Consider the following 72089-nt stretch of genomic DNA (forward strand, 5'->3'; position numbering starts at 1 on the left):
TGCTTCATAGATGGCTAAGATGTCATAGGTAATTATATCTGTTCGTTCGGAAACAATGATCTAATCTCTTTTTTCGTTAGTAATTTGTTTGAAGAATAACCACATATAAATATGATCATCATCCTCATAACCCATTAGTCAACACCTAAAGTGATAAAGTTGTTCTATAATGTACAACCATATAGAAATGGTAAAATGATCCCTTTATTTTTGATATATATGAAACGACCATACATTTACAAAGATTTGGATTAATATATATGGTACTCGTTATGTACATTTCTCAATTTATAAAAGTTATATATATCTATGAATATGATCCGGCTGGATATGTATATATGAGAGAGAGAAAGAGACGGGTCGAAGTGGGGACAGATCAAGGGTTGCTGTGAGCAACAAGTCAGTGTAGACAGAATTATTGAGAATGAAACTAGTGGCTGTGAACAAGGCTGACCACTCAATTGCACACCCGTGACTCTTTGCAGGTCAGCCTTTCCCCGTATCTTCTCTCTCTCAAGTTCTGAACCACAGACACAAAAAAAAAAAAGTACGCTCACGGGCCTGAACAAGTCCCTCCCCTTTGGTTATTTAAAGCCACGTTGAGGCCAGCCATTGGGCACCAGGCCGTGTTGGAGCGGAAGCAGCACGGTTACCAATCTCCGGCACAGCAGCAATGGAGGCCAAGCTGAAGCTGCCGACGACGGTGGTGCTGCTGGTGGCAATGACTCTGGGTGCAGCAGCTGGGTTCGGCATGGGTCCGCTGCAGACCCAGCCCAGCGCCCTCTGCAACATGAGCCAAGATGGGCTAATGGCGTGCAAGCCTTGGGTTACTACCGGCTCTGCTGCTCTGCCCATTGATCCTTCCGCCCCTTGCTGCGCTGCTCTGGCCGGTGCCGACTTGACCTGCCTGTGCTCCTACCGCAACTCCATGGTGTTGCCTGCATTGGGGATTGATCCGAAGCTGGCCATGCTGCTGCCCAAGAAGTGTAACATCCTGCCGCCTCCTCAATGCTAAAGGTGCTAAGCTTACATTCCCACGCCTTGCACTTTGGCAAGCTCTTTACGCCTTTTTTTTTTTACTTTAACCCTTAAAGCATTCTTCTTTTCTCTCTTTTAATACCTTTTTTCATATATCACATATTTTATTAGCAAAATTGTTACCAATGATAAATGGTTACTTGAGGCCTTTAAGTCGAAGAAGACCAAGAGCTCAATCGACACATTTCTTGGACTTTTGCATAAAATAAGAATAAAATTATGCGAGGCCTTTCCACTTGAAAGTTGGTGGGAACTCTAAACTACACGCATATTTTTCATGCGGAGAAAAGGACTGCTAGTTAATTTCCTTTAAGGGAATATAACAAATTATATATATTTCCAAATAATTCCTATTTAAAATCCACAAGATGGTCCATGCGCTAGTGGACAAAATCGTCTCAATACTCTTTTTTTTTTAACAATTTATTTTTTGTGCGTACCCTTAAAGTTGGGAGACTTTATCGTCATCCAGCTACTTAAAATCCTGGACCAGTATTTCCACATTTAAGGCCTACGTCCGGCTTCAACAAGAGGTTGACGCCCACTCAAATTGAACAAGTTAATAGATCATTTTTAAGGAGGTTGCTACAAAGGATAGAGAGGGGGCTGTAGGTGGTTAGTATCAGTTTGTATTTTCTACAATGTCAACTCTCAGGACATCAATATGCAAGTAAAGTATACAAAAGTGTACCTCAAGACACTGAAAGTAGACTTAGTATCCTCAAGAAATGAAGGAAAGGATGGAGACTTCAGTCTCAGTTGAAATACTCATTCTGTTTACCTAGAATTAGCTATATAGACCAATTCCCTTGATTGGGATTATGGACTCCAAATAGTGCACAATCAAGACGTTAAGTGCTAAACTTAAACTTAACAAGCTGTTAAGTGCACTGTTTCATTGTCCAAGGGTATTTCCCTGTGGGCATTTTCATCTTCCAGAAAAAAACCAAGTTTTTTAGGCACTTTTCCAATCCTGTCCGAGGAGGAGGTCGCTTTTTTTTTTTTTTTCATTTGCATTTTCGAGTTAGGGGCGTTTGAGTGTTAACCCCAAGCATCGAGTTGTATTGGATATGTTAGGACTGCTTCAAGCTTTAAATGTGGCACTTTCTATACTCTCTCTCTCTCTCTCTCTCTCTCTCTCTATATATATATATATATATATATATATATATATATATATATATATATATATATATATATATATATATATATATATATATATACAACACACACATGCACACACTCAAACACTCTGGTGGATTGATACTGAAAATAAATTAATTTTTTTATTTTACTGCAGGATGGTAACATTTCAGTCATGCCTAGCAAATGGAGAAAGTAAATAATTGTATAGAGATGAAATCCATTTCTCTAGGATTTGGGGCTCTGTACTCCTGTTTGTGTCTCCTATGTGTTTTTAGGTTCAGAACTTTGTGGGCTTTTAGACTGACATGTATAATATGCAAAATGGAATTAGGTTGTTGCTTTTCATCCTTTCACTGCTTTAACACGTTTTTTCTTTTTAAAAATGATCTGGACATGAAGACATTAGTACTGCATGATTATGAGATGCTACACTTCTCGGCCGCGCATACAAATGCCAGGACAAATACCAATCTAGTTTCCTAATTATCTCTTAAAAGTCTCAAAATTTTCGAGCATAGTTTCAAAATCTTACAAACAAATAAGAAGCTTTGTTTTTAAATTTTGATACTAGGGCTGTTTCTCCTTCAATTAATGATGTAACGAGAAGTTCTTTTTTCTTTTCCCTTCATTTCCTGATCAAGTTAATTTTGAGAAACAAGGAAACTTCCTACTGATTCTCCCCCAAGATGACACGGGTTCCACTAAGATCGGTAATGAACGTTTCATGGAAGCCACTAAGTTAATGCGCCATTCTTAGCTCGAAATCTGCAAGAGGTGCCTTCTCATTTGCAAGATCAAATCTGTGTGTACTTTTAGTTAAGGTGACGTTTGATTACCTCAAGATATTGACTGAGATCCTTAAATTTGAGGTCACTCTAGACAAGTTCCTTAGATTTGAGCTCAGTCCGCACCTCAAATTGATTCTTCATTCACTTATTTAACCACCATGTTTCCTATAAATTAAAGCCTTAATCAACTTAGCTGAATAAAAATGTACTGCTGAAGAAAATTAAGGTTCATAATGTATCGCAATATGATCCACTACATGAATTCTACCCTTCATTGGCACTAAAATGCTTCATTAAGAAGGAAAAACATCAGTAAAAATTTTACCGACACGGTTTGTTCGGGAAAAAATGCTACTGAAGGTCAAGCCGGGCAGATAATTTGATTAAGAAGTGCGCATTAGACAGGAAGAGATCCCTTTTACTGCCGCCGAATTAGTGCAAGAATTAATGCATGGGAATCACGTATACATTTTTTTACTTTGTAGCTTTATCCAGTATGACTCTCTACAACGTGCCATGCGTGGCCAAGAACCATATAAGTGGCGAAGTGAGACCAAATTCATAAACCATTGTTCTCCAACATCATATATATATATATAGTGATTATAGTTGTACTTGAGATCCTGAAACATCAGATCCGCGAACCAAGATCGTTGGCTGTCAAAATAAATACGTAAATATCTCAGTTCTCGCAGAAGCAGAAGTTGAAATTATACTCGTGTTTTTCCTCCATTGATAGGATCATTTTTTTTAATAAACATGCTCTTCATCAATAAGAAATAATGGTTCGGGATGGTTTTCAAGAATATCACGTTCACAATTGTATTCCTTATCGTATCATCATGGACAACTAGCTAGAGAATGAATACTTCTTAAAATAATGGGGCAGGTGCCTGGTCAATTCGTGTCTAAAAAATTGTAAGGTTGCAAGGAGATTTGTCATCTTATACCAAGACGCAAGCATCATGCTACTGATACTAACATTAAAGGACAACCTTATGGTTATAAAATTCAACCATTTTATATTGATCATGATTAAGTTTTCAAGAAGTAAGTCAGGTACTCAAGTATATCCATACTTATATATATTATATTACTCTATAAACCATTGGTCACATGCATTGCCTCTAGCTAAGACCCAAATATTCCTAGCCACATGATTAATTATTGTTGGCCTCCAGTTGTCAGGCCAAGTGAGTCCAATTTAGTGTCACGGGTCCTCGACCTTCACCGAGCCTATTTAAGGCCACACTGAGAGCACAAAAATTGAACAAAGTGAGATTACTGGCTTGGAAGCATAGAAGCCATGGAGGCTAAGCTCAAGATGATGTCTATGGCTGTGTTGATGGCTGCCCTGGTTTTGAGCGCATGCACTGCGGCTCGAACCCAGGGTTTGTGCAACATGAGCCAAGATGGGTTCACGGCTTGCAAGCCAGCAGTCACTAGCTCTTTTTTGGCGTCGACGCCAGATCCTTCTGCAGCATGTTGTGCTGCTATAGCTGGGGCTGACATGCGTTGCCTTTGCTCCTACAAGGACTCCAAGGTCTTGCCTGCTTTGGGGATTGACCCCAAGCTTGCCATGGCGCTTCCTGAAAAGTGTGGTGTAGCCCTACCCAACCCATGCTAAACTTTTCTTGAAGTAAGTCACATTTCTACATGAAAAACCAAGTCTTGAGAAAATTTAGTATCTTTTTTCCCTTTTCTTTGTTCCCAATAGAATCCAAAGAGTTGGGAACTTGTTTCTTAATTATCTTGTGTTTGCAAAGTTCCGAGTCTGAATGTCCTCCCCCAGGCCGGCTTAGTATGCATCCTTCTCCTTTGGGCGGTAGGATGAAATACTCCTGTGGCTCATTTAAAACAAACCTTGCGTGTTGAAAGGAAACAAAAGACAAGCCTATGTTCATAAATTGCTTCTAATGTCTTATGCACTAAACTTATTGGTCAATATGTTTCTTCTTTTACAGATCATGCAGCCAGAGGCCCGTTCAGATCTCACTTAGTTTGTAAACTCTTTTAGGCAGCTGGGCGAGTTGAGCTATAATGTCTGTGCTACTGTTTCTTGTGCTTTATTTGAAGTCTAATCTAGGATTAGGCATTGCTGCTTGCTGTTGTTAATGCTTGTCAGTATTTGTAGTGCCGTTGTTAGACAATGTGTTGCGTAAAGTTTTCTGCTGCCTTTCGTGGAAGGAGACATGTTGTGAAGTAAGTTGCTAGTAATTTATGTGATTTCATTCTGAACTTTGGTTAACTAACTGGATAAAAGTGATGGTGTTGGATGACCCAGGAACTCAGTAACATCAGATTGATGTGAGTCAAAAGGCATTCGGGCAGAGCATTAATTGTAACCATAATGGGAACAATTCTTCAAATTTCGCGGGTGATTATCACTTATGAACCATGTTGAACAAATATGAAATATTTGGTAGTTAGTAAACACCAAAATGTTATTTGGTTTCGCAAGATAACAAATGTAGGGAAGACCACAGTGGAAACGCACATGCAATGAACGCGAACGATTAGTATTCAAACTAAACATCACAAGGATATGAACGGCATCTAAAACAAAAATAATTTTACGACATAAATGATAGCAATTTGTGAAGCATAAGCATTCGAAGAATTACAAACGTCACAAATTGCGGTTATCCCCACAGGTAGTGATCAAATCATGAGTCCTATCTAAGCATAAAAATGCAAGCACTAGAATCGCAACCAAAATGGAAAAAAAATTCCTAAGTTTCACGCACGAATGATTAAAGCTTGTGAAGCGCTTCAAAAAATTATATGATATTTGGATCGTAACAATCATTTGAAAGAAAGTTTATTCAAGATAACAAATGTTAGTGACTCAAAATCTTGCTCACCTACGAGTCCATGTATACTAGTCCATTCCTAAAGCTGCATCAGTTGAATACAAACTGACATTAATTTGCTTCCTGTCATCAATCCAATCGGGTCGGGCACCAATAATCGTCCATGCCGAATTACAACGGCAGATTGGGCACGTGTGTGGTCTCTTGTGCATCCACTGGAAGATACATCTTCTATCGTATGCATGGTGACATGCGGTGATGGTGATGTCCTTGAGTGAGCTGAGCTTATCTCCGCATATGGTACAGACCTCGGTCCGGTGCAGGAGAACACCGAGCATAGCCGAGTTAACCACTAGGCCCGCCAGACCCTTGGCCAGGTTTCTTTGTCAAGGAAGCTATGTGGATCTCCAATGACATAGTCCCAAAAGAATGGCAGTTGCGCTTGGTTTCTCTGCTGACTGGGGATTCATGTGCATGTTGTCATGGAGGGTGTCATAGACCCCTTGCTTGACATGATCCATATCATCAATATCATCAACTTGTGCGGCACTCATGGAGATGGTCTTCTGCTCATGGCAACGTTGGCTCATGGACTCCGCGACCAATTTCAGGCGGCAGCACCCCGGTGATGGAGCTCGACACCTCGACTGTATGACTCTCCATCTCTCTCTCTTTTATTTCTGTTTCACTCCCTACCCTACCCTGGTGCCAGGGGCGGAGCCAAAATTTTTTTCAGGGGCGGGCCAAACGGTCCAACGAACAATAATATATAATATATAATATATTATATATATATAATATATTATATATATATATAGACTCACGCACTTTTAAATAAGTATATAGTTACCACCATGCAAGTAGCTCTCGGGGTTCCTTCTCTTGGATCATATGAATTAAAGCTTTAGAAGTGCACCAAAACAAGGTTGAAGTGACAATTAGGTTTTGATTGCTTTCTTCACCGTATGATGAACTTTTAGTCGACAAAGAAAGTTTCACGGTATTGGCAAACATTCCAATTAATCTATGCATAAAGCTTGCTCCGACAGAAAAGCGTAGATACAATAAGATTTCATCACTTTAATGTACAACAATTTTTTTTTTGCCGAATTAGACTCTTCATCACACAATAACAACGAACATGGCAAAATAAGATGCTCCCAGAATTGGCTCACTGTGTTGTTAGGTAACATATAAAAATTAAAGGCCATCCGAAAGTGACAACCATGTGACTAGGCTCCCACAGTCCCACTTAACCCAGGATTGTCTACACCCACTACCATTGAATTCAAGATAAGGAGTAGATCTATGCTTTACCATGTTCTCATGTGCTGCTTTCGTTTAATGGATCTAGCTAAACTAACAACCAAATGCTGAATCTCAGTATATACACATATTTAGCAAGATTTACATCGTGTTGGTTCATAGTATCTCCAACATACAAACGATTCAGCTTCATCAATATATCTGCAAATCACCAATCAACCAATACATTACATAAAGCCTGAGAAAAAAATTTTTTGCATCTTTGGTAAACCCTGAGAATATCTTCAAGCATGAACCATTTATTATTTTCTTGCATGTAAAAAATGTAAAGATTATTTGGTGGGCCGCCATATGTCTGTGATGAATTTCAGACATTATGACTGTCTTAATGTAAATATCTGATTAAGTGATTGCATTATGAGATATTACGTCATTTTACATGGTATGAGGTAATTTTGTAATGTATAGATACCTGTATGCAATTACAGACTCTTTGATAGGTTGAATCTATAAATGCCTATAATATAAAATGGTAGTGGTTCCTAGGGTCGTGCAAGGGTTGCTTGAAACGTTGGTTTCTAGGGTTGCCTTTTCCCCATCTGAGAACGACCGCAAGTGTGCCGCAAAGACCCTGGAAGATCTTACTGCAATCGGATCGTCCATTTGTTCAGATTGATTCAGGTACGCTTCCGCTTTAGTTAAAGTTTTGTTTCAATGATTTAGCATGAACATGATCCTGTTTAGGGCATATTGTTTTTGTATATGCATAAGAGAAATCTCCCATCAATTGGTATCAGAGCCCTACGTTCATTGTTGAATCATTGGATTTTTTGGGTGAATTTTTTGTGTGTTCGTTTTCTGGTTTGGGCCTTCTTCCACTCTGTTGTACGGCAGCCACATGGATCAATCGAAGCTCCTTTTCCCATTCTCTCTTGCACGCCATGTTAGGCTAGAGGGGAACGTGAGGAAAGGGGCGACAACTTCACTTTTGGGCGTCGGACGACTTCCACCGTTTTGGGCGGGGGACGGGCGGCCATTTGGGCGACGGCCGGCCGTTGGTCACCCACAGGCACCCATCATGAGGTGAATACAGGGCGTGGGCGATGGAAGCCATCGGGCTTCCGTCGCAACCACAAAAGGGGAAAAGGAAGGAAAAAGGGGCGACCGTTTTTCGGTCGTCTTGGCGGGCGTCGGCCTGCCGTTAGGCGAGGCCGAACCGCGGCCGTCCTGGCGCGACTCGCCGGCACCACCCATGTTGTTGGGTGGCCTGCCGGTGGTTTCCTTACCGCTGATGCAGCCGCCCAAACCAGAAAAGGAGCACAAGGAGGAGCCTTAGAAAGGGCTTCCCCGCCTTCGTCCGGCCACGCCAACGAGTTCCCCGTCGCCGGACGGCGCCGTGTGACCCGCCAGCGCCCACCCAAGGTCCCCGGAGAACCACCGGAGGCGTTATCGCCGTTCGCCTGTCGTTCGGTGCTTGACAGGGCGAGCGGTGGTTTCGCTGCCTGCGAACCATCGAGTGTGGCAAGAGGGTCGGACACGGGTCGGGTCATGGCAGACCCGACCCAGATCCATATGGATTAAAAAAAAGAAAAACATTTCCTTTTTGCCGCCCGCTTGCGTTGCAGATTTTCTGGATCTGGGTCGAGTCATGTCTGTCCCGACCCGAATCCATATGGCTTAAAATTTTGCAGTTCGGATCAGGATCGGGTCAAGTTAGGACCGACCCGTATCCATACGGTTGTTCCGGATCCGGTTGGGGACATGTTGGGCCCGACCCGTATCCATAAGGTTTGAATTTTGAAAATATGGTTTCTTGGATCTGGGTCGGTCATTTCAAACCCAACCCGTATCCATTCTGTTTAAACCTTTGTAAAACGGTTCTTTTTAAGACTGATTCTGACGAGAATCGAACCGGTTCATTCGGTTTAGGATCGATTCGACTTCACTCAAAACCGGTTCATACTTTTTAGAACCGATTTAGACCTTTTCAGACCGGTTCAGTTGTTTTCAGACCGGTTCAGTGGCTTTTCAGACTGGTTCAGTTGATCTTCATACCGATCTAGGGCATTTCAGACCGGTTCATTCAGTTTTGGAACTGTTTTTAGCCATTTTTCGAGCTGGTTCAGTGGGTTTCTGAACCGATACAGTCTATTTTTGATCCGTTCGTCCAATTTTTGACTGGTTCATTCCTATTTAGGGTCATGTGGGTGTTCTAGTTGTGGTTTAAGAACAATATAGGCCATTTTAAGGCTGATTGACCCGCTTAAGCACAATTATGGTACCGGTTTATAAAATTTTGGACCCTTTTGGGCCCATATCATTGAATCATTTGGTTTTTGATTTAATGTATGGTAAATTTGTATGTGAATTTTAATATATGTATCATGTTTTGCATGTTATTAAAATTGTGGGTGTACCATAGATGATTATTTGCAGTATGAATTTGATCTTTGGTCATGTCTATTATTCAAAATGAGTAGATTTGTATTTTATATCGTCAAAGTGACCTCTGTTGTACGAATTTGCTTGTTTCGAACATTAGAAGATAGTATACTTAAACCATGCGGGTAATGATCAACCCAAATGAGGATTGTTTCTTGGTCAGGTTTAAGCGTACAGGGCAATGAATATATGATAATTTTTAGGTTTCCATATGAATAGTGAGTCAATCCAAAGATGGGCTCGTTATTTGACAGGGCTAATTATCTATATTCATTGTTGACCAAGAATACCACTTGCAGTTAATATTTCAATCCAAAGATTGGATATTAATGTTGCACCGGTACTTTGTGATGGGATTTAAGTCATTGTATTTAAATTCATTTATATTTGTTGTTTCATCTATGTACATGTATTGATTGTGAGTATGTTTGGTATTTTTGTTCTTTGTACAGTGAGTTCTGCTTCCATGATATTTACAAATTTGAGTACTATTCCTGAGTTAAATGATTCGATTTTTATAAGTAAGAAAAGAAATACTGTTAAGAAAGTTGCAGTTGACCAGTCATCCATTAAAAAACAGAAGAATAAGGAAGGCCATTAAGGCTGCTTCTTTTGTAAGGTTGAAGGTCATATGAAGAAGAATTGTACTAAGTATCACGCATGGCGTGAACGGAAGGGTACACTTCTCACTTTAGTTTGTTCTGAGGTTAATTTATCTTCAGTACCCAGAAACACTTGGTGGGTAGATTCAGGTGCTTATGCAAGACTGCCCAAATTATCGAACACCAAATGATGCTGAAAGATTCATCTATGTGGGTGATGGCAAGAAGGCGAAGGTTGAAGCCATAGCAGATTTTCGGTTATTGTTAAAAACTGATTGTTATTTGAATTTGATAAAAACTTATGTGGGGTAGTCTTTTAGACGGAATTTGGTTTCTATTTCCTCATTGGACAAATTTGGTTATTATTATTCATTTGGAGAAAGTAAATTTAAGTAGTTTCTGCATTCAAATTTGATAGGCACTGGTTCTTTATCAGGTAGCGATAACCTCTATTTGTTTGATACAGTTGCTTAATATCATGAAACCTTACATGTTATGTCTAATGGTACTAAAAGAAAATTAACCAATGAGAATTCTGCTATGTTGTGGCATAGACGCTTAAGACATATATCTGAAAAGAGAATAAAAAGGCTTATGTCGAATGAAATTGTTGAGTCCCTTGATTTTGCATTATTTAATGCTTGCATTGGAAGTATAAAGGGAAAGCTAACAAACATTAAGAGGTTGTAAGTTTTATAATCCAACCAGTAAGTCTTTCTTTGAAACGGAAAATCCCCATTTTTGAGGATATTAAGTTTGGGGGAGGTGATCAAGTTAGAAGCATTGCCTTTGAAGAGAGACTTAAATCCACTCATACAGATGTTGAAAGCAATAGTCAGGTCTTTATTTCTGGCATTGTTCCATCAACATATTCAGAAGAAGACAATGATGTCGATCTCCCTACTGAAGAACAAACTCAACAACCTCAAAAAAATCAAGTAGAGGTGCCACTGAGGAGATCCACTAGAGAGAGGAAAAATATAATTTCAAATGATTTTGTCTATCTCCAAGAACATGATGTTGATATGGGTTTAATGGAAGATGATCTTATTAACCTCCAGCAAGCAATAAAGAGTTCTAAATCTCATAAGTGGATAGATGCCATGAATGAAGAAATAAAGTCTATGATGGATAATAACATATGGGAAGTTGTTCCCTTACTTGAAGGTGTGAAACCCATTGGTTGTAAATGAATATTTAAAACCAAGAGGGATTCATTAGGTAACATCAAAAGATATAAGGCACGTCTTGTTGCAAAGGGTATTACTCAAAAGGACGACATTGATTATATAGAGACTTTATCTTCAGTTTCGTCGAAAGACTCTTTCAGGACCATAATGGCACTTGTGGCTCATTTTGAGTTAAAGCTGTATCAGATGGATGTAAAGACAACGTTTCTAAATGGAGACATTGATCAAACGATATATATGGTGCAACCAGAAAACTTTGTTTTAGGGGATGCAAAGAAAATGGTTTGCAAACTCAAGAAATCCATCTATGGGCTAAAGCAAGCTTCCCGTCAGTGGTATTACAAATTTCATTAAGTTATAGTTTCATTTAGTTGATGAACGTGTATACCAAAATTTCAGAGGGTGTAAATTTATCTTTCTGGTTTTATATGTTGATGATATATTGCTGGCGAGTAATGATATGAGCATATTGCATGAAACTAAGAATTTTTTGTCAACAAAGTTTGACATGAAAGATCTTGGTGATGCATCTTTTGTATTGGGGATCCAAATATTTTGAGATCGTTCTCGGGGTATTCTTGGATTATCACAAAAGGCCTACATTGATAAGGTGCTTTAGCGTTATGACATAAAAGATTCTAAACCAGGAGATATTCCAGTTGTTAAAAGAGACAAGTTTAGTCTCAAACAGTGCCCTAAAAGTGAAATCAAATCTAAAGAAATAGAAAAGATTCCCTATTCGTCTGTTGTGGGAAGCCTTATGTATGCTCAGGTTTGTACTCATCCGAATATTGCATTTATCGTTGGAATATTAGGCATATACTTAAGTGATCCTGGTATGGATCATTGAAAAATAACCAAAAGGGTATTGAGGTACTTACAAAGAACAAAAGATTTTATGCTCACATACAGGAAGTCAGACCAGTTGGAGATCATTAGGTATTCAGATTCAGATTTTGCTGGGTGCCAAGACAGTAGCATAGCGTGTTACGAGGCATCCAATTATGCTTTGTGGTTGTGGAATTTTGTCACGGGGCTGCGCATTATGAATGGTGTAGAAAGACCACTAAGATTATTATGTGACAATAATTTAGCAATCTTGTACTCTAATAACAGCCGTACTTTATCAAAGTCGAATGACATCGACATTAAGTTTTTGGCTGTTAAAGAGACATGTGTCTTTAGAGCATATTGGGACAAACTCTATGATTGCGGATCCGCTTACTAAAAGTTTAACACCTAAGGTCTTTCACGAATATATTGTTCATATGAGGGTGTCATCTTTGGATGATGTGCTGGTTTAGTGGGAGTTTGCATTTTGTTTGCTCTTATGTATGGACACATATTCAGTTTTCTGCAGAATAAAGTTTAAAGTTCTTTAGTTCTATTCTATGTTTGTGTTTTTGATCTCCATAAGGTTTTAAAGTAGGACCAGTTGAGAATAGACATGTTGTAATCACATTACATGTAATTCTCATGCTATACATCCATATCGGATCTATGTTATTGATTGTGTTAACATTTGTGATCATTGAAGGTTTAGCTAATTTTTATTATAGCGAAAGCCACTTTGGTTCTGTGTTGATATGATCATAGACGAGATTGGTGAAAATGACGTTTAATAAGATAGCAGTTATGAGCTCCTAAGGTTTTATGTAATGTCTGAATGTATAAAGACATATTTGGCCCAAGTGAGAGATTGTAAGGATTATTTGGTGGGTCAGCATATGTTTATGAGGAATTTCAGACATTATGACTGTCTTAATGTAAATATCTGATTAAGTGATTGCATTTTGAGATATTACGTTATTTTATATGGTATGAGTAATTTTGTAATGTATAGATATCTGTACGCAATTATGGACTCTTTGATGGGTTGAATTGTAATTGCCCATAATATAAAATGGTAGTGGTCCCTGGGGTCGTGCAAGGGTTGCTTGAAACATTGGTTTCTAGGATTGTCTCTTCCCCATCTGAGAACGACCGCAAGTACGCCGCAAAGACCCTGGAAGATCCTACTGCAATCGGATCGTCCATTTGTTCAGATTGATTCAAGTACGCTTCCGCTTCAGTTAAAGTTTTGTTTCAATGATTTAGCATGAACATGGTCCTGTTTAGGGCATATTGTTTTTGTATATGCATGAGAGAAATCTTCCATAAAAAAAAGCATCAAAATCTATTCCTCTTAATCTTAACAGTTACCCTAAAAGCTTGAGTAATATAACAGAAGAGGTCTGAAAACAAAATTGGAAGGTTGAGCAGCAGAGAGATCCCAACATGAATACCTTGATTGTATATACCCAAATAAAACTAAAAATGAAAGGAGAAATAGATCAAAACAAGCAAAACAATTTTGTCCGCAACAATGACAAAAAGAAAGTAGGCAACAATGAAAAGACAAGGCAATACCCTGTTTAGTGGTGGCTGGTGGGGCCGACGATCGCCTGCGCTATGGGCCAGGGCAGGAAGGAAGCCAGCGAGAGAGAGCGCACGAGAAAGAGGGTGGGGCTGCCGGCTGGCAATGGCCTGCGTGTGGACCAGAGAGGGCACGAGAGAGAGGGCAAGGCCGGCTCTCGCTGTGGGCCAGAGAGGGAGGGAGCGGGAGAGAGAGTCAGGGAGGGCGCGAGAGAGAGAGGGCAACTGGGCGGGGCCACAAAGAGAGGGAGGCTAGGTGGGGCCACAGAGAGAGGGAGCGAGGGAGAGAGAGGGCGGGGCCCGCGAGGGTAGGTAGGGTCAAAGAGAGAAGGCGCGAGAGAGAGGATAGGGCAACACGAGAGAGAAGGCGAGAGAGAGGGGAGGGAGAGGGTAGGGCGAGATGAGAGGCGAGAGGGAGAGGGTAGGGCAAGACGAGAGGGAGAGGGCCAAATAGAAGGAGCACGAGAGAGAGGGTAGGGCAAGACAAGAGGGAGAGGGCCAGAGAGAAGGAGCGCGAGAGAGAGGGTAGGGCCAGAGAAAAGGAGCGAGAGAGAGAGGGTAGGGCCAGAGAGAAGGGGCGCTCGGGCCAAACTAATAATTTTTGAATTTTTACATGATTTTTTTTTCACCATGGGCTGGGGTAGGGCCATGGCCCAGGCGGCCCCCCCTCCCCCTCCTTCCGCCCCTGTCTGGTGCTCTAGAAGCAAGAAGTGGTTGGTAGAAGAAGACAAAGTTTTTCCTCTTCTAAGAGGTGAGGACAATGGGTTCTCTTAGGCCAGATGTATGGTTTTAACTTTTAAGCACTATGACTAAGTGGGCAATCAGAGTCTCAATAGGCAAGTAGAGATATCTTTGACATTTTACTAAGCTGGCAACTTTGCAGGTTCAATTTAGATTGGTGAAGTGGATGTGGGTGGCTAATTAAGGTTTAGTTCAGATAGATGATCAAATCCAAACCCATGTCGTCAGCTTCTACAGGCAAATTTGCATTTTATGCATTAACCCAAATTAACATTGTACCAAATTTGCATCTAAACTGGATTCAAGTTTGACTTTCATTGGAAAGTTGTATAACCAAATGGCGTACAAAAGAAAAGTGAAAATCATGCCAGTATGGCCTAACTCTTGTCTCAAATGACCTCAGTTAAAAACCAGCTTCAAGCAAGAATCCTATTAAGCTAGGCTGAAATTTGGGTTAATTTAGTAATATTTAGATTTGACCCGATTATGATCCATTCACATCACCAGAAAACGTTTGAGAACATTTTTGGTGGTTTTATCAGTCTATGTGTTTGCATCCTTTTACAAATGGAATCTCAAGTTCTCAAGTTCTGCTGCACACTCACCTGAGTTCTGTTGCTCCATGCTTCAAATATTTTGAAGCATTGGACTAGAAGGCATGTCCTATTTTGCAACCGTCCATCTTTCGAGATGGATGGTGGTTAGAACATATCGATTGATTATGGAGTATCAATTGGGCAGGGGTTGTTTGGCAGCATGAACACTTTGTAAATGCATGATGAATTTGCCCTAAATATTAAGGTAGATACATAGAACATTGAAATTATTGTTCCATGAACTTGCTCCAATGTTTAATATATTAACGTTCTAAACATGTCTTTTTTTCTTTCTAATAATACATGCTTTCTATGGCTACGGTACATACGGATTGATGAGTGAGCATGCTTGTGTCACCCACACTGATACCTTGAATGAACTTATTTTCTATTATTCGGCAATCCGATATTTTATATAATTGTTTAAAATGCTTCCCCAAGGTAATGCTTTCACTAGAAGGGACATTGTGGTAAGGAAGTGAACCTCTCAAGGACACCGTGTTAAATTAATAGTTCATAATAATTCCCTTGGTATCCTTGACTGGGATCATACATAGCACTCTCTCATTCGCTTGATAGCTCCCTCCTCTCTAATAAGCCGGCTAATATTGAATAATTCTTTGTTTTTTCTAAGAATTTAATTGTACATCTCACAAGAAAAAGTTAATGAATCATAAGCAAAAATGATTAAAAAATAAAATACAATTATTTAAATAACAGACGATACATATATCAACAGCAGCTAAAGTTGGTGCATTTGCATGAACTGCCTAACAATTGGAAAGTTCCAGGTAAATGCATAGCTTTCATAAAAGTAACACATGAACACATGCTTTCTGAATGAAAAGATGTTAAAATATTTTTAGACGATCCTAACAATCCAGTTAACTTTTTTGTCATCGTGTCTATGAATATTTCATCTTCCTTCCATCTGTGATTCCGAAGATCGAAGGGGTAGACTGAAAAATGCAGAGAGAGAGAGAGAGAGAGAGAGAGAGAGAGAGAGAGAGAGAGAGAGAGAGAGAGAGAGAGAGAGCCGATAAAATGAGAATATATATAACAAAATTTGGGGACAAGAGGTCCCCTAGATACAAAAACAAAAGCAAGAAGAAAAATATACAATACAGTGCCCCGAAAAAGAAGAGAGGCGGGGTGAAAGGGGAAGGTCACCCAGCCGCAGACGGACAGTGGCGTTTTAACCGAATGGCAAACTGGACATCCCCTTGCACAAAACGAACCACAAAATCTGGCGAAGAAAAGGTACCCTTAAAGACCTTGTTGTTGCGCACCTCCCAAATGCGCCACCAAGCTGAAATGAACCACGACCTCCAAACACGACCACAGGAAACAGACAAGTAGGGGGAAGGACAAAAGAAGAAAAAAAGACGAATGGAAGGTGGGTTCAGAAGGCTACTAACAAGAGAAGGCTAGGTAAAAGCAAGGACATTAAAGAAGAAAGGGCAATAAGTAAAAAGGTAAACCCGAGACTCAGTCGCGACAAGACAGAGGGGACACTGGTTAGCTAAACTGATGCCAAGACGCTGGAGGTGGTCAAAAGTATTGATATGGCCAGTAAGAAGAAGCCATACAAAAGCAATGGCACGAGGAGAGGGGCCAGGAGACCAAAGGTAACAGACCGAAGGAGGCCAGGTAGCAGGAAGAAAACATGAACTCACGGGTAGGTGAGAGAGGCCATGACGGGGACGCGAACGATGAGAGGTCAGCAAGGCGGAGGAAAAGAGGAAGGACAGAAAGCATGCCACACCAAAAGTGAGAGGGGGAGGTGTGTGAGATAGAACTATTCCAAACACTAGGAGAAGACAGGTCGAATTTGGAATTAATGAATTGGGTGATGGGAGAATGCTCAGTTGCTAAACACCACCACCAAGAACACAGAGAAGACTTACATGCCCGACTAAGGTTGGTAACCCCAACACCCCCAAGAAGATGCTGAAAGGCAACCACATCCCAATGCGCAAGGCAATCCGAAGGTTGATCACCATTCCAGATAAACTTATGAATAAGCTTATCAAGCCTATTCAAAACAGCCACATGAGGCCGATAGATACCCAGAGCATGGAGGGGGACAGACGCAAGACAGTGCTTAGCTACAGTAATACGACCTGAGAGAGAAAACAGCTTTTCCTGCCAACACTGAAGACGATCAGTAAGCTTCTGCTCCATTCCATTCCAAAAGGAGGGTGCAGGAGGCAACAACATAATCTGAAGCCCCAAGTAGTCCATGGGCAGGCGAGCAGCCTTTCACCCAAAGCAAGCTTCCGCGAGAACTACCGTGGCCGGATCTGCGCGAATGAGGGAAAGATGACACTTGGCGGGATTGATGGAAAGACTCGAGATGAGCTCAAAAACCCAAAGGATGAGCCAAGTTCTCACAATCTGTTGGCGGGAAGCATTGTCGAACAGGAGAAAGTCGTCAGCATACTGAAGGGTGGAGAAGGTCTGTAAGTGGGAGAGCGAATGCGGTGTGAGGAAGCCAACGACTGTTGCATGATGAAAAAGTGCAGAAAAGCACTCAGCGACCAAGTTGAAAAGCAAGGGCGATAACAGACAACCTTGACGGAGGCCACGCCACTCATGGGCAAGACACTGTAGACAAAGGAGACGAGAAGATTGATCCGCAGAAATATTGCCAGAAGCCTGGAGGGGTAGGATCTCCTCATCCCAAACGGTCACCTCAGCAAATTTGCTGCTCCAGAAAATGCGCTTCCAGGCGAGGACCTCCCTCCTGATGGAATGCAACTTCCGTGAGAGCCTGAAAGCAGCCTACCTACCATTGACGGTGCGAGCCCACCAATGAGGGATGGTAGCCACAAAGGATTCATCCCAGAGCCACCAAAGCTCAAAACGGAACCTGGCTTGCCTGATACCAGGCCTACCCTGAAGAAGAGAAAGAAGCAGCGCAGCATGATCACACAAGTACCTCAGTCCAAGCACCAAGGAGGACGAAGGAAAAGCAGAGAACAACTCAGGCGAGAGAAGGAAACAGTCCAACCTACGAAGAATCAGAGGGTTCCTATTATTGGACCAAATAATCGTACCGTTAGTCGGAGACACGTCAAAAAGACCGAACTCATCAACGAACGATCGAAAAGCAGACATAGACGGTCCAGAAGTGATAGGGGAGGATGAGTCAACAGGGCTAAGCAAACAGTTGAAGTCACCTGCCAGCAACCAAGGTGAAGCTGCAAGCTAGCGAACCTGATGCAGCTCAGCCCACAGTTGTTCACGTAAAGGCCAACGTAAGGGCCATAAACCGCAGTAATTAAGACCAGACCATTGGGCCAGAATCCGCTGAGAGAAGCAGAAATAGAGTACCTACCCACATGCACAACAGCCCCCGTAAGGGGTGAAGACTAAGCCAGCAGGATGCCACCAGCAGCTCCATTAGCAGGAAGGAACCCGAAGGACGGCTGACGCAACAAAGTACGAACACAAGCATGAGAGATGACAGACATCTTGGTCTCAACCACGATCAGCACCGAAGGCCCATGCTGACGGATCCAAGAAGAGAGATATCTATGCCGATAACGGACACTAAGGCCCCGCACATTCCAACACGCAACCCTCATGGGGAAACCACGTGAAGCGACGCATGCCTCGCTGCCCTGGTGGTACTGGGAGGGAGGATGGAGGCTGCAGAAGCCCCAATCCTATGCAATTCCCGCCGCAACCTGGCCAAGCTGGAGCGGGTGGCCGGATCCACAGTGGCAACAAAAGAGGAACGCAACAAATCAAGTTGGTCCTGCGGAAGAGAGACCTTAAGAGCGGCAAGCACATCTGGGAGGGAGATGCCTAACTCAGCATCCAACAAGGGGGCAACAGGTGGCAACCTATCGGGCAAGGAGTGGCAAACAACAGGTCTAGTGGTAGGACCAGGCAGCTGAGCAGAGGAGGACGGGGGGTCAGAGGTGGACGCAGAATCAGACTGCAGGGAGGTGGAAAAAGAGTCAACACAAGGGATGTGGGGGAGGGTAGGGCTAACAGGGGGGAGGGGCAGGCAGGCGAGGTTGTGAGGAGAGCCACGACAGAGCCTAGGGAGCAGTGTATGCAGGGAAAACAAGCCGGTGTTAAAGCTACTACCAAAAGAAATAACAAAAATCCAAAGCAAATAGGCAAAGGAGGAGATCCTGGGTGTAAAGGGGGGCAGAGGGGGGCCAGTAACAAAGGTAAAGAGCAACATATAGGCAACAGAGGGAGAAGGCCTGACTGGGGGTGACGAAACGCCAGAGGTCAAGACAACTGAGGCCACAGTCGAACAAGAGCGAGCGACAACAACAACCTCAAGGGGGCGACCCCCGTAGACGGGCGAGCAGCCGAAAGTGATGGTGCGAAGGACCGAACGTCACCAGGGTCAGTCTGAGCAGCAACCAGCACCGGGTCGGGGCATCTCGAGGTGGACTCGCGTGAAACCCCATCACGCAAAGCAGAAAAAGGAAGGGGCAAGCAAGGTACCTCAGGGGAGCGCAACAGAGAGCAGGCTAGACTCCCTCGCAGAGGAGAGGCTGGTGCTTGCGGCGAGGGAAGCAAGGGCAGGAGCTCGACCACCGAAGAGCACTGGTGTGGCAGACCACCTGGGCTAACGATCCGTGGAACCTGTACCGAAAAAGGTGGACCCCGTGTATTAGGACAAGTAGGCCTAGGCCAAGGAAGTTTGATAGAGCCAAAGAACATAGAGATCTCATCCAAAGAAGGTGACCGCTAAACAGCTGGCAGAGGAACCTGTACCCAAAAGGAAGAAGCGACCACTGCAAAGCCATGCCACCAACCAAAAAGGCGACGATCATTCTGACAAGCAGAAAAACGGCATCGGAAACACGTGACGGCCCGACGGCTGTTCAAGGAAGCACACCTCTGACACCACCACTGACCCCATCGGACGCAGATAGAAGCGACAGACTGAAGAAGGTGACGAAGCCTGGAAACACGCCGGGAAGAGGGGACACACCAAGGTGAGGGGGCTGGCCTACCAACAGAGACCACCTTGGGGAGCCTCGGGCGCAAGGAACAATCACCCATCTGCAATAAGAGAAAACAACAACGCGCGAGTGGAAGGAAAGCCTGTAGGAGTCCGCGAGCGTCACGCAGCTGAAGTGAGCCGGTGAAAACACAATTGAATATAGTAGACTGCCAACTGAAAGACAATGCCACAGCCTGACCGCCTCCGGTGAGTAAAGAAAACCGATAGCAGCACGACAAAGCAAGCGATTAAGAGGGAGGGGGTTACCCTGCCTGATACCACAAAGACTAGGACCACCAGCCCAAGCACCCGACGATGGTTGCAAAGGCGGGGGAGGAGGAAGGGCTGCCATGACACCACTCTTGTGCAAGAGTAAAGTGACGGGTCCAAAGGGCGCACCGTGAGGGCTACACACAGGAAAAGGACCGGTTTCTCACAAGCTCAAAAGACTTATCAACAAACAGTTACTGTATAGGTCAGGGTGAAGGAGGGACGCCCCACAGCTCCAGCAGGTCCTCTCAATCAGGCTCCCCACACGATCAGACATTCCAATGGCTCCAACATGCTGCAAGAAAGGGGGATCTACTGACGGACAAGAAGGTCTTAACCCATTGCTCTGAATGCGGGTGTGTAGCCTTCGTGAGAAGGGGGTGTATGCAGGCACGACCCAAGCGACAAAGAGGGAAAGGGGGAGAGCAGCATTAGCGGGAGGAGAACAGGGAACGACGAGGCGGCCGATCAGACGCCTCTTAAGAACTGGAAAACGGCTGAGAAGGAGAGCCTGGAAGCGCCGGGTCTTGCTCAAGGAGAGGAACTGCTTTGAGTGCCAAGGGGGTGCGGAAGGATGCCGGTTGGGAGCTGCTCAGGGTGCCGGAAGAGACCACCAAGCAAGAGCAGCCGAAAGAGGGGGAGCCGAACGGGTGTCGGAAGGTTCGGATGCGGCTGCCCAAGTGAGAGCAGGAGCCGAACGGGCGAAAGCAGGCGCCTGCGTGCGGAAGGTGAGCACCGAAGGCGAGATGTGGCGGAAATGAAGTCGAGCAGGAGTCACCATGAAGTCGGGGGATAGAGAACAGGACTCACACCGACGACGGCCGTAGTGGACGGTGGGAGGGGAGCGGTCTCGAGGGAGAGAGAGGGTCCCGAGAGAGAGGGTCCTGGTTCCTAGCCTTTTTAGGATTGGAACCAAAACTGCTAGGGGGCGGGTTGGGATCCGTCAAACCAGGGGCCCGAGCCCGGGAGTCGGTCAGGTTGTTATAGTGGTATTCAGAGCCGGTTCAACACTCAAACCTGGGGTCCCACACGCGTAGACGCGTGTGCCTTAAGGGGGGTGGATTGTAATGCCCCAAATGTTTAGTCTCGTATCGAAGATTTTGTGATAGAGAGAGAGGGGCAAATGGTGAAGCTATGGAGATCAACATAAAATTATTAATTGTGAATCTTCCCTTTTTTTTAGGTTTTTTGGTTGAAGTTAGAATAATCTATCAAAATATATTTTATTCTCTGTTTCTTAAGCATGTGTTTATGAAACTAGAATAATTATCAAATTATATTTTAACATCAATCATCGAGCCATTATTTATAAATTAATCAAGAATCAGGCAGTTGCTTATGAATTCCTTTCTTGAAAAATTTGATCCAGACATCTCATATTTGAGGTGAATATTTGATGAGGCGAGAAGACCGCCTACATGATCAATCTGTTAATGGGATAAATTTTTATCCCGATTTTCCCACCAATATTATTAAAAATTGGATGAAAAATGTAGTTCGCGACAATTTCTTGCTTTCCTAGTCATTAAAAAAAAATAGCGTGAATATTTTGTGAAGAAATAAACAGAGGATTAAATAGCATGAATATCTTGCTTTCCTAGTCATATTGGTTCATCTTTGGTGCCCACTGATTCAGTGATTCTTCCATCAAAATCTATTATTTTCTATGATCTGAAAGAAATTCGGTTGGTAAGCAAAACATATATAAAGATTATTATATATATATATATGAGGAAAACTAACGAACAAATTTTTCTTATTTACTTTTTGCCTGCTCATTTTGATGACAAAGTGAATTCAATCCACTTTACAACCGGGAGGAAGATTTTTTACATCTGCTTTCTTGCACACATAGTTTCTTGCGGAGATTTTTCTCCTTCCTCATAGGTAAACAAATCCAAACCTCTTCATGCCATTTGCATATGTGTTTGCTTTTAATAGTGGAAACAGCCTTTATGGCTACAACAGCCTTTTTGATACTGAAAAGGGCTCAAATGATTTCCCAAAAGAAATATATATAGAAAATCTATAATTTTTTTTTCAAAATCTAAAGCGGGTCTGTCGCATGTCATGATCCGCAATTGGATTTTTTTTAATTAAAATTTTTAAAAACTGTCATTTATATGGATCTGACCCACAAAATTTCTGAACTGCTTACAATTTCTTTTGTATATATCCGCTTTGGATGCATACAATTTTCTAATGAAATTCGAACTTGAATCCAGTTGAGACGCAAAACTGTGTGCCTGGTTTGGCTCAATATTAGTGCAACCAAATGCAAAATTTGCCTACAGAATCTGATTACAAGGGTTTGGATTTTGGTCAACCATCTGACATGAAACTGTAATAAATGCATTTCATGTCCTACAGAATACATATGGATGTCATGTAAAAGCTATAAAGCAACAAATGGGAAATATAAATGGTTGAGATGCTGGCCATTAGCACGTCAAACCAAGTAGTAATCAGTTATAACAAAATGACACCCAACTTCAGCCTGAAGTTCATAGTTTGAACAAGTTATGCTCAGTTTAAAAGAAACAGTAAAAAAGGAACCTGCAAATTAACGAACATAAATAATACCCAAAAATATGAGAGCCCATTGGCCAAGAAGAGGAAAACAACTCAGTTTAAGCCTTGATACAGAGTAATTTAAATATGTAATCTAGGTGGGGTTCCTTTTTGTTTCATTTTTTCTTTGTTTTACTTTTTTCCAATCAATTTGGACAATTTATTACTTTACAATACATTTATGATATTTTTTTTAATGACTTGGAAAGCATGAAATGGTCTTACACTAGTTTTTGTTGGGATAAAATGCGGATAGGCACAAATCTACTAAAAAAGACTCAACAACGAAGTATAGCCCAAACCAATCATGCAAGAAGCAACAAAACAACGACCAAGCAGTCACAAATGCACGAGAAGATTTTTACGTGGAAAACCCCTCAAAACAATGAGGGTAAAAACCACGGGGTACTATGACCCAAACTCTATCCACAATAATCAATGATATAAGTTGTCCCACGAGGGGCTACACAAAGCCAACCCTGAAACAATAATATCTCATCAAAACTATATGAGAAAAACAAGGGAAAATATCACCGATGGAATGCCCAAAACGTGGATTGGGAGGCCTCCTCGTTGGAATCGAATCTTGCTCAATCCAAGAGCTCGCAACCTTCTCTTCCTAGCCTTCATCTTCTCCTTTCCTCTTCTCCTTCTCTCATCTCTTCTTCTCTTTCTCTCCTCTTGCTGTGCAGCCACCAAGAGAGAGCACGAGAGGCCACACCTCTCTTTTTCCCCAAAACGAAACCCTAGGCAACAAGAGAGAGAGACGTAAGAGGCAATGGGGGCACCATCGGGTGCCCCCCTCTATTTATCCCACCCGTCACTTAAGTGACGGGCCGGGTCGGGTCCTCTCTTGAGGCTGGACCTGACCCAACAAACTCCCCCTCCAGCTTCAAGAGAGGAAACATACCTGCAAAAATGAACAAAATTAATATACTGCCTTAAAGGTAGTCATCCCAACTAAGTCTCTACACATATCATGCTTCTCTGCTTCTCTTTAAGTAGAGACTTCGTCATCATATCTGCAGGATCATCATCTGTATGGATCTTATCAAGAACAAGCTGTTTCGACTCTAAAACATCACGTATCCAATGATACCTCACGTCTATATGCTTTGACCTTGCATGAAAAGTGGAATTCTTTCCAAGGTGAATAGCACTCTGACTGTCACAGTAAAGCACGTACTCGTCTTGACTGAACTGAAGTTTCTGCATGAACCTCTTCATCCATAAAAGCTCCTTGCTTGCCTCTGTAGCTGCAATAAACTCTGCTTCAGTAGTAGATAATGCTACACATTTCTGAAGTCTGGATTGCCAAGAAACTGCACCACCTGCATACGTCAATAAAAAACCAGATATAGATCTTCTCCCATCAATGTCTCCTGCCTTGTCTGAATCTGTATAGCCAACAAGAATAGATTTTTCTGCCCCAAAAGAAAGTGAAAAACTGCCAGTTTCACGAAGGTATCTCAAAATCCATTTAACTGCTTCCCAGTGTTTCTTTCCTGGATTTGAGACAAACCGACTAACAACTCCAAGTGAATGAGCAATATCAGGTCTAGTACATACCATAGCATACATCAGACTACTTTTGACTGATGCATAGGGAATCTTCTCCATATCTTCTTTTTCTGAATCTGTCCTTGGACTCTGCTTGGTGCTCAACTTGAAATGCGCTGCAAGAGGGGTGCTAACAGGATTTGCCTTGTCCATGTGAAATCTTTGAAGTACCTTCTCAATGTACTTCTCCTGAGATAGCCATAGCTTCTTCGACTTCCTATCTCGTGTGATCTTCATACCCAAAATCTGACTAGCAGGTCCCAAGTCTTTCATAGAAAAAGACTTGTTGAACTCCTTTTTCAAGATTGAAATTCTCGATATATTGTTGCCAACAATAAGCATGTTATCAACATAAATCAACAAAATGACAAAGTCATTACCTGAGAATTTCTTCACAAAGACACAATGATATGAAGTAGTCTTGGTGTAGCCATACTCCCCCATAAATGACTCGAACTTTTTGTACCACTGCCTAGGTGCCTCTTCAGACCATACAAGCTTTTCTTTAATCTGCAAACATGGTTTTCTTTACCTTTTACAAGAAAACCTTCGGGCTGCATCATGTATATTTCCTCATCAAGATCACCATGAAGAAAAGCTGTCTTCACATCCATCTGCTCGATCTCCAAATCAAGACTGTCTGCCAAACTAAGAACAACTCTGATAGATGACATCTTGACCACCGGTGAGAATATCTCGTCGAAGTCAACTCCTTTCCTCTGATTGAACCCCTTCACAACCAACCTAGCTTTGTATCTTGGGTTTAGAGAGTTTTCGTCATGCTTCACTCTAAAAACCCATTTATTTCTCAATGCCCTCTTGCCTTGGGGCAACTCCACAAGCTCGAAGGTGTGGTTGTCGTAAAGTGATTACATCTCATCTTTCATGATTTCCATCCACTTTTCCTTGTGCACATCATGCATAGCTTCTTCATAGCATTCAGGCTCACCACTGTCAGTCAACAAAATATAGTCATGTGCGGGATATCTAGTTGAGGGACGCTGCTCCCTCATGGATCTTCGCTGCCGATCTACATCTGAGGAAGAACCCTCCAAATTATGATCGTCACCTTCGTCATCGGAATTAGGAATATATGGCATGTCTACTTGTCCTTCTCTACCATGTATCTGCCCAACAGCATCATCTGGCACTGCTCTTGAAGTATTCTACAATGGAATATGGTCCACATCAACTGGCAAATAGCTGCTATGAGAAGAATCCTTTACTGATTTCTGAATATCCTCAATATTCTGATCTTCAGCAAATACAACATCCCTGCTTCTAACAAGTTTCTTCTCAACTGGATCATACAATCTATAACCAAATTTATCATGGCTATAACCCAAAAACACGCACTGCCTGCTTTTTTATTCCAACTTCGATCTCTCATCCTTTGGTATATGCACAAATGCCCTGCATCCAAATACACGTAAGTGCTCATAGGATACATCCTTTCCATACCAAACTCTGTTAGGAACATCACCATCCAAAGAAACATGTGGAGACAAGTTAATCACATAAACAACAGTATGTAAAGCTTCACACCAAAAAGAATTAGATAACTTAGCTTCAGATAGGAGACATCTAACTCTCTCCATGAGTGTCCTGTTCATCCTTTCTGCCATGCCATTCAATGGAGGAGTCTTAGGTGGAGTCTTCTGGTGCCTGATGCCATGAGATCTGCAATACTCATCAAATGGACCAATATACTCTCCTCCATTATCGCTGCGAACACACTTCAGCTTCTTTCCAGACTGCCTTTCAACCAGTACATGAAAGTCCTTGAAAACACCAAAGACTTGGTCTTTCCTCTTCAAAGAATAGACCCAAACTTTCCTGAAAAAATCATCAATAAACGTGACAAAATAAAGTGCACCACCATGTGAACTTACTTTCATAGGACCGCATACATCTGTATCAACCAGCTCAAGTGCTTCTGACTTTTTGGAAGGTGGATGACTCTTGAAAGAAACTCGCGTCTGCTTCCCTACAAAACAATTACTGCATTTGTCAAGTTTATCCTTCATTACATCTTGTAGAAGATTCTTCTTGATCAAGAATTGCAATCCCTTGTCACTCATATGTCCCAGCCTCCTGTGCCACAACTCTATAGATTTCTCATCCTGTGTCACATGTACCATGTCTCTGAAAATCGATGCCTGCATAGTATAAAGATTATTGCTGCATCTCTTGCCTCGAGCAATAATCAAGGAACCTCTAGTAAGCTTCCACTGGCCATCACCAAAAGTGTTGTGATACCCTTCTTCATCGAGCCTTCCTGCAGAGATAAGGTTCAGATGCATGTCAGGTGCATGCCTCACATCTGTCAGCTTCAATAGAGCTCCATTCGCATTCTTCAGAATGACGTCGCCTTTGCCTACAATGTGAGACAAAGAACCATTACCCATTCTCAAAGTACCAAAATCACCAGAAATATATGAAGAGAAAAAATCCTTATGGGAAGTAACATGAAGAGCTGAACCACTATCAACAAGCCAACAAGTATCGTCTCTGGCAACATTAACCATGTTAGTATCACAAACAACAAACATTTCATGTTGTGCAGCAGCTGCAACATGGTCATCTCGGTCATTTCGCTTCTCTTGTTTCTCCCCAATTTTATTCTCTTTCTTCAGCTGGAAGCAGTACTTCTTTATGTGTCATTTCTTTCCACAGTGGTGACATTCCAAATTCTTATATCTTGATTTGGACTTGCTTCTGCTTTTATCTCTGCCCCTATCACTCTTGAATTTACTCCTCCCCCTGTTCTCTGTGAAAAGAACCTCTGTCTGAGAAGAGCAAGCCTGAGATTTTCTTGTCATCTCCTCATTGAGAATACCTGACTTAATAGTCTCTAAAGAAACAACCCCATTAGCTGCAGAGTTAGTAAGCGAGACTCTAAATGTCTCCCACGAATCAGACAAAGTAACAAGCAATAATAATCCCAAAATCTCATCTTCAAATTTAACGCCCATACTGGATAACTGACTAATGACCCCCTGAAAATCATTTAGAAAATCTGACACTGAACTGCCCTCCCTGAATCTTAAATTCATCAATCTTTTCAGAAGAAATAATTTACTACTTTCTGTCTTGGAGGCATAAAGATTTTCTAATTTTGCCCACAAACTACATGCATGATTTTCATCTTGGATATGGTTATAAACATTTTCATCCACAAATTGTCGAATGAAACCACAAACTTGTTCGTGGTCAAGTTCCCATTCTTCATCAGATTTGGAATCGGACTTTTCTTTGGCAAAAACTGGGAGGTGCATAGCCTTCACATATAAGAGATCTTTCATCTTATTTTTTCATAGACTATAATTAGTCTCATTTAGACTAATCATACGGCTAGTACCAAAATCAATTTTGTTATCCACCATGTTGGCTCTGATACTACTTTGTTGGGATAAAATGTGGATAGACACAAATCTACTAAAAAAAATTCAACAACGAAGTATAGCCCAAACCGATCATGCAAGAAGCAACAAAACAACGACCAAGCAATCACAAATGCACGAGAAGTTTTTTGCGTGGAAAACCCCTCAAAACAATGAGGGTAAAAACCACGGGGTACTACGACCCAAACTCAATCCACTATAATCAATGATATAAGTTGTCCCACGAGGGGCTACATAAAGCCAACCCTTAAACAATAATATCTCATCAAAACTATATGAGAAAAACAAGGGAAAATATCACCGATGGAATGCCCAAAACGTGGATTGGGAGGCCTCCTCGTTGGAATCGAATCTTGCTCAATCCAAGAGCTCGCAACCTTCTCTTCCTAGCCTTCCTCTTCTCCTTCTCTCCTCTCTTCTTCTCTTTCTCTCCTCTTGCTGTGCAGCCACCAAGAGAGAGCACGAGAGGCCACACCTTTCTTTTTCCCTAAAACGGAACCCTAGGCAACAAGAGAGAGAGACGTAAGAGGCAATGGGGGCACCATCGGGTGCCCCCCTCTATTTCTCCCGCCCATCACTTAATTGACGGGCCGGGTCGGGTCCTCTCTTGAGGCTGGACCCGACCCAACAGTTTTTTCCTTGAACAAGGAAAGTGGTGGAAAAGAGGGGTAACAGGTTATCCATTATCTAGTTTTTTGTTGCTATAAGTTTGCTGATTAATAATGTAAATGCCATCTTCTAGCTTGAACAATTTTTCATCTCAAACATGAGATCTCATAATCAATTTTTCTTTTTCGAAAGAAACTTATGGACCATGCATTACCAAACTTTTATGGACCATTGCCAAGTTTTTGAAGTATTTATTAGAATAATAGTTTGAGCAATACAAGCTTCGCAAATAAAGAATGTTAATATATGTTTTAATTGATTATTTTAGCCTTAATAAAAGAGCTTTTTTTGAAAAAATAAAATTGGCAAATAAATTTTTTTTAATCTTTTTCTCCACTACACCTCTCTCTTTGTTTCACATTGGCCGGTTTACTCTTTTTGTCTTCGCAATTACAGCAGCAATTACAGCAAAAAGAAAGGTGATCAAATATTCGCCGAAATGAACCCAAAAAAATGGATTTTTGGGATCATTCTAAATTATATTTTAACATTTCTTCACTTATAAAGCAAGTGTTCTTTTGTTGTTGTATAAAGGTTAGGTAATTAGCTGTATTCCAATTGTTAAGCAGTTCCATGTGAATTCCCCAACAATTGAGCCAGAGTTTCATGTAATCGAAAAAAGGTTAGTGTCCCTGATCGTTTGGACCAACTCTGTAATATGTTAGGGATCCATTAAGACCAATCAACAAAGTTGTTATGTGGATATGACCTACCAATTGGTGGAGCCAAGGTAGGGCTCACATGGGCCATGACCGCACCTCAATTTTTTTTTTTAAATTTTGCATGTAAATTTTAAAATATTTCACTTGTTTTATATAAAATTTTTAAGAAATTGATATTTCAACCATACTCAAAATTTAGAAACTTTAATTTGGCCTGCCTCGTGATACCATGTTAAGATGTTTCTAAGAATCAACCCCAAGCTCATATTTCTGTCAGGTGGGTGCTGGCCATCCAAGCCCCAATTAAAGCCATAAATCCAATACCCAAATGAAACTCCACTCATAACTATATGCAAGCTTAACTGGATTATTCCTTGAACCTGGTTTGAGACGAGGTCATTAATTTGAGACAATAATTATATCCTACTGGCATAATATCCACCTTAATTTCTTTTGTATGTATCCGCTTTGAATGCTTACAATTTTCTAGTGAAATTTGAACTTGAATCCAGTTGAGACGCAAAACCTTGTGCCAGGTTTGGCTGAATATTAGTGCAATCAAAAGCAAAACTTGCCTACAGAATCTGATTAAAAGGGTTTGGATTTCAACCATTTGACATGAAACTAAACCATCCATATCTTTTACCTAAATTGAACTTGCACGATCATGAATTATATTAATGTCAAAGATATCTCCACTTGCCTATTGAGATGATCTTAATTGCCTACTTTTACCTAGCCTTCTTCTACCAACCATTTCTTATTTTTAGAGCACTAGAAGGAAGTAGGCTGGACATCCGGCTTGACCAGCTTGAGTTTAGGCCTACCTTTCATATATATATATATATATATATATATTAGGCTGGACATCCCGCTTACCTTTCATATATATATATATATGGGCTCCATCACTGGGCCGTTGCAACCTGAAGTTGTTGAAATTGGCAATGGAAACCAACCAGAGATACATCTTGAACGTCAAAAGGAAGGGAACATACCAAGGTGAAGCGATAATGAAGCAATGTTGTAATTAGCAGAAGGGCTTTAGCTATATAGGGAATCCAATTCTGGTTCAGGACAGTTGGAGCAAGGGCGATCCTATGGGGCACCTATCCTGCTTTAGTTTGTGGAAAAAACCAGATTTCGATGTAAAGTTGTTTCAAGAAGTTATTTGAACCCTTTTCAAGATTTGATAACAGTGAGCTACTAAATAAACTTTCTGATGTATGTAACCTCCTAGCCAGAAAAAATATATTCATTGTTAAATGTAAACACGTATGCATATATAGCGAAGAGTTTTGGATTTGTCCATTTGCGAGAAAGGTGTAAAAGTCTTTATCAGAAACAACGGCTACAGTGGTGGTAGATGCAAAAGAATTTTTCAACAAAGTGGAGTGGAAGTAAATGACTTTGCCATCAAGTTGTGCACGCAAAAGTAAAAAATCAACAAATAACAAGTGTTTCATTAGTTGATAGTGTTATATCATACATATGTTACTATCCGATATCTCTTTTGTTATCTCATACACATTATCTCATACTTTTGTTTATTGTTATCTCATGCATCAGTCATTATCCCATACATCTTTTGTGATCTTATACACATTATCATATACCTCTGTTTAATGTTATCTCATACATCTGTCATATAGTCTGATACATTGTTTGTTCTCATACACATTCTCTATTGCTCAGTCAATATCTCATACCACTTTGTGTCATTATCTTAGACGCTACGAGTATGAGATATTGACAGATGCTACAAGAGTTCATTAAAGTAAATACACATTAATAGTAGCATCTACATACAACACACACTTGTTATATACATGGAGCAGTGGCCTCAGATGGCCCAGATGCAATGAACCCAAATGGGTACTTCGTCTTAAAACTAAACACACTTGCATTGTCCCAATGCCGTAAATGCAAAGGGAAAATAGTGAACGTAAATGATTTGTCTTAACTTTGAACACCACAAGGAAATGACAAACATCTAAAACTCAAATAAGTTTATTCAAAAGTATCAAATGCATGTAAAACAAGATCCAAGTATCGAACACCATCCTAAAGCTGCATCACTAGTGCAAGACAAATTAACAATAATTCACTTTATGAATCAGAATATCCTAAAATCTCCATGCCAAGTCGTAAAAGACAAATGCTTTAGACACACTACGGTTCCAATCGAAGTGGGCCGTGGACCATCAAAGCCAAGTCCAATTGGCAGATTGGACAGGAGCTTGAGCTATTGTCAAACCATTGGCAGATACATTCTCTGTGGTATGCATGGTGACATGTAGTGACGGCGATCTCCCAACTTGAACTGAAACGACGTTGGCATAGAGAACAGATCTCGGACTCGCGTCGGAGAAGCCGTCTGTAGCCATGTTCACCAATGGGTCCGCCATGCTCTCCGCCAAATCTCGCCATTGAGCAATCTATATAGATGGCCAACGAGATAGTGCCAAACGAAGGGTGGCTGCGGTTGGTCGTCTCGACCAATTCTATAATGGTGCTAGCAACTTTCGGGCATGCCTTCTCTGCTGACGAGGGATCCATGTGCATGTTTTCTTGGAGGGCCTGGTGGACCTCTCGGTTGACGTATTCCCTGTGACCTTCCTGTGAGGGATCCATCAACATGGGATCCATGGAGATGGTATTCTGCTCATAGCAACATTGACGCATTAAAGTTTGGCCTCGGTATGGACCCTCCCCCAAGATATTCAGTGTATCTCTTAGGGAGAGGTGAATCTCAACTTGCGGCCTTTGTGGTTGGACTTCTCTGAGGGGCAACACCTGAGAGACGAAGGCGCTCTTGATGTTGACGATACGTGGCCGCATCTCTCAATCTTTCTCCCCTTAGTGCTGTAGAAGCAAGAAAGGTTGGTACAAAAAGACAATGGTTTTTCTTTTTCTCTTTTATGCATGAAGACATTGGACTCCCTCGGGCCAATATATAGTTTTAGGCACCAGGATTATTAAGTAGGCAATCAAGGTCTCACTAGGTAAGTAAGGATATCCTTGACATTTTTACTGATCTTGCAAGTTGGCAAGTTCAATTTAGATAAAAAAAATTAAGGGGGCATGGGTGGTTTAGATTCAGGTCAATTTTTTTTTTTAAATTCAAATCCATGGAATCAAATTCCATAGGCAAAAATTTTGCATTTGACAATACTGATCACGTGACCCCTTTGCTTTGAAAAGTTTAGACTTGTATTTCAAATTGTGATGAATCTTGAGAGATTTATTAAGTAGGTTATTAAGTGATTGGTTGTCTTAGTTCCTAGCATTTGTTTAAAGTTAAAATTAAAGCTAATAAATATGGATACAAAAAGAAGGTGGATATTATGGTAAGATCTAATTCTCACCTAAAATGGACTATTCTAAGACCAAGTTCTTAAGCTAAGTTAAACCACGTAAAGTCGTTCTTGATGATTGTTGGATTGGATCCATGCAATTCAGATCCATTTACACCCAGAAAAGGTCGGCAGGACATCTTGCTAGTCTTACAGAAAAAAAAAAAATCTCAGCTTTGGTTGCACGCTCACCTGAGTTTTGCTGCACCATATTCCAAATATTTTGAAGCATTGGATTTCATAGGAGCATGTTCTATAATGAGGACGCTGTCAATGTCCAACCTTCAAATGATTTGAAGCACTATAGGAGGCATATCTGTTTTCCATTCACATTGATCAACCGGTGGAATATCGTATGGGCGTTGGATTTTAGGCTTTTATGTGGGTTTCAGACAGTTCTCTCTTTTTAGCAGCAAATTTGAGATTAGAATTGATACTAATTAGAACCATCTTAACAAGGGTATCCTGTTCAAGATCTTTTCGGGTCAGATCCATATCGCAGTTTAATTAGTTTTAGTTGATTCTTGGCCAGGACAGGCTGAGCAAGGGGGCCCAAGGGGCTCCTATCCTGCTTTAGATTAAAAAAAAAGAAATCCAGAATTTGTATGTAATTGTTTTTCCCAAGAATCATTTAAACCACTTTCAAGATTTGGAGCCGATCAACTACGCTACATGGAGCAAACAAACACATTAACCGGTGTTAAGCCTTTTCACCAAAAGAGCATTTTATCTTTTTCTTGTGGGGTCATTTTTTCATATTCCGTTTCAGCCCAAACGAATAACTTGACAGGGGACAACTATATAACCTGTTATGAACTTTTGACAATCAGCCCAAATTACAAAACTGTGGGTATATATGTACATCCCCAAATTATATGCAGATTATTGATGAAAAAAGAACTTTGGTATTTAATTAAAAATGTTAACTATCGGATGACATGAGTTTAACTGTTCTTCTAAAGGTACTAACGGCCTGATATACTAACTTGATGCCGATTTGAAATTGAAACTTCCATAGGTATATATGCAACTTGCTCTTCAATTGCATATCCAATATGTGTAAATTTAATGCCCATACTTAAAGTGACCCAAATGATTAGTCTTGAGTATGAACACCACAAGGATATTATTGATATTGACATCTAAGTTAGAACCATTCAAAGAATTTAATATGCGACAAATTTGGACTATCTTGCGACGGAGAGTGATCGAATCAACAATAACAAAGCGAAAAATGCAAGAATATAAATTGTAACCAAAATGGGATCAATTTTCCAAATCTTGCAAATGATTACCCTCGTGAAGCATTTCGAACAATTATAAAACATATAGATAGATGAATAATCACAAGAATGTGTAAGAATATTTTTTTTTTTCTGGGGCAGAATTTGTTTCCAAATTTTTAACGAGGCCGAATGACCTTTTTCAAACATTTTATGAGGCCAACCTAAAATTTAAAAAATTATAGCATGCGTGTATTTATTTTCTTAAAACCTTGGGGAGGTCATGGTTCTTGCCGGCCTTTCCTTAGGGGGAGTGGAATCTGAAGTGGACCTATGATACCACCCATTAACTAAAGTATCACAGCGGTGGTAGATGCAAGAGAATTTTTTGAATAAAGTAGAGTGGAGGTAAATGACTTTGCCATCAAGTTGTGCACGCAAAGTTAATAAATCCACAAATAACAAGTGATTCATTAGTGGAGATCACATACGTAATAATTTTTTATACGGTTTTCTTTCGAACCAAATTTCTTTCAATGGGTTAAAAATATGGATTTTGATGGAAGAGTCCATATGGGACCGAAGAAGAAGCTGATGGATATAAACATTCGTAGAATTAAACAATGGAATCACAAAGTTGGTTAAATTTTCATGTTCCGTTTTAATAATAACAAAAAATGTCCATGATTAATACAAAAAGCAACTTTTTGTAGGGACAAAAAGAAAGCAGTAAAAAGAAGATTTTTGGATTCGACAAAGGTAAAACTTGTCAGTTCGTGTATGCATATTGTTATGACTAATATGCTCATCTAGGCAGCAAAAAAGTGTCTTCGTTTTTTTTAATCCAGTTGGTAGCATTATCTCGTACATGTCATTATCCAATATCTCTTTTGTTATCTCATACTTTTGTTTAGCGTTATATCTCTTTTGTTATCTCATACTTTTGTTTAGAGTTATCTCATACACATACTATTATCTGATACTTCTTTAGTTATCTCATGCACATTGTTTCACATCTCTCTTTAGTGTTATCTCATGCATCTATCATAATCTCATACCTCTTTTTCTTATCTCTATCTCATACCCAGTCATTATCTAATACCCTCTTTGGTATTATCTCAAACGCTATGAGTATGAGATAATGACATCATGAGTGTGCATTACAATAAGTATTCATATTGGTAGTAGGGTCCACATACAATACACTCTTATTATATACACAGAGCAGGTACAGAGTCTCAGATGAGCCAAATGGCTACTTAGTCTTAAAACTAGACACTTGCATCATCCGATGGTCGTAAATGCCCATAGAAACTAGTGAACGTAAATGATTAGTCTTAACTTTGAACACCACAAGCAAATGACAAACATCTAAAACCCAAATAAGTTTATTCAAAAGTAACAAATGCATGTGAAACAAGATCCAAGTATCCAACACCATCCTAAAGCTGCATCACTAGTGGAAGACGAACTACAATAATTCACTTCATGAATCGGAATAGCCTAAAAATCTCCAAGCCAAGTCGTAAAACACAAATGCTTTACGCTCACTGTGGATCCAATTGAAGTGGGCCGTGGATCATCAAAGCCAAGTCGTATTGGCATATTGGACAGGAGCATGATCTACTGTCAAGCCATTGGCCGATACATGCTCTGTGGTATGCATGGTGACATGGAGTGACGGCGATCTCCCAACGTGAACTGAAACGACGTTGGCATAGAGAACAGATCTCGGACTAGCGTCGAAGAAGCCGGGTGTAGCCATGTTCACCAACGGGTCCGTCATGCCCTCCGCCATATCTCCCCATTGAGCAATCTATATAGATGGCCAACGAGATAGTGCCAAAAGAAGGGTGGCTACGCTTGGACGTCTCGACCAACTCTGTAATGGCCCTAGCAACTTTTGGGCATGCCGTCTCTGCTGACAAGGGATCCATGTGCATGTTTTCTTGGAGGGCCTGGTGGACCTCTCGGGTGACGTATTTCCTGTGACCTTCCTGTGAGGGATCCATGTGTAAGATCATTTGGTGAGCCAACATATGTCTATGAGGAATTTCAGACATTATGGCTGTCTTAATGTAAATATCCGCTTAAGTGATTGCATTTCGGGATATTACGTCATTTTAGATGGTATGGGGTAATTTTGAAATGTATAGATACCGGTACAGAATTACGGACTCTTTGATGGGTGAAATCCGTAATTATCCTTATTATAAAATGGTAGTGGTCCCTGGGGTCGTGCAATGGTTGCCTGAAACATTGGTTTCTAGGGTTTTCCTCTTCCCCATCTGAGAGAGACCTCAAGCGCGCCGCACGTACCCTGGAAGACCCTGCTGCGATCTTCCCGTGCACCAGATCAGATGGATTCAGGTACGCTTCCGCTTCAGTTTAAGGTTTCGTTTATTTCAATGATTTAGCAAGAGCATGATCCTGTTTAGGGTATATATTTTTGGTTTTGTATATGCGTTATGGGGAGAAATCCCAACATTTAGTATCAGAGCCTATGTTCTTTGTTAAATCGTTGAATTTTTGGTTGAATTTTGTGCGTTGTTCCTTTCCAATCTTCTTCTTTCTTTATTGGTTTGCATCAAAAATTTCTGAAAAAAGGGGCGACGGACTCCATCGCGTGGGCGATGGAAGCCGTCTGGCTTCCGTTGGCATCCGGAGAAAGAAACAGAGGGAGGGGCGACAGCCGGCGAGGTCACTGTCGCCGGAGGGGACGGTGTGACCCACCGGCTGTCGAGCCTCCGGCGTGGGCGACGGAAGCCGTCGGGCTTCCGTCGCAGCCACGAAAGAGGAAGAAGAACGAAAGGGACGGGTGGGAAGGCGACGACAGGGAGGGGCGGTAGGTTTCAGGCCATCCAGGTGGGCGTCGGCCGGCCGTTGGGCGACGGATGACCTCCCTTGCCCTGGCGCGACCCGCCGGCAGCCACCCACGTCGTTGGGTGGCCTGCCGGTGGTTTTCCCACTATTTTTTTTTTTTTGCAGCCGCCCGAAAATCTGAAAGGGCAGGATAAACAAGAGGGGAAACCGGCTAGAATCGGCCGGTTTCCGGCGGGCGTCGGCCGGCCACGGTGGCGGGCGTCGACCGGCCACCGTGGCGGCCGACGTCCGGCGACGCTGGCGGCACCCACCGGCGGCCACCCACGGTGTTGGGTGGCCCGCCGGTGGAGATTCACCGCCCGCCTGCCGTTCGGCAGGCGAGCGGTGGAGACGATGCCTGCGACCGCTCGCGCGGTCGAGCGGGCGGGTCAGACCGGGTCGGGTCTTGATAGACCCGATCCGGATCCATCAGCTTTAAAACAAAAAAAAAAAATTTGCCGCCCGCCCGCGCCTTTGTGTTTAAAGTTTTTTGGACCGGGTCGGGTCCTGTCGGCCCCGACCCGTATCCATACGGCCTGGTTTTAAAACTCGAACCGGTTCATTCGGTTTCAGACCGGTTCAATCTGATTCAGAACTGATTCGGTCCGATTCAGACCGTTTCGGACCTTTTGGGGACCGATTCAGATCTTTTCTGGACCGGTTCAGTTGTTTTTGAGACCGGTTCGGACCTTTTAAACCCGATTCGGACCATTTTGGGACCGGTTCATTCAGTTTTAAAACCGATTCGGATCCTTTTCAGAACGGTTCAGTTGTTTTCAGACCGGTTCAGTTGATTTTCAGACCGATTCAGGGCATTTCAGACCGGTTTATTCAGTTTTAGAACCGATTTAAGTCATTTTCAAACTGATTCAGTAGTTCTTGACCCACTTAAGCACAATTATGGTACCCGTTTATAAAATTTGGACTCTTTTGGGCCCATATCATTGAATCATGGTTTTGAATTCAATATAAGACAATTTTGTATGTGTCACATCATTGAATCATCTGGTTTTGGATTTAATGTTGGGCAAAATTGTTTGTAAATTTTAATTCATGTATCATGTTTTGCATGTTTTTAAATTTGTGGGTGTACTTTAGATGAATATTTGGATTATGAATTTATTCTTTGGCCATGTCTATTGTTTGAAATGAGTACGTTTGTACTTTATGTCGCCAAAGTGACCTCTGTTGTACGAATTTGCTTGTTTTGAACATTAGATGATAGTATACTTGATCCATGCGGGCAATAATCAACCCAAAGAAGGATTGTTGTTTGGTCAGGTTTAAGTATACAGGGCAATGAATATGTGATAATTTTTCAGGTTTCCATGTGAATAGCGAGTCAATCCAAAGATAGGCTCGTTGTTTGACAGTGTTAATTATCTATATTCATTGTTGACCAAGAATACAACTTGCAGTTAGTATTTCAATCCAAAGATTGGATATTAACGTTGCACCGGTACCTTGTGATGGGATTTAGGCCATTGTATTTAAATTCATTTATATTTGTTATTTCATTTTTGTACATGTTTTGATTGTGAGCATGTTTGGTATTTTTTGTTCTTTGTACAGTGAGTTCTGCTTCCATGATATCTGCAAATTTGAGTACTGTTCCTGAATTAAATGGTTCGAATTTTAAGGACTGGAAAGAAACTGTTATGATTGTTCTGGGTTGTATGGATCTAGACCTTGCATTTAGGGAGTTGTGCCCACCTCATCCAACAGATCAAAGTTTCCATGAGGATAAGCGGTACTTTGAACGTTGGGAACGCTCAAACCGCATGTGTCTAATGATCATGAAGAGATCAATCCCAGAAAATTTTCGGGGCTCTATTACTGAAAAGGCTAGTGCTAAGGCGTTCCTTGAAGAGATTGAAAAACGTTTTGCTAAAAATGAAAAGGCTGAAACAAGCACTCTTTTGAGTAAACTTGTGACGCTGAAGTATAAAAGTAAGGAGAACATACGGGAGCACATTATGGAAATGTCTCATCTTGCTTCAAAATTACAGGCACTAGGTCTGAGGTTACCTGAAGACTTTATAGTGCATATGGTTCTTCTTTCTCTTCCACCACAGTTTGGACAGTTTAAAGTTAGTTATAATTGTCAGAAGGAGAAATGGACTCTTAATGAGCTCATTTCGTACTGTGTGGAAGAAGAGGAGAGATTGAAGCATGACAGGATAGAAAGTGCTCACTTGGCTACTACGCCTAAAAGTAAGAAAAGAAAGACTATTAAGGAAGTTGCAGTTGATCACGCATCCATCAAGAAACAAAAGAAGCATAAGGAAGACAAATCAAGCTGCTTCTTTTGCAAGGATGAAGGTCATATGAAGAAGGATTGTATTAAGTATCACGCATGGCGTGAAAAGAAAGGTACGATTCTTACTTTGGTTTGTTCTGAGGTTAATTTAATTTCAGTACCAAGGCACTTGTGGGTAGATTCGGTTGCTACTACTCACATAAGTGTTTCCGTGCAGGGCTGCCTAAATTGTCGGACGCCAATTGATGCTGAAAGATTCATCTATGAGGGCGATGACATGAAGGCGAAGATTGAAGCCATAGCAGATTTTTTGAGTTATTGTTAAAGACTGGTTGCTATTTGAATTTGATAGAAACTTATGTAATACCGCCTTTTAGACGAAATTTGGTTGTTATTTCCATACTGAACAAATTTGGTTATTATTGTTCATTTGGAGGAAATAAATTTAAGTAGTTTCTGCATTCAAATTTGAATTCCACTGGTTCTTTGTCTAGTAGCGATAACCTTTATTTGCTTGATATGGTTGCTTCATATAATGAAACCTTGCATGTTACGTTTAGTGGTACTAAAAGAAAATTAGCCAAAGAGAATTCTGCTATGTTATGGCATTGGCGCTTAGGACATATCTCTGAAAAGAGAATATAAAGGCTTATGTCAAAAGGAATTCTTGAGTCCCTTGATTTTGCAGACTTTAATGTTTGCATTGAATGCATAAAGGGAAAATGAACAAACATTAAGGGGTTATAAGTTTTTTTTAATCCATTCAGTAAGTCTTTCTTTGAAAGGAAAACACTCATTTCTTTGAGGATATTGAGTTTGGGAGGTGATCAGGTTATGAACATTGCTTTTGAAGAGGGACCTGAGTCCACTCTATTCAGAAGAAGGCTATGATGTTGATCTCTATACTGAAGAACAAACTCAATAACCTCAAGAAAATTAAGTAGATGTGTCACTAAGGAAATCCATATATGGACTAAAGCAAGTTTTCCAGTCATTACAAACTTCATCAAGTTATAGTTTCATTTGGTTTCGAAACTAATATAGTTGATGAATATGTATACCAAAAGTTCAGTGGGGGCAAATTTATCTTTCTGGTTTTATATGTCGATGATATATTGTTGACAAGTAATGATGTGGGCTATTGCATGAAACTAAGAAATTTTTGTCAACAAAGTTTGACATGAAGTATCTTGGTTGTGCATCTTTTGTATTGGGGATCCAAATATTTCGAGATCGTTCTCGGGGTATTCTTGGATTATCACAAAAGGCCTACATTGATAATGTGCTTCAGCGATATAACATGAAGGATTGTAAACCAGAAAATACTCCAGTTACTAAAGGAGACAAGTTTAGTCTCAAACAGTGCCCTAAAAGTGAAATCGAATTTAAGGAAATGGAAAGGATTCCCTATTTGTCTGTTGTGGGAAGCCTTATGTATGCTCAAGTTTGTACTCGTTTGGATATTGCATTTATTATTGGAATGTTAGGCAGATACTTAAGTGATCCTGGTATGGATCATTGGGAAGCAGCCAAAATGGTATTGAGGTATTTACAAAGAACAAAAGGTTTTATGCTCACATACATGTAGTCAGACCAGTGAAAGATCATTGGGTATTCAGATTCTAACTTTGCTGGGTGCCAAGATAATGACATTCAATCAGGTTTTGTGATTGCAGAATTTTGTCACGAGGCTGCGCATTATGTATGGTATAGAAAGACCACTAAGATTGTTGTGTGACAATAATTCAGCAGTCATGTACTCTTATAACAACTACAGTTTGTCAAAGTCGAAGCACATCGACATTAAGTTTTTGGGCTGTTAAAGAGGGGATAGAGAATGGTCAAGTGTCTTTAGAGCATATTGGGACAAACTCTATGATTTGCGGATCCGTTTACCAAGGGTTTAATACATAAGGTCTTTCACGAACATATTGTTCATATGGAGGTGTTATCCTTGGATGATGTGCTGGTTTAATGGGAGTTTGTATTTTGTTTGCTCTAATGTATGGACACGTATTTAGTTTTCTGCAGAATAAAGTTTAAAGTTCTTTGGTTCCATTCTGTGTTTATGTTTTGATCTCCATAAGGTTTTAAAGTTGGACCAGTTGAGAATAGACATGTTGTAATCACATTACATGTAATTCTCATGCTATACATCCATATCAGATCTATGTCATTGGTTATGTTAACATTTGTGATCATTGAAGGTTTAGCTAATTTTGATATAGCGAAAGCCGCTTTGGTTCTGTGTTGATATGATCATGGACGAGATTGGTGAAATGACGTTTAATAAGATAGCAGTTATGAGCTCTTAAGGTTTTGTGTAATGTCTGAATGTATTAAGACATATTTGGCCCAAGTGGGAGATTGTAAGATCATTTGGTGGGCCGATATATGTCTATGAGGAATTTCAGACATTATGGCTGTCTTAATGTAAATATCCGCTTAAGTGATTGCATTTCGGGATATTACGTCATTTTAGATGGTATGGGGTAATTTTGAAATGTATAGATACCGGTACGGAATTACGGACTCTTTGATGGGTGGAATCCGTAATTGTCCTTATTATAAAATGGTAGTGGTCCCTGGGGTCGTGCAATGGTTGCCTGAAACATTGGTTTCTAGGGTTTTCCTGTTCCCCATCTGAGAGAGACCTCAAGCGCGCCGCACGTACCCTGGAAGACCCTGCTGCGATTTTCCCGTGCACCAGATCAGATGGATTCAGGTATGCTTCCGCTTCAGTTTAAGGTTTCGTTTATTTGAATGATTTAGCATGAGCATGATCCTGTTTAGGGTATATATTTTTGGTTTTGTATATGCGTTATGAGGAGAAATCCCAACACCATGAACATGGTATTCTGCTCATAGCAACATTGACGCATTAGAGCTTGGCCTCGGTAGGGACCCTCCCCCAAGATATTCATTGTATCTCTTAGGAAGAGCTGAATCTTAACTTCCGGCCTTTGTGGTTGGACTTCGCTGCCAAATTCGGCATCTGCGGGGCACCACCTGAGTGACGAAGGAGCTCTTGATGTTGACGATACGCGACCCCATCTCTCTCTCTATTTTTCCTCTCTCTCCCCTTGGTGCTGTAAAAGCAAGAAGGGTTGGTAGAAGAAGACAATGGCTTTTCTTTTTCTCTTCTATGCATGAAGACATTGGACTCCCTCAGGCCAAATATATAGTTTTAGGCACTAGAAATAATAAGTAGGCAATCAGGGTCTCAGTAGGTAAGTAGAAGTATCCTCGACATTTTTACTGAGCTTGCAGGTGGGCAAGTTCAATTTAGAGAAAAAAAAGGTAGGAGACATGGGTAGTTTAGATTGAGGTCAAATTTTTTATTAAATCCAAATCCATGCAACCAAATTCTATAGGCAAAAATTTTGCATTTGACAATACTGATCATGCGACCCCTTTGCTTTGAAAAGTTTAGTTTTGTATCTCAAATTGTGATGAATCTTGAGAGATTTATTAAGTAGGTTATTAAGTGACTGGTTGTTGTAGTTCCTAGCATTTTTTTAAAGTTAAAATTAAAGCTAATAAATATGGATACAAAAATAAAGGTGGATATTATAGTAAGATCTAATTCTCACCTAAAATGACCTATTCTAAGACCAAGTTCTTAAGCTAAACGTGGTAAAGTCGTTCTTGATAATTGTTGGACTGGACCCATGCAATTTGGATCCATTTACAACCCAGAAAAAGTCCGCAGGACATCTTGCTAGTTTTATTAATGCTCAATCTATGTGCTTGTATAACTTTATAGAGAAAAAAAAATCTCAGCTTTGGTTGCATGCTCACCTGAGTTCTGCTGCACCATATTCCCAATATTTTGAAGCATTGGATTTCATAGGAGGCATGTGCTATAATGAGAACGCTGTCAATATCCAACCTTCAAATGTTTTGAAGCATCATAGGAGGCATGTTTGTTTTCCATACACTTTGATCAACCGGTGGAATATCATTTGGGCGTTGGATTTTAGGCTTTTATTTGGGTTTCGGTCAGTTCTCACTTGTGAGATTAGAACTGATACTGATTAGCACAATCTTAACAAGGGTATCCCGTTCAAGATCTTTGCTATAGCAAGGGGGGCATGGGGCTCCTCTGCTGCTTTAGATTTTAAAAAAATCCAGATTTTGTATGTAATTGTTTTTTCCCAACAATCATTTGAACCAAGTTTCAAGATTTTTGTAGGACTACAGTAACTGCTCCTAACTAAAATTTCTCACATAGCCTAGTAGCTAAAAAAAAGCTATGCACATTATTACATGCAAATGTGTAGAAACATCAAGGGTCGTAGCATACCTCATCGGGTAGGCAGGCGTGTAGAATGCACATCACCTATTCGATTTTGGTGGGTTCTGCTTTACTAAACTGCAAAAAGTGAGATCCTACACACAAGAACCACTTAGGTCCTGATACAACCCAAGAGACCAGAATGAAGGGAAATGGGGGAGCCTCCGTAAAGAGACTTGGATTTATTCATTTGTAAGGGAGGAAAAATGATGTTATGGAGAATAAGGAGTGCAGGAAAAGTAGATGTAGAAATTCCTTTAAAGAGAGTAAACTTGATGCAAATCAAAGTGGGCATGCAAAAATAAAATAAATGAATAAGATGTGTTCATTAGTGGAGCTCACAGATATAATAATTTTCTTTATTTGTTTTTTATGGGCCAAGTTTTTTTAGGGCGTAAAAATAATAGATTTTGATGGAAAAATCAGTAGGCTCTAAAGTAGATCCAATAGATAGGGGAAGGTTATGGGCCAAGAAAGGCAACTTGTTACAGAAACCCCCCAGCTGTCCCCACACATGGATTCTTGTAGACCAACAGTCATGGCCGTTGTGGGTGGCTGGGGAAAATGATGTGGGGTTGTTTTTCCTTGCTTCGAGCTTTGGGACTTAGGTAAGAAGTGGTACACCTGTTTTTTGCATCTCAAGATTTATTTTGGTTTTAGAACTGCTACAAAAATATAAAGTTTTATTTTTGAAATGAAACAGAAAAAAACTCACCCGTCAGTACGAGGATTGGCCCTGGCACTTTTAAGAGGGGTAATCAATCCAAAGGCTATGCTTATTCTCAAAGTATTTTAGTTTACTTAAACATTTTCTTCATTTTAAATACGGTACTTGAAAATAATGTTGAAGATTTGATATTTCAAAATTTTGGATGAAAAAATTTTGAAGGATGAGTTGAACTCATAAGTCATTTTGATTTGCGAGGTTTTTGGGAGGAAGACTACATACTTCCAATGAAAGTGATTTTAAAAAATGAGTCTCATCCAGATAATTCTAAAGCTTCCTCAAATGAAGCTCTAAGGTGTTAAAAAAGTCTGTTCAAGAGGCTTCCTCAAGCCCCCTTGAAGAGTAAATATTAGAGAAGCTTGCTGCCAAGGTTAGAAAAGAAGAAGATAAAATGAAAGAAATAGAGAGAGATCGAGGTGAAAAACTTTAAGTCTTTAAATGAGAAAACACTAGAGGTTTTCCAAGAATTAGCTCATGTTCAAGATAAAAGATTTTGAGAATATTTATGAAGAATTTTAGAGCCAAAACTCAAAATTTAATTTTTTTTTAAAATTTAACATTTTCATGCAAATTCTAAGTACTTTTAATTATTTTTATTTTTTAAGATAGGTCTTGACCAGATGGGATTGGCTCTTAGTTCTACAAACACCCTTTTAGGGGTGTGGACAGGGTTAGGGCCCACAGACCAAAACCACCGTAAGGCGGTGATTTTTAGCCAAAAGAGGGCCTGTGCGTGGTGCAGTTTCTGCCTTGGCACGGCCCATGCACATGCTGCTATGCGCCTTGGCTAGAGCGCATGGCCTGGCTGTTCGGTCAGGGCGCCTGACAGTGTGCAGAGCACGCAGGAAAGGGGGCAAAACATCCATTTATTGACTTGTTTTGGGCGAATAAGGGGTGACTTTTGCCTCCCTGCACATAAAAAAAGAGATATAAAAATCATTTTTTAAACACAAATTTTAAAGAGCAAAATGGTTTTTTCTTGCAAACAAGGCCGACTTTATTTTGGGTGGTTTAGGACACGTTTTAGATTCAGATCAGGTTCGCTTGGTTGCCAATGCGTTTTAGTCGACGCCCAAGGCTCAGATCAAAGACTAGATTAGTGGTTTAGGCTCAAAACATATTTTTAAAATTTTTGGTGCAAGATTGAGACACAAAACAATGGGAATGTCTATGCGTGCGTGCACGACGCTCAATAATATCAAAATTTGTTATTTGGCTTCAATTTTAGATTTTGAGTGGAAATTCTCGATTTGGCTCTAAACTTTGGTTTTTAGATCTAATTTAGATCTGTGAGCGGCTTTATGGGTCTGTTTTCCTAATTTGGACTTACTTCGTTCATTGGTCCCATGGCTTCGTATTTCAGATTAAGGTGTGTATTTTGGATCTAGGACTTGGATTTGGATCAAAATCTTGATTTAAATTTGGATTTTGGATTTAAATCTTGAGTTTTGATTCAGATATGAGTTTAGAGGCCCATTTTGAATCGAGGATTGAGAATTAGATTTAGATATAAATATAGAAGTCTGTCTTGGGTCTAAGGTCAAGATTTGAATTTGGATATGGATCTAGAAGTCAGTTTTGGGTTGAGCTTAGGCTCAGAGTTCAAAATTACATCCAAATCACTATAAAAATGGTTGAAATACTGACAATCTTGTTCGAATAAAATGGAATACTGTCTTTTGAAAAAAAAAAAAAATTAGGTTGATAACACCTCTCCCTTGGAATCTTTTGCTAATTCTTTTTTTTATTTCTCCTTTCCTCCTGCTGATGTTTATTAATATATCATAATTGGGGGGGCAATTACATGACTCATAAACAGAGAATGGTAAAATATATTTTAGCATATTCTTTTAGCTTCAATAAAATAATTTTAAGAAAATTCACAAGCACCAAAAAATTGAGTCTTTTGTTAATTTCCTTTTTTGTTTCTCCTTTCCTCCACTTGACTGCATATGCTGGTTTTGAAAGATCTTTTCAGTGATAGGCCTGTTATTATTTCCTTTCAAATTTGGTGGTAACTTAGAAAACTTTGATGGCTTTAAGAACTGTGTGTTTTTCTCTTCACTTCTCACTTCTTATAATTCTAAAGTGAACCATCCTTTTGTTGTTAATTATCTGATTGCTGTTGCCATTCATTTGATAAACATCACATATTCAAACATTTAGCTGGCTTCCTTATTCTGGAAATTTATGAATTTCCTCTCTACACAATATATAGGAAACATCATGGCTGACATCTTCAAGGATTTTTTTTTTCTCCAATAGACCTGAGAGTGCAAGTAAGCCTACGTTTGAATGGCGAGATCAAATAGAGGGAAAGAGAAGAGGGAAGGGAAAGGATAATGAAATGTTCTGCTTGGATAATATGTAATTGAGAGAAAAAGAAAGCCCCCATTTATTTTCTATCCTCCAAACGACACATTATTTGTCAGGCGCACATTGTTGCCGGTCGACTGTGTCTGGCCCGGCCAAGCCAGTAAAAGGGAATGCTGCTTGGCCAGCTTAGGCATAGTTGGAAGGCATGTGGGATCAAATCGGTCGCCGAGTCAAGCAGAAAGCAATGCACGTGGAATGTGCAGCGCGGTGGTGCAGTGACAAGGCGTTTAAATGCATCTTGATCAGCAGTCCCTTTGGAAGTGCAAGTCCGTCGTTGGGGAATCCAGTGGGTTCCCCACGCGTAATGTTTGGATACACAAGGGGGTGCGCGTGGGTTAGGGGCAATTCCCCCAGTGGGCGCATACGCTGCGTTCCACAACCGCGTAGAGTCACGCGGGGGTGAGCAAGTGAATGCTCATCGTCGAGTAGGGCGATGGTCGGCCGCCTTACTTAATGACATATAGTCGTCAACTGGCTTCGGCTGGGGACTTCCTCCCAAGGGAAGTCTACCCCCACCCAGATTTCGTTTGGATGTAGATAGGCACTTGGAAGAATGGTGAAGTTCTGACAGGGCCTCATGGCCACGGCTTGCCGATGGTCGACAAGGGGATAAAACCTGGGTGATGGTGTGCCGAGTGCTTTGCACTCCTCGTCTAGTCCACAGTCCCGAATAATGATGAATGCTTCCGCTAGCTTAAAAGAGGTGTTAGGCTGGCCGAAGGCTTTTGGGAAACGCCTTCGGCGCCGCGCGGGTCGGAGAAACTCGGCCCGTGACAAGTGGTATCAGAGCAGACGATTTCTCGAAGGGAACTTGAAAGATGAGAACGCTGCGATGATAACAAACAAGTGGTTCAAAGAAAAAAAAAAACGTTGGCTTGTTTGGCGCCCTAAGGGTTTAGGCATGTTCGTCGGACACTGGTTCAGGTGACCGCGTTGGTGTTGGCCAGATGGAAATCACACGTTCCGAAGATGGTGTCTGGGCGTCAGGAGCTGAAGGGCCAAGAGAGCCGCTCGCTGAGACAGATAGGGTGAGACCCGACGTGGAAAAGGATTGTCCAGGAGGGCAAGTGCCCTTAGTGTTGACATGTCTCGAGGAAGGAGCATGTGCACGGGTAGGCAACACAGCTTGGAAATTTGAGACTTAGTGGTCGTCGGATACGTTCCGGACTTTACTAAGAAAAAGTGCAAATAATGATAGAAAAGTGGGGTGATGCTGAGAGATGGACTAGAGGCAAAACACCCGATAAGGCAGCTAGCCACGACGTGACGGGTGCGTCAACCAGACGAACGGATGAAGCCTGAGTTTAAAAGAAAATCAAGGGAACGGTAGCTGAACTTCTATCGCTCGGGGCAAAGTCACTGAGGTCAGTGACGATTTTGGCGGTGGGAGAGTGTTGCCGGTCGACTGTGTCTGGCCCGGCCAAGCCAGTAAAAGGGAATGCTGCTTGGCCAGCTTAGGCATAGTTGGAAGGCATGTGAGATCAAATCGGTCGCCGAGTCAAGCAGAAAGCAATGCACGTGGAATGTGCAGCGCGGTGGTGCAGTGACAAGGCGTTTAAATGCATCATGATCAGCAGTCCCTTTGGAAGTGCAAGTCCGTCGTTGGGGAATCCAGTGGGTTCCCCACGCGTAGTGTTTGGATACACAAGGGGGTGCGCGTGGGTTAGGGGCAATTCCCCCAGTGGGCGCATACGCTGCGTTCCACAACCGCGTAGAGTCACGCGGGGGTGAGCAAGTGAATGCTCATCGTCGAGTAGGGCGATGGTCGGCCGCCTTACTTAATGACATATAGTCGTCAACTGGCTTCGGCTGGGGACTTCCTCCCAAGGGAAGTCTACCCCCACCCAGATTTCGTTTGGATGTAGATAGGCACTTGGAAGAATGGTGAAGTTCTGACAGGGCCTCATGGCCACGGCTTGCCGATGGTCGACAAGGGGATAAAACCTGGGTGATGGTGTGCCGAGTGCTTTGCACTCCTCGTCTAGTCCACAGTCCCGAATAATGATGAATGCTTCCGCTAGCTTAAAAGAGGTGTTAGGCTGGCCGAAGGCTTTTGGGAAACGCCTTCGGCGCCGCGCGGGTCGGAGAAACTCGGCCCGTGACACACATGGTATTTTGATAAATTTAGTTTTCATTGGAAAAATCTTCAAGGACAAACTTTATTAAGCAAAATCAAAGAAATCTACAGCAAAAGGCACTGGACAATTATGCATTAGCAAATGATTTGACTCATGTTTAGCATTAATCAGCATTTTCTTAGGCAAGTCAATCTTTACCGATGGGCGACCAAACTGAGGAGTCGGTGAAGATGAACTTTCAAGTCTGATCTACAAGCATTTGGCCCTCTCTATTCTTCCATTGTCTAAACACCAATAATAAATGCATTTCATGTCCTACAGAATACATATGGATGTCATGTAAATATTCACTGAAATGAAATAACTCAGTTCAAACCAATTAGTAATCAGTTTTAACAACAAGAAATAACTCAGTTTAAGCCTTGATAAAAGAAACATAGTAAAAAGGGAGCCTGGAAATTAACGTACATAAATAATACCCAAAAATATCAGATCCCATCGGCCAAGAAGAGGAAAACAACTCAGTTTAAGCCTTGACACGGAGTAACTTAAATACGTAATCTAGGTGGGGTTTCTTTTTGTTTCTATTTTTATTTGTTTTACTTTTTTCCAATCAATTTGGACAATTTATTACTTTACAATATATTTATGATAATTTTTTTTTTAATGACTAGAAAAGCATGAAAAGAGGGGTAACAGGTTATCCATTATCTAGTTTTTTTTTTGCTGCTAACATAAGTTTGCTCCTGCAATATTTCTAGCTTGAACAATTTTTCATCCCAAATATGAGATCTCATAGTCAATTTTTCTTTTCCGAAAGAAACTTATGGACCATCATGCATTGCCAAACTTTATGGAGCATTCCCAAACTTTTACGGAGCATTGCCATGTTTTTGAAGTATTTATTAGAATAATAGTTTGAGCAATACTAGCTTCGCAAATAAAGAATGTTAAAATATGTTTTAATAGATTATTTTAGCCTTAATAAAAGAAATTTTTTAGAAAAAATAAAATTGGCAAATAAATTCTTTTTAATCTTTTTCTCCACTACACCTCTCTCGTTCTTTCACATTGGCCGGTTTACTCTTTTTGTCTTCGCAATTACAGCAAAAAGGAAGGTGATCAAATATTCGCCGAAATGAACCCTAAAAAATGGATTTTTGGGATCGTCTAAAATATATTTTAACATTTCTTCACTTATAAAGCTAATGTTCTTTCGTTATCTTATAAAAGTTAAGGAATTAGCTATATTCCATTTGTTAAGCAGTTCCATGTAAATTCACCAACAATTGAGCGAGAGTTTCATGTAATTTCGTTTTTTTTCTTCTTTTTCTTTTCCTCCACTTGGCTGCATACATTGGCTTCGTTTATCTGTTTTCAGTTATTAGTACGTTCCTCATTTCCTTTCCGATTTTGCGGTAATTTAGAGTATTTTTCAAATCGCCTCAATGTCTTTAAGAATTTCGAAATGACCTGAACATTTTCAAAAAAATTGGCAGCCGACACTGAGCTGAAGTTGCCTTTTTTTATGGGCTCATTTTTTCTCCGTTTCAGCCCCAAACGTATAACTTGACAGGGACAACTATATAACCTGTTTTTGACAGTCAGCCCAACTAGCAAAACGGTGGGTATGTAGGTACATCCCCAAATTACATGGGGATTGTTGATGAAAAAAGAACTGCGGTATTTCATTAAAAATGTTAACTATCGAATGACATAAGTTAAATGTTATTTTGAAGGTACTGACGGCCTGATATACTAAGTTATGCCGATTTAGAAATTGAAATTTCCAAAGGTATATATGCAACTTGCTCTTCAATTGCATATCCAATGTGTGTAAATTTAATGCCCACACGTTAAAGTGACCCCAAATGATTAGTCTTGAGTATGAACACCACAAGGGTATTGTTGACATCTAATTTAGAACCATTCAAAGAATTTAACATGCAACAAATCTGGACTATCTTGCAATGGAGAGTGATCGAATCAACAATAAGCGAAAAATGCAAGAACATAAATTGTAGCTAAGATGGGATCAATTTTCCAAATCTTGCAAATGATTACCGTCGTGAAGCATTTCGAACAATTATAAAACATATAGATAGATGAATAATCACAAGAATGTGCAAGAATATTTTTCTTTTCTAGGGCAGAATTTTTTTCCAAATTTTTAACGAGGCCGAATGACCTTTTTTTAAAACTTTTGTGGAGGCCAACTAAAATTAAAAAAATTGTAGCATGCGTGTATTTATTGTCTTAAAACCTTAGGGGGAGTGTATTTATTTCCTTAGGGGAGTGGAAACCGCTCCGAAGCCCTCTTTACTTCCCAAGTTCTGGGGTCCAAGACGGTTTCAGTACTTAAGTGGGCCTATGATACCTCCCATTAATAAAAATCAAATTGAAGACCGGATTCTCACCAACCTATCTGTTAATGATTGTGACAGGCTTTACAGGATATTATACATACCCCTTGGAGTCATGAGATGAACTTTTGGGGAGCTACAGTAATTACGAGCTTACGGAGCACAACGAAAACCTAGATTTTAAATAAATATGTGACACAAATGATCGAGATTTTGAAAAGGAGCTGGGAGACATCATCAGGTAAAGCGCTGGGAGAAGAGAGATTTTCCATTCTGCATCCATACAGCGATAGCATTAATGTGCGGCCATTCTTGCATGAATTTCGGTAAAGGTTTGATCTAGCTTCAGTGAGTATTCTGTCTATCTCAATGTTTTTTTCATCATTTCTTTTGATTCACTGGTTGACGTCTGCCAGAACAATAGTAGATTTGTCGATAGCCATTCTTACCGGTTCTTTAAGATCAGAGGTGGGCACCGGGCTGGGCCGGGCCAACCCCATAAAACCGGGTCGGAAGCGGTTCGATGGGCTGGTCCATCGGGCCCGGCCCGGCCCGGCCCAATATTTGAAACCCGGGTTTGGGCTTAGACCCCATTATAATAAAATAATATTTTTAAATTATAAAATAACTTTTTAAATATAAAATATATTTGTTAGTAATAAATATATATTATTAAAATAAAAAAAATTAAAAAATATATTTTTTAATCCTTAACGGATGGATCAGGCCTGACCCGAGCTGACCCGGACCCGAACCGAGCCGGGTCCCAAACCCCCGCCGGCGGCCCGGCTTGAGGCCCAGCTTTATCTAAGATGTCACGTGTTTTTTCATCCATATTTAATAGACGTCGAAACTTAATGTTATGTGACATAAAATTTATTTTAAGAAACAAGACTTGTCGACTTGATTTCATCTGTTATTGGATATTTGCTTATAAGTTCTTGTATGTTAAAACTTTTTTGTTTCTCATTTCACATGTTTTACGAATTGAGAATCAAGATTTTCTTTCTTTCATGCATGCATGCAAGAGAGCTAATAAGTGGCAAAAAGCTTTGAACCTTAGGTTTTTTAATTTTGATGACATCATATTATACTTTAAAGAAACATGTTTTTTTTTATCTTTGCCTTTAGGTTCTTTTAAGTTGGATACCATATCTCTATAATTAGTTTCAACTTATAGAAAAATATACGTGAATAGTTTTTCATGTAATTTAGTCATCCAAAATTACTTTCACATTCTTATTTTTCAATTTTTACATTTTTAAGAATATTATATATTTTCAGAATTTTGAACTTAACGCTTATACAACACATCGCCACATTACATGCCGCCTCCCTACATAGACTCACCGCGTCGCTTCGCATCAACATACTTAACAACATTGAGTGAAACCACAATTGAAATGTTGATCGTGCAATATTGGACCCAACGATTAGCTTAAAACTAAGCACCACAAGGACATGAATGACATTCAAAAGTAAAACAGTTTTCGATGCAACTGATAGCAATTTATGAAGAGCTCAAATAATTACGCTAGTCATGAATGAATTGTGATTATCTTTGCCATGTACTGGTCAGTGTTAGAAATCCTTTTGGTAAGCCCTAAATATGCCCATGATTGTACTTTACATGCAATCTGTTTACATAGATCCATCTGAAAAATATCAGATATGCCTCACCGCTATCATCTCACTTGAAATTTGTAGAAATCAAACAGGGAGTATATCCAATTTATGATATGCTAACTTTCTCCTACCAGGAGCATGATTTACTTTTATTCTTTTGGCATGCACTGTTCAATTTGCTGACAATCAGATCATGAGTGTCTAGTCATTGGAACACCAACACAAGAATTGCAACAAAAAAATGGAAACAAGTTTCTGTGCAAATGATTGCCCTTGCGAAGCATTTCGAACAATTATAAAGTAATTGGATCATCCAATAATAGTAAGAAAAAAAAGGTTCATTCCAAATGTAAGTCAAACAAGCATACCCACCATCCCATCCTAAAGCTGCATCACTTGAAAACAAACTAACACTAATTTGCATAATAAAAAGAAATAGCCTAATATCTCCAAGACAAGACAAATGCTTGAGAGTCTGTCGGCAACAGTAGCATAAATCATCCCAAATAGAAAAAGATTTCACGGAACAATTGTTGTTGTGTTTTATGAATTTGCTTCATTTCATTTGATGAGACAGTGACACTATTGCAGCCTCTAGCATGTTACTGTTGCCAAACAGTCTCTATTGGTTCAGTTGAATTGGGCCGTGTGTCAGCAGACCCAATTGGCGGCAGCATGTTGGACACGAGGACCCAGATCTATTGCGGAACCATTGGCAGATGCATGCTTTATGGTATGCATGGTTACATGTGGCAACGACCATGTCCCAACGGGTACTCAAAGGATGTTCGCATAGAATACAGATCTGGGAGCCGCGTCGGCGAAGCCAGTCGAAGCCGTGTTTTCCAGTGGGTCCATCAGAAGGTTCGCCAAATGTCTTCATTAAGGAATCTATATAGATCGCCAACGAGATGATGCGAAAAGAAGGGTGAGTGCGCATGGACTCCTCGACCGACTCTGTAATGATGCTAGCAAGTTTTGTAGATGCGTCCTCTGCTGACAAGGGATCCATATTCATGTCTTCTTGGAGGAACTCGTAGATCGTTTGGTCGACATAATCGATGTCATCGACCTCTGAGGGATCCATGAAGACGGTGTTCTGCTCATAGCAACATTGACTCATTACAACTTTGCCTCTGGCTTCGTCCAACACCTGCAGTGTATCTCTTAGAAAGAGCTCGATCTCAACCACCGGATTTTCGCTGCCATCTTCGTCTGCCGGGGAATCCACCTCAGTGACGAAGTAGTTCCTGACGATGACGTTACGATCCACCATCGCTCTCCCTTTCTCTTTCTCCCCCCTAGTCTTAGTGCCTACAGAAGCAAGCAAGAAGGGTTGGAGGAAGAAGGTAATGTTTTTTTTTTTTTTTTTTTTTTTTTTTTTCTCCCTCTTCAATGCACGATGACAATGTTGGACTCCATCGGGCCAAATATATGGTTGTAGGCAGTCAGTCTCAGTGAGTAAGTAGCGATATCCTTGACATTTTTACTGGCCTTGCAATTAGTTGGCAAGTTCAATTTAGATAAAAAAAGCTAGTGAAAATGGGCGGTTTAGATTCAGGTCGATTATATTATTAAATCCAAATCAATGTAATCAGATTCCATAGCCAAAAATTTGCATTTGACAAAACTGAGCATGTCACGCATTGCTTTGAAAAGTTAGGGTTTCATGTCTAAAATTGTGACTAGGAACTTTTGGAAACTTGTAAAGGGAATTATTGAGTGATTGGTTTGTCAAAGTCCCCATTTCTTTCTCTCTGCCGCCCTAGTCTTGGTGCTGTAGAAAAAAGAAGAGTTGGTAGAAGAAGACAAATCTGGGGGAGATCTTGCTAGTTTTATTACTCAATCTATGTGCTTGTATAAGTTTATAGAAGAAAATCTCTGCTTTTGCTGCATTCTCACCTGAGTTCTGTTGCACCATACTCCAAATATTTTGAAGCACTGTATTTCATAGTAGGCATGTTCTAGGTTCAGGCCATCCATAGATGGACGGTATTCAGATCATGTTGACCTACAAGTGGATTATCGTTTTGGGCGTTGGATTTGGGGATTTAGCTGAGGTTTGCATGGGCAGCATCCAGTTCTGAGTGCAGTAGATATGAGCTTGGGGTTGATATTTTAATGAGGGCATCAAGTTCAAGATTTTTGTGGCGCCGATCTACATGACAATCAATTTTGTTATTTTCAATTATACAAAATTCAATTCTGGGTCAGGACAGGTGGAGGAAGGGGCCGGCTTTTGATCTTCAAAATCCAGAATTGCTCTAAAAAATTAATTAAATTATATATATGTATATAATCCAAGAAATGAGATTTGGTAAGATGACGGTGACCACTCCTAAATAGGCCATCTCCATTGTCAAATGCAAACACACATGAATCAATTTCAGAGACATGGACTCATTATTGGAAACAGAAATTTTAGCTGGTGGGAACTAATTTAATAACTTTATTGATTTTAGAGACACCTATATATATAACCAATCAAATATATTAATTATTAACAAAAAAAAATACATAACACTTTTTGAGGCCATGTGGCTCGGCCACTGCTTGGACTTGTTTATTTATGAGGGAAGAGGAAAATCGTTGTGAGAAACAATAGGTTCAGGTAAGTACATGTAATTAAAACTTTGTTTAAGAAAGTAAAGTGGATGTAAATCACTTTACAATCAAAGTGGGCAGGCAAAAAGTTAAATAAACAAAATGTGTTCACTAGTGTACCTCCCATATAGATAATAATCATTTCATACATTTTCCTTACCAAACTTTTTTAGGGGGGCCAAAGTAATAGATTTTGAAGGAAGAGTCAGTCAAGTAGAACCGATGTGAAGATGTAATGAGAATGCAGTCAATGTCCAACCTTCAAATACTTTGAAGCACTATAGGGGGCATCTTATATTTTTTCCTTGCAATTGATCAACCGGTGTGCGTTGGATTGGAAGCTTTAATTTGGGTTTTAGACATCTTCCACTTCTTCCAGTAAATATGAGATTAGGATTAGGAGGCATACTTAGCTCGACTCGAGCTCATGTGCAGCCATGTATGAAAATTCATTTCGTATTATAAAGTGAGACTTTCAAGTTTGAACTCTGAACATCTGATTTGCTAGCCTCCAGGAAGATCATATAAGGGCAACTTTTTACTTGTATTAAGAAAGAGAAGTGTTATTTTCATATTCTTTCTACCCGAGCTGAATCGAGTTTGACAGAATCAAGGCTGCCTAGATCAAGCTTGATTCGTTAAACTAAATTACTTCATTTTTTGACTCAAACTCGAATTGTTTATTAAAGGGTTGAGTTTTAGTCGACTATTGTGGGGTGAGTTTGTGTCGAGTCCAAGTTGGCTCAACTCATTGAACAACCTTAGTTCAACGGGTAGGGTCGTGTTAAGTATGGCCGTATTTTTGCATTCTTTTAAGATTGTTTGGCAACTGAAACACTATGTAAGCGTTTCATAAAACTACCCTAAAAAAAAGGTAACACTCTCACAAAGTGCTCCATTTGCCAAACAACTCCCAAAAAACACTGTGTCCTTTGTGACTTTCTATCAGCTATTTGGTGGCATTACACATTAATGAGAACATAAGTGTAGCCAATACCAAACGCCTTTTAAAGGAAAAGTGCCAATGGCCGTCATCGTCATCCACCTGTCCATTCACCACATGGCTTGAGTCCATACCAAACGCCTTTTAGGTACATATTGCCTTGAATATGTAATCTAGGCGGCTTCCTTTTTTTTCCTTTTCTTGTTTTATTTTTTCCCAATCAATTTGGACAAATTACAAATTTATTGTTCGTTGCTTTAAAGAAAGCATTTACGTTAGTCTTTTTTGCTGGCTAGAAAAGCTAGAAAGTGTCTTATGTTAGTTTTTTTGGTCGGAATTCAATATTACTGGAAAAAAGGGAACATTAATATTTGTTTCGTTCTTAACATAAGTTTGCTCCTTCAACATTTCTTTGGTGTGTTTAAGTCCACTGATTGATCATGTAAAATGCCAGCACCCCCAACAAGCTGCTATTCCAGATTCAATAAAATTTCATCCCAAATATCATCTTCATTTTTTTTTGTCAGAATGAAATTTATGAACCAGTGCCCAATTTTGAAGTATTTAAGAATAATGGCTCGATGTTTGGGAAATTACAATAACCGTTTAAGTAATTACAATTAAAAAACATAAGCTTCTTAAATAGGGAATGTCAAAACATATTTTAAAAATTATTTTAGCCTTAATAAAAGAACTTTTTTAAGTAAAAAGAAATCAGCAAGTAAAAGAACAAGCTCCGGCTCGACTTGCTTAACTCATTTAATTCATTTTGGTTAACTTAACCTGTCTAGTTTCTTTTAACTCATTTGACATGTTAACCAATTTCTTTTAACTAATTCAACTATGAATGACTATCTTACAAAAAATCTAAAGAAAGAATGCAAATATTCTTATACATCTAACAATCTGCTAAAAAAAAACTTAGCAACAGAAAATTTCTCATTCGTGACACATTTATATAGTCGTGTTGATTGATCCGAGTGTAAATGTGTTGGTTTCTTACAACTCGAGCTTGACTGGTTTAACATTTCGAATGTTAAAAAAAGCTCAAGCTCGACTCGTTTATAAAAGAGTAATCTCAAATCGTTTAAACTCCGCTCAGATCATTTAAACTTGGTTCATCTCAAATACGTACTATAGTTGAACTAGTTAAATGTGTTAGACAAGTTGACGCATTAAACAAGTCAGGAAAAAACAAAAACAGATTAACATGCCCTGATGTGTTAGAACTCAAGTCTTTTGAGTTGTGTCGGCTCGCGTGCCCTGATGCTGATAAACTTCCATAGATGCAACTTGCTGTTCAAATTGCACATCGCGTGGGTGTAAATTAATACTCATATATACATTAAAGTGAACCCAGATGATCAGTCTGAAGTATCAATACCACAAGGATGTGATTGACAACTAAAATTAGCATAATTATGATGCAGATTATTATGGATCTTTCGAACCATTCGAAGAATTAAACGTCCGACGAATTTGGACCATCTTGCGATGGAGAGTGATCAAGATGGAAACCATCACAAATGAAGTGAAGCATTCCAAACAAGTAGAAAATATTTAGATAGTCGAATAATCACAAATGAAGGTTTTTAAAAGGAGAAAAAAGAGATTGTAAAAAGGTTAAAATCTAAAAAAGTGCATTTCATTATCAAAAAATTTTAAAATACCCAACCCTTTCTCATTTTCCCTTGAGTGTATATTTGTTGTGTCCATATCCCTGTAGACTTGGGTCGACTTAGGGGACACCTTATCAATTAGAGTGTCCAACAATTCATGGTTCAAAAAAAATAGCGCTAAGTAAAAGAATCAAACTACAACCAAACTCCGACTAACCCACCAACCTAACCAACTAGCTTTGCCCTTTCGTTGACTGTTCCAAGGATAACAATAACCACAACCAAAATGTACATCGTATTTTTTTGAATTTTGCGCAATAATGATTAGTCTTGCGAAGCAATTCCAACAATTATAAAAAATATTTGGATCCTTGAATAATCACAAGAAAATAAAGTTAATTTATTCAAATATACCCAAACCAAGTTTATAAATTTGGGTATTTAATTGGACTTTTACAAAATTTAGTTTTCACGAAATCAAGTTTTTTAATGGTATCATTCAAACACTTCAAAATCTGTCTTGAAGACGTATTCTTGTCATAGTCATACCTCCTCAGAAATATGGCAGGGTACATGTTAGGGGGTTGAACACACCAAGTTTGACTGGCTTTCTAGTAGTGAAGTGCATTGTCCTTTTAACACCAAGTTTGACTAGCTTCCAATCAATGTAGACAAATTGCCAAGTTATTTTATTTATTTATTACTTTACAAAATATTTATGTTTTTTTTTTTTAATTTACCGACTAGGAAAGCAAGGAATTCTTTCCTACTAGCTTTTCCTTAAAAATTAATATTGCTGGAAAGAGCGGGATGAAAAATAATTTTATTAACATAAGTTTGCTCCTTCAATATTTCCTTTGTATGCCTTAAGGCTACTGATTGATCATGTAAGTACTGCGCGTCTCTAGCTTGAACAAATTTGGTTCTCAAATATCAGATCCCATGATCAAATTTAAGAAATTTATGAAGAACTGCCGGACTCTTGAAGTAATTATAAAATAATGGCCCGATATTCGGGAAATTACAACAACCGTTTGAGTTAAAATTCACGAGCTTCATAAACAAAAAATGTTAAAATATATTTTAATAGATTGGTTTGGTTTTAATAAAAGAACCTCCCTTTCTATCACTCTCTCTTCCGGTTTATGACCCTTTTGGTCTAATTTGCAACTACAGCTGAAACAAAGGTCACATATTCGCGTACACGAATCCAAAAAACGTACATCTTAACATTTTTTCATTTAGAAAGCATGTCTTCGTATGTCATTTTGTAAATGTCCAGCAATTAGCAACCTTCAAATTGTTTACCGGTTCCATGTAAATACACCAACAATTGAGAGTTTTTTGCAATTTCTTTTTTCTTTTCCTCCACCTTGACCATATGCATGTAGGAATGTCAATACGTCCGATTTCAATTGGCTGACCGAACCGTTGAGAAACAATCAGATGTCAAAAAAATTTGAATATAGGAATAAGAAATCGGATCAAATTCAAATTTAAGAAAGCACATCCGATCGGATACGAGTGATATACATAAGCATCTCTGATTGGAGTTGGATATGGATTCAAATCAGATTTTCTTTAAGCAAATATCCTATATATAATGCTCTTACATTTTGAAAATCAGCTAAATTTGGTTCAAAATTTGGATTCGGATTCTGATATGAATGTAAAAATTGGATTCAGATTATAAAATCAGAATTCAGATTCAGATTCATATTTGGATTCGACTTCTCTTTGTTCGTATTTTAATCCAAATTCGAGTCCTAATATGTGGATATCTGAAAAAGTGGATACAGTTAAGGTATATCAGATTCAAATTTGATCCGTCGACATTCCTACAGGCATGTGCAAGCTGGCTTCGGTGCTCCGGTATAGGTTTTCAGTTATAACTCTTAATCCTTATTTTCTTTCCAACATCATGGTAATTTAGAGGATTTTCCAAAAACACCATGGTGGGTTTACGAATTCTGCAGTGACTCGTATCTTTTCAAAAAAATGGCAAATGACACTGAGTGAGGTTACTAATTTCTAGTTCAAGCGTATGTCTTCTCTTCAATTCTTACTTCTAAATTGAATCTCCCTGGTATTGTTAATTATAATCTGAATGCTGGTGTTATTTAACTATGCTGAGACCACTTTCCGTATTAGGTGGCAAACACAACGACCCTTTTAAGGTAGACCGAAGTTAGGGCTGTACAATGAATCAAGCCATCTCAAGATGATGCATTCGAACTTGCTCGGTTAAAGTTGACTCGAGCTCTACTAATTTGTTAAAGCGGTCTGCTTGAGCTTAACCGACAACACAAGCTTATAAATGAGTCAAGCTTGAGTTACATGAACATGATTCGGTTAAAGGCAAGTGAGTTCATTTAATCTAGGTTTTAAAAACTTAAAACCAAGTTAATCGGTCAAGCTAAATGAGGAGTTCGTAAACGAGTCGAGCCTGAGCCACCCGAGACTTAGTTTATCAAGTCAAGCTTGATGTGAACTTGTACAGCTCAACTCAAGTGCAAGCCAAACTTGAACGAAGGAATAAATGAGTCGGGTCAAGTTGAGTCGAGTCAAGCTGATGTATCTTTAAAATTTTTACTAGGTGCCAAATAACCTTTTTCAGAACATTTATGGGCTGGGGACAAGCTAAAATGCTGAAAATTATTCTTTTTAATTCTCCAGCAGGTGAAAATGCAATGAAAATGGACACAATTTTCTGAATTTCGCGCAAAAATGATCACCAACAATAATTACGTAAAAAATATGTGGACGCTCGAACAACCATAAGAAAACAAAATCTATTGAAGCTGATGCCAAAAGTAAGCCACACAAGCATGCTCCTCCCATCATCCAAGATCATCTATATGAATATAAGCTGCACCATTTACTACTTAAAAATAAAAAAAAAAGAAAAGAAACTGAAAACAAGCAGCTCCCTGAATCGAAACATATCGCCCCAAAACTCCAAGCCAAGTTGCATAGGAACACAAACACCAGAAGCGGCGATCAGGGAAACCGAATCCGCCCGCCGCCCATCGGAGCCAAATTAAAATTGCATTCTGGGCAAGTGTTTGATGTGTTCTCCAGCCTGTGGAAGATGCAGCACATATGGAATACATGGTGGCATGTGGAGACGACGATATTCTTGGGCTCTAAACGAAGGCGGCACATATCACAGTACATAGAGCTGCGCTCGACAAGCCGATCGTAGCCATGTTCGCCGGCGGGTCCGTCAACCCCCTGGTTACGCTTTTCTGTCACCGCATCTATACGGATCTCAATGTTGACAGTCCCAAAGGAAGGGTCGCGGCGCTTGGTCGACTGCACCAACTCCGCAACGGTCCTGGCAACTCTCTGCCACACCGTCTCTCCTGACTGGGGATTCATATGCATGTTGCCGCGGAGGGCTTGGCAGGCCGCTCGTTGGACATAGTCCGAGTTTTCGGCTTGTGAGGAATTCATGTAGATGTTTTGCTGCTCATAGCAAGATTGGGCCCTAAGGATCCGACCCCTGTTTCGACCCTCTCCGTAGACATTGAGTGTGTCTTTCAGTAAGAAGCCTACCTGAACCAACCCGCTTTGTGCACCAGCTGCGGGGGGCTTCACCTTAGTGACGAAGCCCTCCACATCACAGCTTGTGTCCATTTCCTCTCTCCCTTTCACCCCCTTAACCCTGGTACACTAGGAACAAGACAGTGGTTGGTAGAAGAAGACTAAGGTTTTTTTTCTCATTTATGGGCTGTGGGCATTAGGTTTCCCCCAGGCCAGAAATATATATATATATATATATATATATATATTTAGACCTACCATTGCCATTAAGTATGCAATAGGCAATAAGGTCTCAATATTTAAGTAGAGATACTTTTGACATTTTTACGTAGATATCGGTGGGTGCTTTGGGTTCATGTTTGATGGATTCCCAAATTCAAATCCAGGTATTCAAATTCCCGAGACAAAATTTAAGTTTGGTGTTTAATTTGCATCTAAACTCAAATATTTTTCTTCTTTCATTAGAAAAATTGTACAACCAAATGGGATACAAAAGAAAGGTGGATATTATTATGCCGGAAGGATCTAATTCTTGTCTCAAATAAACGACCTCATCTAAGACCTGTTGGTTCCAGCAAAGAATCCAATTAGGCACCAGTAGAGTTCCATTTGAAAAAATCCAGGTTCTCTCTCTCTCTCTCTCTCTCTTTGTACTTAGGGGACCTTTTGTCCCCAGATTTTGTTATATATTCTCATTTTATCGGCTCTCTCTCTCTCTCTCTCTCTCTCTCTCTCTCTATAGTCTAAATAAGAACATAGCGGCCCCTAAATAAATTTTCTTACATAGCCTTCTTGGCAAAAAAAGATATTTTCATTATTAAATGTAAATGCACGTGCATATACTGTGAAGTTGCTTGGATTGGTTCATCTATGTGGAAGGAGGGAAAGTGAAGTTGATGTACATCATTATGATCAACGTGCACATGAAAATTATATAAAAATAAATAAAATGTGTTCATAGACTCACATATTATTCGACCCATGAACTTTCAAAACCACTCGCTGGATCAAGCTGGCCTAAATCAAGTATTGGAGGTTCAAGTCAGCCCCATACAAACTTTGAACTTCATTTCTTTATAACCTTTTATCTTATTGTTTTTATGTGTTTGTGTTTCATATATATATATATATATATATATACGCCCCTTCTTTTTCGGTTGAGTGCTGTGTCATCATCGTTGTCCGATGGGAAAGGGTTTCTCTTTTCTGAACCAGGTGGAGAGGAAGGGTCGTGGCAGGTCTGAACCAGGTGGAGAGGAAGGGACATGGCCGGCGGGTCGACGTACTGCGTCTCCCGGATGTGAGATCCACCTTAGAGATCGGATGGAGGGGTGGTCCCATCTCTAATCCAGATTTCACCCCTATATGGATTTGAAATATGTGGATTGAAGATCTTTTAGGTAAATCTGACCTCCGATCTTAGATCTAAGGTAATCAAATACAACACAGCTTAAATAGTTGTGTTTCAATCCTATAGGGCTTACTGTCAAGCTCTTCCTCTAGATTACAATAGATTTTTAAGCAATTTCTGCCAACCCTTGCTTTAGTGGTTTCTCTTTAGAGCAGTCAAACTCATCATACTTGGCAAACACAAGAATCAGACTCCGCATGGGCAGCCAGCTAGGTCAGCGGGTCAATGGGTTGACTCAGTAACTCCGAGGAATCTAGCACTAAGAATCAAACTATCAAACTGCAGCCAAGTTACCAGACTGTAGCTGTCTCTTTTTTTTTCCACAAATGATCTCATTGACTGCTCAACATTTAAATATTTAGTGAAATCTTTAAAATGTAAAAAAAAAAGGATATAATTTCCACGATGTTGGGAGGTCACTGATGGCATGACTGACCACTTTCTTCAGGTCATCAAAGGGAGAGAGAGAGAGAGAAAGAAAGATACCACTAGGCTGATTTGGGTTTCCAGCTTGGGGGTTGCCCAAAGGCAAAAACCCCAACAAATGGTCTAATCTCTATTATAATGAAATACTATTATACAATATACATATTTATGTACACATGTATATGTATATGTGCATATATGTTGTATGTCTATATATATATACATGTATAATTATATACATACAATTATATATTGTAACATATGTTAATATATACGTAACGTGTGTGTGTGTGTATATATATATATATATATATATATATATATAGAGAGAGAGAGAGAGAGAGAGAGAGAGAACTAACCAATTCAGTGTGTATATTGTCAAGAAAAAAGACTGGGGTCAAATCAATGTTTATCATTCATTTAGTTTTATATTGTCAAAGCTCATATTGAGCTTCGCTCGGGCGAGCCAACCGAGTTTTGGCCAAGTCAATTGTTTTTCTTCTAAGTAAGCCTATTCTTGTTGTGGATTGCTTGGGTCCAAGTAGGAGTGTTGACGAAAAGAAAGAGAAAAACAAGGAAAAGAAAACACGAGAAACTGCACAACAATGGAGGCCAAATAAGAAGTATTTTAGATGTGAAAGATTGAGTCATTTTATTCGTGACGGAAGAGTTAAAATGGATGAAGGAAATACAGTCATGACAAGTAAACAATATGGGGGATCTAATGAGACTATGCAGAAAAGTTTGTTTCAATACTCAATGTAGGTTAAAGAGGATATTAAACAAGAAAGATGTAATTCTGCCGATACAAAACCAGTAAAAAAAAAGGAAGCGAAGATCAATTATCAAACTGATTGGATAATTGATTCTGGATGTTCAAATCATATGACTGGTGATGAGAGCAAGTTCTTAAGTATGAAAGAATATGACGAAAATCGAGTTGCTGTTATTGCTAACAATACAAAGCTCCTTGTGACACATATTGAAGAAGTAGAAGTTGTAGTAACTTTGGTAAAAATCTCTTTTTACGAAACATTTATCATGTTTCAGGAATGACTAAGAACTTATTGTCTGTGTCACAACTTACAACTTTAGGTCACTATGTATTGTTCGGCCCAAATAATGTAAAAGTTTATAAAAATGAAAATGTTCAAGGAACTCCCATATTTGAAGGAAAAAAAGTTGAGTTAATATATGTCCCGTCAGCAGAAACAACATATATTGACAAACAAAGAAACATGACACTTCAGATATCTAGCATGAAAGACTTGTTCATGTTGAATATAATAAACTCCGAGAGATGTCTAATAAAGAGCAGTTGATTGGTCTGCCAAAGCTTGAGGTACGAATAGACAAAATATGCCCAAGATGTCAACATGAAAAGACACAAAGGAAGTCATTCAAAGAATCGAAGTATAGAGCTAAAACACCATTTGAGCTTGTGCATTAAGATGTATTCGGGAAAGTATCAAACCCATCAGTTGGAGATAAGTGGTATTTTATCACATCTATTGATGATTTTTCAAGATATACTTGGGTCTATTTTATGAAAGAAAAGTCTGAAGCACTTGAAAAGTTTAAAGAGTTTCACCAAATGGTGAGAAAAGAACTTGGGTATAAAATTTGATGTCTACGTACCGATAATGGTGGCGAATATACATCTGACATGTTTATGACATACATGAGGCAACATGGTACAAAGACAATTTACATGTGCCTATACGCCACAACAAAATGGAGAGGCAGAACAAAAGAATCATCATATAGCAGAAACATGCCGAATTATGATGCATGCAAAGTGCATGCCACCAAGCTTTTGGGCCGAGTGTGTCAGCACTGCAGTACACGTAATTAATCGACTACCAATGCCAAAATTTAATTTTAAATCTTCATATGAAATGCAGCATAAAAGGAAGTCATCTTTGAGTTATTTTAAAGTATTTTGTTGTGTATGTTATGTCTTTTTATATGAGCAGCCCAAGACTAAGTTCGACAAGAAGACACTAAAGTGTGCCTTTGTTGGGTATGATCCATATCGGAAGAGATGTCGATATGATAATCCTAGCAAAAGACAAGTTCATGTTTCTTGTGATGTCATCTTCGATGAAGCATCATCCTGGTGGTCAGAAGAAAAGAAGTGCTTCTAGTTTCTCTGGTTTTTGAGAGAGATGTTTGAAACAAAATACAATTTGAGATGAATCAAGAAGAGCCTGAGCCAAAAGACATAGAAGCAAGACGATCAGGTAAACAAGTTCATAGTCTGATACAAGAAGAACAGGCAAATCCATGGAGAACAGGAATAAGTCCAGCCCAACAAAGATGTATAGAAGAAGAAAGTCTATCACAACTTGAAGAGCCAGAAGGAGGTAGGAAGATCAATGAGAGTACCAAAACCAAATCCCCAGTATGCCGACGCAGACTGTGCCATCATGGAGGAGATTGAGCCAACTTCTTTTCAAGAAGCAAAAGATGTTGAAAAATGGCAAACAACAATGAAAGATGAAATTAAGACATTGGAGAATAACGAGAGCTGGTAGCTCGTATAAAAGCCTGCAGGAGTAAAACCCATTACTTGTAAGTGGTTTACAAAATAAAAAGAAAGACAGGTAGTTCAATTGATAGATATAAGACTCGACTAGTCGCAAGAGGATTTTCACAACAATATAGCATAGCCTTGACTTTGAAGAAACTTTTAGTCATGTTGCAAAGATTGCATCTGTATGTATTCTTATAGTTATTGCTACAAGCAAATCTTGGAAGCTATGACAAGTGGATGTGGAAAATGCTTTCTTATATGAAGATCTCAATCATGAAATCTATATGGAGCAACTTGAAGGTTTCAAATATCCAAACAAGCCAAACTATGTCTACAAGTTAAAAAAAGCACTCTATGAATTAAAGAAAGATCCCAAAGCATAGTACGGGAAAATAGTTGAATTTTTGGTATTTAGTGGATTTCAAGTCGCCTCAATAGATTTGAGTCTCTTAATCAAGACACGAGGTATGAAGCCTACTATCTTGTTAATTTAACTTGATGATTTAATTATTAAATGAGATGACAATGAAGAAATTATTCTCATTCGTGAACATTTCACTATGATATTCGAAATAAAAGAGTTGAGAGAGTTGCGACACTTCCTTGAATTGAAAATTGAATATGAATCTAAAGGACTATTTTTAAGTCAAAAGAAGTATGCTCATAACTTACTACATAAGTATGGTATGCACGGTTGATGCAAAACTTAGAATTGAAGAAGGAGACAAGCTAAAAGATGTCACTATGTACCGGCAACTGGTTAGAAACCTAATCTACTTAACATTGTCAAGACCAAACATTGTCTATGCAGTTGGTATCGTGAGCAGGTTCATGCAAACTCTAAGAAAGTCACATTTAGAAGCAGTAAAATGAATATTAAGATATATCAAAGGAACTATTGACTTTGGTATACTTTATGAAAAATGACCAACTTGTCAAGTTGTTGGTCATTACGATGCAGATTATATTGGAGACTTATTAACTTGAAGATCGACCATTGGATATACATTCAGTCTTGGAAGTGGTGCAATTTCATGGTGCAGTAAGAGACAACCGATAGTTTCATTGTCAACAACCGAAGAGAGTATAGAGCAGCATCTCAAGCAGCACAAGAATGTGTGTGGTTGATGCGACTATTGAAAAACATTAAACAAAATGTGGATTATCAGTGAGACTCAACTGCGACAATCAAAGTGCAATTAGACTATCAGAGAATCCCGTCTTCCATGCTCGAACGAAACACATAGGGGTGGAACATCATTTTATCAGAGAGAAGGTACTTAAAGAAGAGATTCAGTTACAGCCAATCACTTTAGAAGATCAAGTTGCTGACATACTTACCAAAGGCTTGCCAGTGCAAACATTCACCAAGTTCTAAAGAATAATAAGAGTCATGAGTAGAAAGTTGGTAATGAGGGGGAGATTGTAAAGAGTCATCACCAACTCTTTTGGATGAGTCGAGAAAACTCAAGAGGCTTTGAGCCTCTCATTTTTAAGTCCGTGCTTGTGTAATGATTAAAGAAAAAAAATTGTAAAAATCGGTGGAAGCATCCACCACCGACTTCTCCTCCCTATAAATAAGGATGTTGGGCATTGTAAGTGTATCTTCGAGGTAGATTTGAGCAATGAGTGTATCCTCACTTTGTGAGTTAGTGTAGAGTTGAGGCATTGGGTGCCAAGGGCATGGAAGTGCTTGGGTGTGAAAGTTCACTACGTGAGCTTAGGTGAGTTTTCTTGAGTCCTCTTTTGTAATGTTCATTTTGATGAATAAAATAGTTTATATTTGAGATTATCAACTGTTGGGCTTTAGCGCATTCTGTAAGCTATTTTCATTTGGTTATTAAGTTCTTATCAAGCATACATTATCAAGTTTATTATTGAGAATTATTTTGGACATCGAGACTCTACCAGTTTTTCTCTGCGTAAATTATTCAGGTTTGGATCTAAGTTATATTTAGGGCCCATGTTCATTTTCTCCTACACCACTGACTGGGCCACCAACTTAAATCAGTAGTACATCTCATTTTTTTTCGTCGAGAAGTGATCTCTCAAAGACTATTAGAGGGAGATGCAGGATTAGTTTGCAACCGAATCCCAAAACAATTCTTCATAGAATGCATTTATGAATCCCAAAACAATTCTTCAGAGAATGCATTTATCTCCTCTGATTCTTCTATTCAACCTACAATTTTCTCTGGCAGAAGAGGAGACACCAATTTCCTCTAAAATCTCTAGCTACTTCGTTGTGTTCTTCTTGCTCCTTTGTGCAGTTCTTCTGAAGTACATAGTACATACTGTGAAATTGCAGAAGAGGGATAGCAGCAGAGACAGCAATGACAACATCGTCAATGTCGAAGTTGGTGATCTTCAAGAGATCTCTGTTGGGACTCCCCAACAATCATCTGGCAGAGTTGACAGGAACCTCATCAATTCACTGCAAGTTTTCGAGTTTGCAGCCCTCACTGAATCAAGCATAGGCTCGGAATGTGCGATTTTCCTTGGTAGATTTGAAGACAAAGATTTGCTTCACTTGCTTCCAAAGTGCAGACAAGCTTTTCACAGAGAGTGCATAGACAAATAGCTTGAAGATCATTCTAGCTGCCCCATCTTCGTGAGGCAGCACTCCCTGCCTTAGGTGCTCTGCAAACAAGAAATGGTTGGTAGAAGAAGTCTAGGTTTTTTTTCTTTTTCTTCTTCTTCTTTGGTGTGATGGTGTTTGGGTTGATTCAGGTCAGAGAGATATAGTCTTAGGATATTATGACTAATAAATAGGGAATTATGGCCTCAATAAGAAAATGGAGATGTCTTTGACATTTTTATTGTCCTTGCCAATTTCCACATTAGATTTAGATGAAAAGAACATATATTGGTGTGTTTTACATAATAGTCACAAAAAAATAACTTTATTCAAAAAAATACAAACAAAACGGGAGAAATAGTTCAGCAGTTTAAAACTTATAAAAAAAACAACTTAAAAAAAATAAAAAATGCAAAAAAAAAGACACATTTTTCATGTTTTTCTATTTTTTTCATTTTAAATGATCATTTTTTCATGTTTTTAATCCCAAACTACTTGTTTTCGTTTTCTAATTTTTATTTCTTGATTTTTTGCTTATTTTTGGATGTTTATGTTATTATGTTTTAATATATATTAAGATTTTCGTTAATTTGTAGGATTTTTAAAAATTGACCATATTTTTCTTCTTTTTTATTCATGCTCATTGTAGAGTTATCACCCTTTGTTTACAGAAGCAAAATTTTCAGCATTATAATCCTGTGTGGAGTGAGTTGTATCTCATTTCCTAGGAACTGAACATTAAACATTAATCTATTCTAAACTATAAACAAACCTAACTCAAATTAAAGGAACATTGGTTGACCTAAATGATACCTATCACGATGACTCTTTTTACTGATTTGATTGAGTTAAGTGGTAACCATGACTAATTTTTATCAGTTATTCTTTTGGTTGTGCATTTACTGCATTTAGTGCATGGGCGTACAAATATTATTTATTGATTGTGGATGATTTTACTCATTTTTCTTGAATATTTTCTCTTGTGAAGAAATCAGACACATTTCCTTGTTTCCAAGCCTTTCAAAAAATTGTTGAAAGACTGCTTGATCACAAAATCAAAATTTTTCCCTATGACTCGGTCAGAGACTTCATGAGCAGAGAATTTTCCAACTATCTTGAAAATCAAGGGATTAGTTGATGACTTGCTTGTCCCCACACATCCCAACAAAAGGGGATAGTTGAAAGATAACATTGACATTTAGTAGAAATGGATCTATGCATGCTTATTTATGCCTCCATGCCAAGCCAATTCTGGTATAACGCCTTCAAAATGGAAATTCATATTATTAATTAGCTCCGGGGAAGTGAATTTCAAAATAAAGCCCCTTATGAAATGATCTCTAGAAAAAGTTCCATGTATGACTATACGAAGACTTTTGGATGCACTCATATGGCACCCCAATGGACAAATGAGTTTTCTCTTAGTGCTTAATCATGTATTTTTCATGGATGTAGTACCTGCCACGAAGGATATATTTGCTATAATCCTGTTACAAGCAAGATTGTTATTTCCAGGCATATGATTTTTGATGAATCCTTTTTCGTGTACTCTGGGTGTCGTGTGCCTCTCACAGTACATGAAATTTCCCAATGGATTGGTGTTAGTCAAGTTTTGTCAAACCCTGTTTCTAGACCAAACAACGAACAAAACTAGACTTGAACAAGTCCTCCATGGGCCTATATATAATCTGAATCTTAACCAGCTTGGTCATCTAAGCTCCGCCAATGAATCTATTGATTCAGTCGAGACACCCAACACCGATTGAGAATGAACCTGTGCCAACAATACTTGAACCATCTCATGATAAGTCTCCATCTCATCTGCAGCGTCCTATTAGATCCCATCCTATGGTGACCCAGTCTCAAGATGGAACACGTCGACCCAATATCCATCTCACTCAGACTACGATAGATGAAGTTGAACCCACGTGCTTGAATGAAGCTCAGGAAGATCCTAAATGGATGCTGGCCATGAAGGAGGAGATTGAAGCTCTCTACAAAAATAAGACTTGGGAATTGGCCCCATTTGATCCCAAACAAAATGTAATTGGATACAGATGGATTTATAAGATCAAAAGGCATCTTGATGGAATCATTAGTAGATACAAAACTTGCCTTGTTACTAAGGATATAGTCAACGCCAAGAAATTGACTACTTCGACACATTCAACCCAGTTATTAAACCAACCTCTATCAGACTTTTACTATTGCTCACTATCGTGGATGGCACATTCATCAATTGGATGTAAATAACCCTTCTTGGATAGACTACTAAAGGAAGAAGTATATATGAGTCAACTGCCTGGATTTGAAAATATGCATCATGCTTCCCATGTCTGTAGACTGGGAAAAACATTGTATGGACCAAAACAAACTCCTCGTGCATGGTTTCATAGTTTTAAATGTTATTTGGAGACCAACAAATTTGTCAAATCCAAGTCAGATTCTATGTTTTCATATGATCTAGGGGACCCTCTAGTATCTACCTGCTGATGTATGTGGATGATTTCATACTTATCGGAAGCCCAAATAATGAAGTGCAGTCTTTTATATGTGAAATCAGCTCCAAAATTTTCATTAAGGATTAGGTACTTTTCATTATTTTATTGGAATTAAAGTGACTTACAAAAAATTTACTTTACTTCTTTGCCAACAAAAATATGTTTAGACATCCTACAACATGCTAACATGGGACTTACTAAATTAGTGGTGACACTGGCTACACCTAATGTGAACTTATTCAAGCGTGAAAGGGAGATGTTACTAGATGGCAAACTATATCAGAGTTTTGTGGCAGCCCTGAAATATGTTACTCTTAGTCTTCCAGACATCGCTTTTGCTATTAATAAAACATGTCAATTTATGCACGCTCCCATTGATCTTCATTGGAATAATGTCAAACGCATTCTTAGACACCTACACGGGACCATATCCTATGACATCATGATTCAAAAATCTTCAGATTGAAAACTGGAAGCCTATTCATATTGCTTAGGAGGCAATGTTATCATGAAGGTCAAATAAACAACATATTGTTGCTAGGTCTAACACAGAAACAGAACATAAGGCCATGACAATGTTCTAAATTAATGTGGTTGAAGTCTCCTCTTAAAGATTTGCACATTCTTGGGAAACGCATTCGAGTCTTAAGATGCTATATCGCAGTTAATCCTATTTTCCATGCTTACACCAAACACATTGAAATAGATTTTCATTTTGTTAAAAAGAATGTGGCTAATCAGGAAATACGGGTTGCATTTGTCAGTTTTATACCCATTCTTTGTGAAATTGAGTCATGCTTCTTGATCCCGTTGTATGTGGAAACTTTAACTTAGCTCGATATTGTCTTGTTTTTTCTATGACTTTGCCTGAAAATGAACATAACATTTACTCTAAGTATTAACTTGTAAAACAAAATGTACAAACAAGTAAAAAATAGTTACTCCAAATTTAAAGTAGATACCTGCCACTCCGGTGAATCCCATATTTTCAAGAAATCTTTCCATTTTGCTCGCCAAGTGTCATAATTGATTGGAGCCATATAATAACCGTCATCTTAAAGGATTTTCTTTATTCAATGGACCATTCAAAAGTTGAAGGAAAAAATAAATTAAAATTTTATGTGGTGGGAAGGAAAAAGAAACATAAACGTTAGAAGATGGAATCAGCCCAAATCCATCCAACAATTAAAATCTAGTATATATTTACTTGTACTAACTTGATGTTTTCTTTCTTAAAATTGTAATTTCCATGTCATACAACACTTGGATATGAATGGCTTCTAAAACTAAAACCATTTACTTCCATGTCATATGCCACTACAAGGATATGAATGGCTTCAAAAGCTAACACCATTTTGTCATCACAATTTATGAAGCATTCAACGAATCACGCATACGATGAATTGCAACTATCCTTCACATGTATCAATCAAATCGTGAGATATAAACATAAAATAGCAAAGATATTCAAGGGCAATCTTGTCATTTCAACGTTCCCAAATATGCCCATAAGGTTAAACCAACTCGTGGGATGTGTTTAGTTATTTTTGCAAGAATCAGGGGGCGTTCAATGCAAATAAAAAGTGTTCTCCATAAGAACAATATT

The 72089-nt window shown here is 39.6% G+C and overlaps 3 protein-coding genes across 3 annotated transcripts; 2 read left to right on the forward strand and 1 right to left on the reverse strand.

Moving 5' to 3' along the window:
- Window positions 1-673: 673 nt before the first annotated feature.
- On the forward strand, window positions 674-1015 carry LOC116247408 (putative lipid-transfer protein DIR1). The gene has a single exon (XM_031619591.1). It carries the CDS (start codon window positions 674-676, stop codon window positions 1013-1015), a length of 342 nt encoding a protein of 113 aa, XP_031475451.1.
- A 3263-nt stretch (window positions 1016-4278) lies between these two features.
- Window positions 4279-4599, forward strand: LOC116247409 (putative lipid-transfer protein DIR1). Its single transcript, XM_031619592.1, has one exon. The coding sequence runs from the start codon at window positions 4279-4281 to the stop codon at window positions 4597-4599; it is 321 nt and encodes a 106-aa protein (XP_031475452.1).
- A 26724-nt stretch (window positions 4600-31323) lies between these two features.
- On the reverse strand, window positions 31324-31992 carry LOC116247410 (uncharacterized). Its single transcript, XM_031619594.1, has one exon. It carries the CDS (start codon window positions 31990-31992, stop codon window positions 31324-31326), a length of 669 nt encoding a protein of 222 aa, XP_031475454.1.
- Between the last annotated feature and the right edge of the window lie 40097 nt (window positions 31993-72089).

Source organism: Nymphaea colorata, chromosome 2, assembly GCF_008831285.2.
Source record: "Nymphaea colorata isolate Beijing-Zhang1983 chromosome 2, ASM883128v2, whole genome shotgun sequence".
Classification (NCBI taxonomy): Eukaryota; Viridiplantae; Streptophyta; class Magnoliopsida; order Nymphaeales; family Nymphaeaceae; genus Nymphaea; species Nymphaea colorata.

Coding starts and splice junctions, on each gene's coding strand:
- LOC116247409 (XM_031619592.1), top strand. CDS start 4,279: ATGGAGGCTAAGCTCAAGATGATGTCTATGGCTGTGTTGATGGCTGCC.
- LOC116247408 (XM_031619591.1), top strand. CDS start 674: ATGGAGGCCAAGCTGAAGCTGCCGACGACGGTGGTGCTGCTGGTGGCA.
- LOC116247410 (XM_031619594.1), bottom strand. CDS start 31,992: ATGCGGCCACGTATCGTCAACATCAAGAGCGCCTTCGTCTCTCAGGTG.